Source organism: Beta vulgaris, chromosome 5 (genome assembly GCF_026745355.1).
Source record: "Beta vulgaris subsp. vulgaris cultivar EL10 chromosome 5, EL10.2, whole genome shotgun sequence".
Classification (NCBI taxonomy): Eukaryota; Viridiplantae; Streptophyta; class Magnoliopsida; order Caryophyllales; family Amaranthaceae; genus Beta; species Beta vulgaris.
The window spans coordinates 23,804,646-23,876,734 of NC_079206.1; the positions used below are offsets into that span (position 1 = coordinate 23,804,646).

At 34.8% G+C, this 72,089-nt stretch overlaps 2 protein-coding genes and 2 long non-coding RNA genes across 4 annotated transcripts; all 4 read right to left on the reverse strand.

Annotated features, from left to right (window-relative positions):
• Positions 1 to 6,178: 6,178 nt before the first annotated feature.
• Positions 6,179 to 7,836, reverse strand: LOC104893155 (E3 ubiquitin-protein ligase PUB23). Its single transcript, XM_010679239.4, has one exon. The coding sequence runs from the start codon at positions 7,696 to 7,698 to the stop codon at positions 6,475 to 6,477; it is 1,224 nt and encodes a 407-aa protein (XP_010677541.1). The 5' UTR covers positions 7,699 to 7,836; the 3' UTR covers positions 6,179 to 6,474.
• Positions 7,837 to 14,378: 6,542 nt separating this feature from the next.
• LOC125497323 (uncharacterized) lies at positions 14,379 to 22,747 on the reverse strand. The gene is made up of 4 exons (XR_007273955.2): positions 22,633 to 22,747; positions 21,378 to 21,437; positions 17,276 to 17,334; positions 14,379 to 14,602 (listed from the first exon to the last, which is right to left on the reverse strand). It is a non-coding gene; the product is annotated as an uncharacterized LOC125497323 (long non-coding RNA).
• Positions 22,748 to 62,864: 40,117 nt separating this feature from the next.
• On the reverse strand, positions 62,865 to 64,127 carry LOC104893330 (dof zinc finger protein DOF3.5). Its single transcript, XM_010679426.2, has one exon. It carries the CDS (start codon positions 64,112 to 64,114, stop codon positions 63,074 to 63,076), a length of 1,041 nt encoding a protein of 346 aa, XP_010677728.2. The 5' UTR covers positions 64,115 to 64,127; the 3' UTR covers positions 62,865 to 63,073.
• Positions 64,128 to 69,938: 5,811 nt separating this feature from the next.
• Positions 69,939 to 70,415, reverse strand: LOC104886449 (uncharacterized). The gene is made up of 3 exons (XR_789198.4): positions 70,253 to 70,415; positions 70,091 to 70,160; positions 69,939 to 69,996 (listed from the first exon to the last, which is right to left on the reverse strand). It is a non-coding gene; the product is annotated as an uncharacterized LOC104886449 (long non-coding RNA).
• Between the last annotated feature and the right edge of the window lie 1,674 nt (positions 70,416 to 72,089).

Here is a 72,089-nt window from a genome sequence, read left to right on the forward strand (position 1 = left end):
TGTTTCGACGCAGATGACTTATAATTGATCTACGTCGTTTGCGGAAACGATGCAAATCTTTTATCTATTTGTGTCGCACGTTGTATACGGTGCGACACAGATGGCTCTCCCCAGCCCCAGATAGAAGGGGAATTTGTGTCACACAAAGCACAAGGTGCGACGCAAATCAGCCATCTGCGTCGCATTTTCAGCAATGTGCGACACAAATCATGCAAAATTAACTACAAAAAAAAACATGCGTCGCATAATCCCTTAGGTGCGACGAAAAGAAAAGAACAGGCGAATTCTTATTACCATATCCAAAGAGATACAAAGTGCAAGAAGAATTGAAATTACAGAAAAGGATCTTTATATTATAATACATTTCTCATTATAAGTACAAGAAATTCAGATCTTCAAAAAAAAAAAAAAATAATAAAGGATTACAGAAATTACAGAAATTCAAAAATTAAAGTTATAGGATTGAAAAAAAAAAATAAACGATTCAGATCTTCATCTTCAATATTTTTGATAACCAGAGATAAATTCAATAAAAAGTTCAACCCAAATGAATTAAACTCTACAATTGATATAAATTGAATCCAAAATTCAAAATTACTAACCAATGGTAACTTACCACCGGAGGTTTGTATACCGCAAATATCAGATTTCGTTGCACTCGCCGGAGGTTGAGTATCGTTGCACTCGACGGAGGTTCAACGATAAAACGCAAAGACATGTGCCGTCGGACCCAAGTCAAGAAATATGCAAAAGAGATCGCTGCAAAACAGCCGAATTCGCCAAGAGAGATGCGAAAGAGAGATGAGAGATGAAGGTGAGAAAATGAGAGATAGGAGAGATGCGAAGGAGAGATGAAGGTGAGATGCGAAGGAGAGATGAAGGTGAGATGCAAAGGAGAGATGGAGAGATATGAAGGCCGCGGAGGTTCTAAAGTGTGAGAGTCAGAGAGATGAAGGAGAGATGTGTTTGGAAAACGGCTGAAATGGGTTTGGAAAATAAACCCTAAATGTGCATCTTATGTATGGGAAACCCATGATTTGCGTCGTGTCTTATGACGCATACGACGCAAATCATGGGCCAAATTTACTTATTGCTCATATGCGTGGCACACTCACGATAATCCGACGTACATTGTTAGATCATTTGCGTCGCATTTTCTAAATGGTCCGACGCAAATTAGTCTTTTGCAACGCACATCTATATGGTACGACGCATATAGCTCGTACCTGGTGCTTATGTACATACCCATGTTGTGTGTCACACTCTTCTTTGCGTACGACGCAAATTACGTTTTTGCGTCGTTTTGCCTTTCATTCGACGTAAATCGTCTTTTTTCTACTAGTGCCGCCTGCCGCTCCACTCTTGTAACCCTTGATAAGAGGTTTCCATATGCCTTGTTGCTTCAGCAAAGCATGCATCTTTATCTGCCATAGACCGAAATTGTTTCTCCCCATAAACTTATCAATCCTCGAGTTCATCATATTCATCTTCCCAAAACCCTAACACTGATTTTAATCTCAGGCTCTGTACCAAGTTTTTTGGTGCAACGGAAGCGATTCAAACAAACTATAAGCACAAGAAAACGAATAAAGAACATACAAGATTTAACGAGGTTCACTATCAATGCGATAGCTACGTCCTCAAGGCAGGGGAAAACCTATCAATGCGATAGCTACGTCCTCAAGGCAGGGGAAAACGATTATTTCACTATGAACGAGAGGATTACAATTACAATAGGCAAGATTCAATTGAGGTAGTGTTTGGAAACTTGTATTTCATTTCAAATAATGGAATTGAAATCTGGAATTTAAAGTTTGTATTTCAATTCCTAATCACTATTTTGTAAAGGGGGTTTGATAGAGGGGAGAAAAATAGAGGTTTAATGGAGGAGAGAGAAAAGTGTGGGTTTACTAAAGGAGAGAGAAATAAATATTAGAAAGAGAATGAGTGAAGTTGGGATGTAGATACTCATGGAGTTGGGATATGTATGAGGAGAGAATTTCAAATGACAAGGTAATAGCTTGAATTTTAAATTCTACTAATACAAGCTTTTGATAAGAATTTGGACAAATTCCATGATTTCAAATTCCATGCCATCCAAACAATAGATTTCATCCAAATCCAGAATTTGAAATGAAATCTTACTATCCAAACATAGCATGAATGGATTTTCAATTGAATCTCAAAGACTCTCTCTAATCTTCTCTATTGTGTTTAGGCTAATCTCTCACTAGTAGAAAAAGGACGATTTGCGTCCCCCAAGTGCATCGTACTACAACGAAAACGACGCAAAAACATAATTTACTTTGCATGGGAGCCATAGTGCGACGCAAAACAACTGCTCACAAGCACCAGATACGAGCCATATGCGTCGGATCTAGATGAAGTGCGATGTATATCGCTCATGTGCGTCGGACCCTGAGGCCCATCTGACGCACATCGTTGACAACTATCTGCGTCGCACGTCGTTAAGGTGCGTTGCAAATTACTAATTTGAATTGGAACCCAAGCCCATGCAACGCACATCAGTTGGTCGTCCTTATTTCTAAACCCTAACAAATTCGCGTATCCATCTCACCCTCTCCCTCTTAACCTAAAACTCCAACTCCCCATCTCCCTCTAACCTAAAACTCCCTCTCTGAACGCCGCTTCTCTCTCCCTCTCTCTCTCCTTCACTCGAGTCTTCTTTCTCTCTCCCCGTGTCTCTGAAACCCCATAACTCCAAAACTGAAAACCCCAAAAACCCCATGAAACCTGACCCCTCTCCTTCTCGTCCTGTCCGTTCCATGTTTGTGGTGTGAAGCGGCTTGTTGCTGCGCGATCTTGTCGACGAACGTCCGCCGAATTCCTACCGCTGGCGTCGTGCTGCTGTTGCTTAGTCTCGCCGGAACCCCGCTGGCTTCGTCAAAGCTTCGAAAAACCCTTCAAATTCATTAAATTTCCATCTTTTGTAGTGTGATAGAAAACCTAATCTCACTCCTCAATTTTCAGTGTTTCAAAAAAACCATACCCTTACTTTGTGAGAGAAAAGAACCCTAAAAAGGGGAGGATTTGGTGATTTGGAAATCTGACGAAAAAAGCATGGTGAAGCAGTATCAAAAGGCGTCGTAGAGCCACAAATTATCAAAAGGAGATTGAAGATTTGAAGGAAAAAGCGAGATAAAAGTTTTAGATCTATTTTTTTCTCAATTTCTTCTTGTTTTTGTTGATTTTTTCTTAATTTTTTTGAGGTTACTTCTTTTTTTTTCTCACTTTTGAATTTTTGCTTTTTTTTTGGATACCTAATTGAAAATTTTGAGTTATGAATGTCTAATATTGAATGTTCAGTTTTTTTGTTTTAATTTTTTAGATCTGTTTTATTTTTATTTAATTTTTTTCATTTTTAGATCTGGGATTCATTCTCTCTCCCTCCCCCCCTCCCTCTTTCTTCATCTTCCTCTTAGATCAAAGGCGAAGGGTGACTAACTAATGACTGAACCATATGAGATCTCGCCGGTGTAACTGAACCAAAGTTAAATATGACGGTCAATATTTTCTCACTTAGTTCTTACCCAGATTGTATTGTTCTTTAGGTTTTAGGGGTTTTTTTTTGTATTAGGATTCTTTTGTACTTCGATTCATTTCAATTACTAAAGTAGTTTATTGTTGATCTGAATGCAATAGTTTTAAACTCTATAATAATAAAGTTCATTACTTCCTATAATAATTTGTTGATTCTTTTGTACTTCCCATTGTTGATCTGAATCAGAGAGGGCAGTGGGTAATGGACCCTACCCGGATCCGTGGATCCAGATCCATTTTTGACGGATCTGGATCCTCAAATTGTGGACCCTATGGATCCGGGTAGGATCTGGATCCTCCTTGAAAAATATGGATCTGGACCGGATCCTAAATAATTACCCAGATCCAGATCCGTTTACCCGTTTTTATAATATTATTATAATTTAATATTATATTTTGATAAAATTAGTTATTACATGTAAGACAGATTTTCGCTTGAATTTTGGATTTGTTCCAATTAATGTGCGATTTTTGTGCGAATTCACTGGATAGTTGAGTTCGAAAATTGGGTTGATAACTAATCTACATTTTGATAATTGAATAGTTGTAAGTAGTTACAATGGTTATTTTTCAAAAATAAAATGTATTTTTCGGTTTAAATTAGATGACTTTATTGTTTAAAATCTTTAATTATTGTGAAAATTAGGATAGTTTGAAGACAATAAACAAGGATCCGTTTTGGATCCATTTAGGACCCGGATCCGTAGGATCCATACGGATCTGGATCTGGATCCTCATTCTTATTACCCAGCGGATCCGGGTAGGATATGGATCTTTGCCTAAAAAACGGATCTGGATCTGGATCCTAGAGGACCCTGTCCAGATCCTACCCATTGCCATCTCTAGTCTGAATGCAATGCTAATGGACAAAATGAAAACATCATTTCTCTGAACTAACAACAACGAAAGAAAAGTTCTCTTCTATCCAGGCTAGAATTTGCGTCGCACATAGACCAGGGTGCAACGCAAATCATGCATCTGCATCGCACATTGTGCTATGTGCGATGCAAATTTCCCTTGAAGCTTTGAGGGGTGGGGAGAGAATTTGCGTTGCACCATATGTAGCGTGCGACACAAATAGCTAACAAATCTGCGTCATTTTCACATACAACGCAGATAAACTAGAGGTCATCTGCGTCGAGACCTGTGCCGTTAGACCCAAGTCCGACGCAAATAAGGGTCCCAGGTCCGACGCAAATCAACATTTCTCTACTAGTGTCTCTCTAATATTTGTGGTAAAAACTGATCTAATATGAGTTAACGTATATATATGAAGTCTAGAATACAAGTCCTAAGTTGTCGAGGAAACTGAGTGAAGGAGAACGCCTTCGCGCTTCGTGTGCAGCAGATAGGAGCTCGCGACTCGCGAGAAGCATCGCGAGAAGCATCGCGACCCGCGACAGGTTCATGACAGGCTCGTGACCTACATCGCGCCTCGCGACCTGCTCCCTGTCACAACGAGCGAAGAGAGGCTCGTCGCACACCACGACCGTTGTCGCACCTCGCGGCCTGCTCCCTGTCACAACGAGAGAAGAAAGGCTCGTCGCACCCCGCGACCCAGCTCGACACTGAGCACGTCACATCCTCACATAATCCATCTCTTCAAATCAACTACAATCCCTCTGATTTGAAGCCAACTTTTAATACCTTGTAGACAAATTCAGCTATAATCGCACTCAAAAAATAAATGTGACTGACTTTCAGTATAGCTCCCACACAAGAAACAATTATGTGAAGCACAAATCCCAATTCGATGTAACTTTTCAATTGTTTGAAGCTGCCGTTGTAGAGCAAGCCAGAATAAAAATATGTGTTTGGGTAAATTCAGCCTATTTCGACAGGCTTTGCTCCAATTAACCCGAGGTTCTTGCTGAACTAATTTGTTATACACTTGCTTAACTGAGTAAGTAGACATAGTTCTCAAATCATTCAAGGATAACACTGATTTTAGCTTCTCTTTTGTGTCACACACTTTCTTCTAATACCAACGTACTCCCTTGTTTGGAGTATAATGCCACCAGTCTGCATCCTTTGATATAAACAGCATCATGCATCTAATCCAGGCATTATCCTTGTTATTAGCAATAGCCCACACATAACTACCTAAATTAGCCACATTCCACAATAAAACATTTCTGAACTCAAAACCACCAAGTTTCTTATCACAACATAGATTGTTCCAAGCAACTAGCCTAGACTTTTGAGAACAAATCTCACCATTCCGCCACATTCCACAATAAAATATTTCTGAACTCAAAACCACCAAGTTTCTTATCACAATATAGATTGTTCCAAGCAACTAGCCTAGACTTTTGAGAATAAATCTCACCATTCCAAAGAAAGGATCTATTTCATGATCTCATACGATACCTTCTTAGGTCAAATATGAACCTAAGCCCAATATTGGTGTATATTCATTAACACAGTACTAATGAGTTGCACTCTTGCCATGTAAGAAAAGTAGAGCTCCAGATCTTGATTCTACCAATCATTTTCTCAATCAAGATATCACGATATACTGTTGAAATTTTCCTTAATTGAACAAATAGGAACACTTGGATATCTAAATTGCATTGTAATGTTGGTTCGAACTTGAAACTAAATGAAGTGAAAAATATATGATAATTTGACCCAATACTAAACAATGAGATTTCCTGGAGGAAAATAATTTGTACAAATACAAAGAATGTGAGAGAAAGAATTCTAGCTAATTGTTAATTAAAAGTTCTTGAAGAATTCAATAGATACGTATACTAATTTACCAAATAAAATTCAAATGTAGCTTAGAGTGGCCTGGGATCCGCTGTCCATTGTCTTAAGAACAAATTGTCTCAATGTTGAATGCTAACTTTTATGTACACTTTACTAAATTAAAGAATTCTCTATACTCTAATGGAACACTACTTGATCTAACTAAAAAGAACCAAAGACATGAGCAGGAGCACAAGGAGAGTTCTTCCAAGCTCTAGCATGCAACTTCAAAATCTCTCTAGCCCTTTCCTTAGTCTTAGCCTCACAATCCACTTGCAAAACCAAGCACAACTTAATTACCACCCCAAGCTGTAGCATCTCCTGCACAACACTAGGGCTCCCCGAATACTTTGAGATAGCGAACAAAATCCTTATGCCCCTCTCCGAGGCAAAGTGAGACACTCGTAGGATCTTCTTCGAAACCACAGCCAAGCCCGCGCCATGGCCTAGCAGCTCGGCCCTCCCCTCAGCACAACCACATAGGTGGTCCAACACAGCAAGCACCATCTCGCACATCCTCTTATCATTAGACTCGAGCAAGAGGTTGACCATCATTGGTACAGCCCCAGCTTCGACAATTCTGACCTTGTTCCTCCCCCAGGGGCACGCTAGGGCGAGCAGTTTAAGTGCGGCCCTAGTAGCCTTCGGAGAGACATTGTCGTTAATTAGTTGGACTACTTCTACAAAATGCTCGCGTTTTAGAGTAACAGCTTGCGTTGGCTCGGCTACTTGTACCAATTTTTTCATCAATTCTATAGCATACGCCCGTGATTCGTAACTACTCTTTTGCATGATTCTTACCAAAGAATCAACCAAGGCGCTTTCCTTCTCCTTCAGCAGCTTCTTCAATATCATCTCATTGGATATCTGAAGATGAGCGACAATTCGCAACGCTTCATCGCTTACATTACTTTCGCCTACAGTAACGAGACGAGCCAAGAACTCGGCAACTCCGGGGGTAGTCTCTAAGCAACGCTTGTTAGCGCTGCTTTGGAAGGCGATAGACTTTATCTTGTCAAGGCATTTGACGAGGCGAAGAGGGGACGAGTTGGAGGCTTCATCAATGAGCTTTAGAATCTGTGCTTTTGTCGCAGGCGGTTTCGGCGTAGGGAAGCGTTCAATGCCGTAGGAAGCGTTGAGAGTGCACCATGATTGAATGAGTCGTCTAAGAGTGTGGTTAGGTGTGAGAAAACTGTCGACGGTGTCAAAAATAAGGGCTTGTTTGGTTGTTGGGCAAGTAGTGTTGTTGTTGGTGAAAACCCATTTTTCTATGTTTTCACGATCATAAGTTATTCCAGTAGATATAGTTACCGGATCCTTCATGATATCTAAGGATATTGGGCACAAGAAAAATGGTGGCACATCGATTTCTTCATGTTGATCCATTTTTTGTAATTGGGTTGACTTTTTTAAGATTTTTGGAGCTATATATATGCTGTATGTTTAAATTTGATGTGTTTGAGGAGATAGAAAATAGAAGTTGATTGAATGTGTTAGGATTAATAGAAGAGTTGGTTAGTGTTGATGGTTTGGGCAGTCTTATATATATATGTGTGTGTAGGGGAGAAAAGAGAAAGATTATTCAAAGGTGGGTGGGATTACAAAGTCAAAATAAACACGGAAAAAACAAGCAAAAATGTAAATGAAGGGGATTGACTATTCAAAATAATTGAAAGGCTCAAGAATATTGGAGATGACTTAGTGTGCTACTGAGATACCTTTTTCATTGTTTAAAAAAAAGAATCAACGTGATTTCAACAATAGTTTAGCTGTATTTTGCTGTTTTATTCTAACCACTTGCTAGTTGGAAATTGGAAGTAGAAATTGCGCACAAGGTATATTGCTTTTCTTAGATGGGGTTATTTCATGGAAAATTGGATAAAGACAAAAATGGTTCATGGTCTAAAATCTCAGGCGCCGGTTTCCTTTTTTTGGGGGGATCGGGTCTTTGAGAACGAACTGATGTTAATATTAACTTTTTAAGCAAAATTAAAATGGGAAGTTATGTTTGGTTATGACTTTACCACCTCGTCCTCAATTGATATTGTTTATCTACTTACGTTCGGAAATATATATAGAGAATAGTTTTGAAGTCCGTATGTTACCTAGGTTGTTTATTTTAATTTTTTTGCAATGTTTTTTTTGTTAACATTGTTCATTGCGTATTGATGTGAAATAAAATTTTTCAACACTATTGTATTTACATACTTCTTCCGTTCTTTTTCTATGCAATAATTAGCACTTTGGTTAGTTTCATGTATTCTAGTTCACTTCACTTTTTGGTAAAAAAAAGCAACTACAGTTGACAATATTGCCTTTATTTTATGTTTAATAAAACCATCATTAATTACTCAAATTGTCTCTGAAAATTTTATAGGATTTACTTATCTTCTACTCTAATTCAAGAAAGGGATACCTCATGCTAAACTGCCCATTTTGGTCATCTACCCACCTCGCAATGTCCCGCCTTCACCCTTAAAAATCATGCCCAAACCCATTGTTTAAAAAGAAATAATAATGGAGAATGTATTTGTCATTATACTCTAATTTCTAGATTTGTTATTGCGATATACTACCTATGTATTTTTTTAGTTGCATCATTTGCTTTTTCACATTTGTCGAAATGCTTCTTTGAATGTTAATATCTCTTATTGGGTGTAAGTAAAAATTATATAAATTTGATATTTGGATTCCTTGCATTGAGACGAATTAAACAAGACCCCAATTGACTATGTTTTTTCTTATATAATGATTCGAGATAGTTTGACAAAATTGGTTGATGAATAGTGCCACAAAAATGAATATTGCAACTAAAAAAATATGGACGTAGTATAAATTTATATTTTTTATTATTCAATTGAAATTGTACCTAAGTCTATTATTAAATTGTATTACTACTACAAAAGGAGTGTTATCGCGACGCTTTTTGGCCCAATTGGCGACGCTTAAAAGCGTCGCGAAATTTGCTCTCGACGCTGCCAAAAAGCGTCGAGCAGAATCAGTCGGCAATTCGCGTCACCAAAAAGCGTCCCCCTTACCTATATACGCGTCGCCACATTGGTTAGTGGAGGTGCCATCAATTAATTTATAAACGCTTTAAAGTGTCCTAATTTGAGACGCTTTTTGTCGACTACAATTAGTCACGACGCTTTTTAGTGTTGAGAGAAATTTGGCTGGAAAATTATTCTTACATTTGTCATAAGTTTTTGACAAGGAAAAGCGTCTAGATTTTCTATGGACTCTTTTGATACGTTTTTCATAATTAATTAATTAACAAATAATTATATATAATAATACAGTAATAATAATATAATATATTATAACTTAGAATATAAAGTCAACAATGGAACTTGAAGATTACATAAAAATACTTCGAACAATGTATATGTGATCATAAATCATAAACGTATCGTAGTTCGTACAATTAAAATTCCTACACACGTTCATCAATAATACTTCATAACTAATATTTTACTAAAAATACCACAAAATTAAAACACACTAAAAATGTAATTGTAGCCTTACAAAACCAACTAATTAATACTAAGATCTAGCAAAATAATGATGGTAGCCAATTTGAAGCCTCAAGTAGTGTCCTCTTGTTCTTGATCTGTTGGACTTTTATTATTATTTTCGAGTACCTTCAAAATGAAAAATAAGACCAAAATATTAATTAGCACATGTAATATATCCCAAAAAATAGGTAACACGAGCATAAAATAATTTACCCTGACTGACAAAACAACCCACATTCTATTTTCTTCCTTAACTATGATTCATTGAAAGTTTGAAACAGTACCACTATGAACTAATAATTCAACATTAACAACCCACATTATATTTTTTCTTCTTCAAGAAACTGAGAGTGGTAGTGAGAACTAAGAAATGAAGTCAACGCATATGTGGAACAACAACTAGCTATGACATCATCTACAGGTAAAAAAGGCCAAAACAAGAAATGAAGCCAACGCATACAGTGGAAGCTTCTAACTTTTCATTAGTGCAGGGACCATACTACATTCACAAGAAACATTGGTTATCAACATTATAGCTAGTTGCTAACATTACCAAATAATCACCGGTTTCACTTATATATAATCACACATACTAACATTAAGTTCACACGAAATCTAATATGAACTAGGTTCATTATATTTTTTTAAAAACAACCGCCTAGTAGTTCTATAGTGTCTCTGACTCTATGTTACAAATAGATCAAATATTCTAATCCATTGATGCTAACTTGACTTTTAACCACATTGTTATGTTATTTCCGTTTTTATCACCTACAGACCACATAATCAAGTAAAGGCAACACAACCAGAGTAGTGGAGCATAATTTTACTTCGAAAGTATAACTTTATATAAGTGTACTGGCCAACCATGGAGTTATGGCATCCATTCAAGTAAAGATAAAAAAGATTGACATAGGAAATAATCTAATTGGCTCCTTTCATACTTGACCACGAGTTCTCTAGACACAAGAAATGAAGCCAACACATACTAAAATCAGTGGAAGCTTCTAATCCTCACTTCTTGACAAAGTGCTTCAGAAAACAACAGTCCAGTAGCCATACACATGCAAAAGTATCCCAAGAAAGATCTGCTAGAGACTGGATCAGATTGTTTAATGTAAGAGATGAGGAGGAATTCTGATTGGCAGAAGAAATAAAGCCCGCAGTTAGAACAGGAGGTCAGAAAGTATAAGCTGGTTTAATTGATTGGCAGACAAGTGTCTCTAATTACAAAAGGCATGCTCATACATATATCTGAATTCCTTTCTCTCTCTATCCTTCCTATTTATTACAGTTCAATGGAAAAGCGAGCTACTAGAAAGTACAAGGTAGTTTAACTGAGGTTGTTAGGTGAGTTAGCTTGTTCAGTGGACTGTAGGCTGATAATTCTAGAAGCATCACAACAGCAACAATAGGAGCATATATGAGCATACCTTTTGGTTTGTCACTTCCAAGACTGCTTGTGCACAATCTAAAAGGTGCATTGAAGCCTCTCCGTTACGAACTTTACCTACTAGTCGAGAAAATTGTCCAACTAGCGTTTTGAGTAGAGAGTTGTTCTCTTGAACTTGGGCTTTCAGCAAGCTATTTTCCTTCTTAAGAACGGAAAATTCTTCTTTATCCTTCTCCACAACCACAGTCCTCTTTCGAACCTTTTGCTTATTCAGAACACCATGCACACCGTAAATGTCGCCCTTTTGAACTTTAAGTCCATAGCCTACGGAACGTTCTGGAATCACTCCACCGTACATGGTGTGCTCAAAGGCTTCATCTTCGAGTTCTAAGTCAGACTTAGAAGGGTATGCTTGTTTCAATGATTCCAACTTGGCATATGCATCATCCTACACATATAATAACATATAAAATTAAATAAGTATTATTTTACATTCAAAGGAAGCAAGCTTAAAAAGTCATTCTAATATGTACTTATACCACAAAATCTGCTGTTACTGTCTCGGGTAGATAGCCTCCATCCTTGCCCATATGAGTTTTTTTCCAAAGAGCTAACAAGCTCATTTTTTCTCCATGCTCATCTTCCTATTATTTTTATTAATATAAAAAAATTTAAAAAAAAATCAGCAAGATAAGATGTCAAACATTCATATTTTTCCATAAAGAAGCCGAAACATTCATATTATTCAAGCAAAATATAAGTGAAAGGCCTAATTCATCCTAAATATGAAATATATAAAAACCTATTATATTCACGATTCATACATAATCAGCTTGCTTGTTCGCAAAGCTCTTCGAACCACATCTGTGAAGTTGATTTAGGGAGGCTCGTGCTCCTTTCCCCAACTCTGACAGTTTCTGCACTCATTTTCATGTAGATTTATTATGGAAAAAAAGTTGATGTTTTCATGAAATAAAATAAGCAAAGAGTAAATAAAGTTTAATTGTAAGTATGTTACTTACTTTCCCTTCTTGCGAATCCCAACGCTTAACCAACTTTATCCACTGATTACTAGTAATTCCGTGTGGTGGATCCATATTGCACATCTCATCGAGTGTCTTCTCCTCTGGTTTATAGTGATTTGATTTAAGAGAGTGTTTAAACTGCCTCCAACTTCTATTAGCATGTTTGAGTATTTGTTTGACGTATTCAGGACCGTCGGGTATCACAAACCGTGCCTTAGTTTGATCAAAGAAACAAGCCATATATTCGCTTTGTCAAAAGTTATTCACAACAAACATATTAGAGATAGCTACAATTGATCAACAGCCACATCAAACATATTAGTTGTATGCCTATCCTATGTACTTTTTAAAGGTTTCATAAGAATATAGCCAAAACTAAAACCAATATTATATCATTTAGTTCATACCTGTCAATATCATTTCATAAGCTTCATCTAGATTATGGTTTAATAGTCAATTTTGTTCTCTTCATGTCAAAGTTAATTTGTTTCACAAAGAATCTTATACATCAAATGAATTATCACATTCATAGCATCAACTTGAACATCATTAGTTTAGAGATTATGACAATAACATCAATCTTTACTGAAAATTAACAAGAACAATATGTTAAGGTCATAATACTACATCACATTGCTTGTTCAAATTACACTAACACAATGTCAAACACTGGTATGAGGTAGTTTTTGTGTTACATGGGCATCAAATGGCCCTTTTCATATCTCTCAATTTAGTCTTATATATGATCTGATTTCGTCGTTGAACTTGGAATATAAACAGATTGTTAGAGCTCTTGAAGGGAATATGTCCCTTACTGATTTCTGGGTTAATAATTAGCAGAATAAGCATGCAATTTCCTTCATCAGCTCATTAGGAGTAACACTTGGACTCTATCAGCATAATCATAAGCAGATTCAAACAATTATTTGATGCTGCCGACTAATTACTACACATCTCTTATTTCTTGCTCTAGATCTATGGATGATTTGATGTGTTATGGGTTTGTTAGTTTAGCCTACAACATTACATGGCAGCACACGGAAATGGACATTTTATGAAATAGTTTACTTGGTCCGGTGGAAGTCATATTTACTTGTGCAAAATGTTAGCTGTAATCATGCTTGCTCCATCCCTTAATGTTTTTCACACTTCCCTTAATGGATGTCCTGAACTGTGTTTCACACTTCTCGATTGCATACCTTCTTGAGTTCTCTCTGTCACATTAGCTTTGTTTTCTTTTCATCTCTCTAATTTCCTTTACCTTTTCTTGACTTTCTAGTTTCTACTCACTTACAATTTTTAGTTCTACTTACATTGTCATCCTCTCATGTTTTGGTATAAGACCTACCACATCTACTTGCCCATCTACATTTACCCTACTGATAGGATGGAGAGAGTTCTAAAAAATCATCTTCGACTTCATGTATATTATCTGATGCACTTATGGTCACCCCCTCCCCCTCCCCCCCAACACACACACACAAAGAGAATTGATTACTTGAAAGACATTTCTCAAGTGTTTGTTTTGAAATGCATTATATATATATATATAATATATATATATATAATATATATATATATATATATATAATTATATATATATATATATAAGCCTTAAAATTACGATCCATTTCTTCATTAGCTGACTTTGGTATTCTATTGCTGATAATTAATGTCTACCTTAACATGTTCTGTATCATGTACTCTGCTGTCTCTGCTCTTTGCAGCAGTGTTATGCTTATATGGACTCTAAGGGGGCGTTTGGTTGCAACGGGGTAAAGGGAATGGAATCAAGAAAGGGAGAGGAGAGAAAAGGAAAAGAAAACCCTGAGATTTAGAACGTTTTCACAGATCAAGAAAAAAAGCCAACCTTTTACTTATCAATGTTTTCTGTTTAACTAATACATGTCAGATCTTGTAAATCCTGTCATATCCTCAAACAATAAAATGAATTTACTTAATCATCAACACTCTTTCACATCATGCATATTTCCATACATCTTTTTTGTCCAAGTTGTTCTAAGGTCAATCACAACAGCAGTCTAGTATAGCATCATTGGAGATTCTTACTCTGCCAACATTAGAGCTATGATGTTAATGAGTGAAACTTACTTACTTTGATCTCATCTACCATCTTAGTTTTGAGATTCGTGTCGACAGAATGCCAATTTGATTCTCCAACCGGACAATATGTCTCAACCTTTGCAATGGTCCAATGAATCTAACCAACATACTTCCACCTTTCCTAATTGGTTGGCAAAACTCATTGAATTCAACGCAATATCTGACACCGTTGTTACTCCACACGTCCATTATCGGAATAGGACCACTAACCAGTGCTATGTTACCCTGAGCATCTGCATAGAAAGAAACAACAAACAATTATATTACATATTAAAGTACTTAATAGTTCACCTTTATATCAAATGATAAACCAGATCCTTAATGAAGAATAAAAACAGAATGATTTACCCTGCGTCATAACCTCCTCCTTGTCATCAAATTCTACATCTAAAGTCCAATATGGATAAGACCTTGACCGTTGGGATTTCGAGGTTTTTGACTTATGTAATGGTTCTTCACCGCCTTTTTGGTTTGTTTGATGAGTCTGACAATTTCTTGTTGATGTATCAATATGATCAGAAGGTGGGATAGGACCAGAGCTAGCAGGAGGGTTTTTGAGTGGTTTTGGTGTAGTAAAAGATGGTCCTTTTTGAGATGGAATAGTAGGGGAGATATGAGTGGAAGGAGGAATATTATGTGACTTATGACCTGCGGAAGTAGAAGGGTTTTTGAGTGGTTTTGGTGTAGTAGAAGATGGTCCTTCTTGAGATGGAATAGTAGGGGAGACATGAGTAGAAGGAGGAATTCTATGTGACTTATGAGCTGTGGAAGTAGAAGGGTTAATGAGTGGTTTTGATGCAGCAGAAGATGGGTCGTTGTGAGATGGAATAGTAGGAGAGATATGAGTAGAAGGAGGAATACTATGTGACTTATGACAGGGAAGTAGAAGGGTTAATGAGTGGTTTTGGTGCAGAGAAGATCGGTCTTTGTGAGATGGAATAGTAGGGAGATATGAGTAGAAGGCAGCTACTATGTGACGTATGACCAGTAGAAAGAGAAGGGTTATTGAGTGGTTTTGGTGCAGTAGAAGATCGGTCTTTGTGAGATGGAATAGTAGGGGAGATATGAGTAGAAAGCGGACTACTACGTGACGTATGACCAGTAGAAGAAGAAGGGTTATTGAGTGGTTTTGGTGCAGTGAGTGGTTTCGGTGCAATAGTAGGTGGATTTTTCCATGTAGCTCCTGATAGTGGTGGTGTACTTTTTGTTGTGTTCAAACATGGAGGTTGAACCTTAGATGTAATGGTACTCGGTGGACTAAATGGTCCAAATCTGACATAAGGAGGAACTTGAAGTGGTTGTGATTGGAGATGTTGTTTTTTGGTTGGTTGTGATGCATTTTCGGCCAAAGGTGAGGTGTTTGAGGTTGGTGACTCCGAAGAAGAATTAGGTTTAGTATTTGAGGCATGTATATCCCTCGTTCTCTTTCCTCGAAAGTCATCTCCTACAATATAGGGCAAGGCACATAAAAATAGAAGTGGTTAAAGAGAATAAAATCTGACAACAGTGAAAAGAGAGAAACCAAAAACATTTAGGAAATAGTTTAATATTTAGGCATGTAGAGCTTGAAAGTTATTACATATTTCCCTCCAAATGTCATTATTATGTACTTTCAATCTGGAATGCAGTATCCTCAACTAAAACCCATAATGTAAAAAACAAGTAGCAGTCACTTTTCAGATCCAGTGCTATATTGGTTTCTACTGTCCATAAATCTCAAAGTTCGGGCTCTGTGATAAATAATGCAAGCATACAAAAAAAAAAAAAATCACTTCCGACTGTAGTGAAATTGGCACCAAATAAGTTGAACTGAGCAATGTGATTCTATCCTAAAGAATAACTCTTCCTCTTGTACTCAAACCATATATTTAATAGATTGCACATAGAGGAAATGAACACTTGATTTCTCATCATATTAAACGATCAAATTTCCAGTGTTGGAAATTATGGATATCTTTGAGCTCACATAAAATCATAGTCATCATCATCATCATAGCCGGCAACAGCCAAATCATCATCAGGCTTACATATATTACTCAAATAATATTGACAAATAGACTGATTAGATAGACAGATCATCTAGATAGACAGACCATTTAGAAAACATTAAGGAAAATAATAGCTTATGACAAAAGATTGAAACACAACCTTACTTCTCTAAGAGTGTCATAAAATCCACCAAACACTATAATCTTGTGCTTGTACAGAACTTGCAGGACATTTCTTATAAGACGGATGATAGACTGATCTGCAACACTCAAAAGTAAATTACAAGAGTAAAGCAAATAATTGTAGATGCAACTTTTCACAAAAAAAAAGGAAAGTTCCAGAGCATGATTAGCCACTAATAAAACCAGAGGAATACTCTTTCACATTGACCCAAATGCCTCAAATCCGCCACGTATTTGACACGTTCTCTTTCCTCAACCAGTCATTTGATATCTTCATCAGGATCAAGAAGCTACTTTATACAAATCCTTATAGGTCTACCATTGATAGATACTCTATCCTAAAGTCTGATAAAACCTATCCATTGGGCGAACTTTCTTTATCAGGAGCAGCTTTGCATGGAAGAGATCTTGCACTAGCTACAAATTATTTATCAAAATCCAACTCTCCTCACTAATGTAGCAGATAATATTGACAAATTACAGCAGAAAAATCAACGATAAAGCAGAAAAAATTCAGGCCTTAAAGCAATGAGAACAAAATGCAGCAATTTAGAGCAAAACCCAGACAACCCCACATCAGAAAATCAGTAGATCAAGCATTATCATAAAAACAACAATAATTTCCACAACAATAACTTGCTTTTAGTAAAAAGAAAAATCACTACAAACAATAATCTTTAGCAGACAAATTAATAAACCAATCCAACTATCATTTCAAATGATATGAGCACTTACAGACAACAGATTGAATCACTCCTAGCGCAATCAAGACAGAAGGCGTGCTCTCACAGACTCTGCAAAAATCACAAAATATCCACAACAAAACGTGAGCACATTCACTACAGCCATAATCTTAGCAAATAAGTCCTCTTACTTATTAGAATGACATGAAAAGATGGCATATTAATTATTAATCATATACTTTAAAATGCATGATGGATATAGGGTCCAAGAAAGAGTTATACGAGCAAGGAAATGGGGAAATAGCAATTACAATATTATTAATGACTGAAATTTCAGTAAAACAGTTAAGGACACGAATCCAACATAAAAGAATAAAATATATAAATGAACAAGTAATTATAAGAACCCAAAACCCTACTATTCTAGAATCTCATCATCGTCGGGTATATCAAACAAGTCCCTAGGCTTAGTCTTAATTACATGAAGCCATCCTTTTTGTATCTCATCCTCAACATAAAAAACTTGTTTTGCTTGAGAAGAGAAAACAAATGGATCATCTGGCAAATTTCGACCAGTGTGCATCAACTTCGAGAAGTTGACAGTTACTCTGCCACTTGGATATGTTTTACAACCCCTACGTATATCAACCCAGTCACAACGAAAAATTACAACTTTGAAAGAACCATAATAATCAAGTTCAAATATGTCTTTGAGTTTTCCATAATACACTTGGCCATCGGCTTCAACCATCACTCCGAATTTTGTGTCTTCCGAAACCGTTCACGATCCACAGTATCAAACTTATAACCATTAATAATGAAGCTTTTTATCCTTTTACCGCGGTTGCTTAAACCACCGGCTAATGTTTTTCTCAACTTTCCTTCTTGAGTGTATCATCTAGGTTATGGACCTATGATTCCAAATAGATGGTTAAGTTAAACTTAGATTGATATATAAAACAATTAAGGCAACTTCAAATTTTGAAGCATATAACCTGGTTCTGCAACCAATCGGAGAATTCCTTAAGCCTCCACTGATTTTCGAGATATTCATTGGCTGCGACTCCATGCTCTTGTCGCTTTAGTTGTAAGAAATCACTTAAGAGAAAAAAAAAGTATTTGTTAACGTTTTGATTATAGATATATTCACTAAACAATCCATAATGATACTTACTCAAATACTGGTTTCATCTCATCCGAATGAAGTAAAACATAGCGATGTGCTTGCTTTAAACTTTTGTCATCAAGACGGACATTTTCTCTCTTTCCAACGACACGACCACATGAGTTGTATAGATAGTTATTAATGTGCGGAACACCATCATCATCCTTTTTGGTCTAGTGAACATGGTCTCAACACTTTCTAAATATCTCGAGCAAAACGTAATTGTCTCCCATAAAAGGAACCCTTCAGCTATGGACCCTTCCGGTTGTGCTTTATTGCTAACATGAGATTTCAAAAAGGCCAAGTACCTTCGAAAATAATGAAGTTGTGATTGGAAAAATTAGAAAATAAGCTGATGGTGGTTTCTTATTACAAAATGATAAAGAAAATTTAGAAGAGTAATTGAAATTTGATATATTAACCTTTCAATAGAATACATCCATCTGTAATGAACGGGTCCGCCAAGTTTAACCTCATCACTAAATGAATTAGTAGATGAACCATAATTGTGAAAAATGTTGGTAGAAACTCTTTCTCCATCTTACAAAGGGTCAACACAAGATTTGACTGAATGGTATCTAACTCTCCTTTATCAATGGCAGTTGAACATATCTTCTTGAAAAAGTCGAACAACTCCAAGTAGAATCAGTAACTTTTGTGGCAATTTGACGCTCTTAAAGCAACCGGAGGAGGTCTTGCATGAGGATATGATTGTCATGACTTTTCATATTAATAAGTCTGCGCTCCTTCATATTCACACATCTTTGCAAATTTGATCCATAACCATCAGGAACTCTAAGCTTTTTCAAGACTTTCAAAAACCGTTCTTTCTCTTCTTTACACATATTGTAGGCAGCTGGAGGCATATACTCTTTAACACGATTAGGATGAGATTGAAGCCAAAGATGAGATTTTATGTTTCGTTCTTTAAGAGCCTCCTAGCTTTCTTATCATCTCTACTCTTTTCTGTGTCTAAAAGAGTTCCTAATAAATTGTCACACACATTCTTTTCAATGTGCATAACATCTAAATATATGCTCAGAAGATTATGTTCCCAATATTCCAAGTCAAAAAATATACTTTTCTTTTTCCAAAGAACCTTTTCATCTTCATTTTCACCTTCATCATCCTCAATTTCATTATTAGATGTCCCAACTTCTTGTCTCCTTCTTTTTTTAGAAATTGTTTTTGATTTCCCGTAAACATAATTAACTTCTTCTAGTTGCTTCAAAATTTCTGTCCCACTAGCAGGAACAGAAGCAAGACCTATTCCTTTTTCCCATCAAATAAATTAGCTTGAAAACGAAAAGGATGATCAATCGGCAACCATTTACGAGATCCGGGGTAGACAATTTTACCACCAAACTTATATGATTCGGTAAAATTGGCGCAAGAAGGGCAAGCTTTATAACCTTTTGTACTCCAACCCGACAACATAGCATATGCCGGAAAGTCATTTATAGTGGAGTGTAATGCTGCTCGTAATTTAAACTTTTTTCCGCTATAAACATCAAAAGCATCTACACCTTCCCACAACAATTTTAACTCATGGATTAAAGGTTGCAAGTACACATCAATATCAATACCAGGGCCATATTTTCCAGGAATAATCAAGGACAAAATAAATGAAGATGACTTCATACAAAGCCAAGGAGGCAAATTATATGGAATCAGAACAACTGGCCATGTACTGTAATTAGTGTTCATGAGACGATATGGATTAAAACCATCACTTGCTAGACCAAGTCTAACACTACGAGGATCTATAGCGAAATCTTCATATCTCTTATCAAATCTTTTCCAAGCCTCTCCATCTGACGGGTGACTAATAATTTTTTCGTCCTTCCGATCAAAATGCCATATCATATCTCTTGCGGTATTAGATGACATGTAAAGCCTTTTTAGTCTAGGGATGAGAGGAAAATACCGCATTACTTTAGCTGGCACCCCCTTTTTACATGTTTCATTACTTTTCTCATTTGCATCACTCTCCTTGCCTTTCAGATTTTGCCACCTTGATGTGTGGCAGATATGACACTCACTTTTGTCTGCGTATTCCCCCCAATATAACATACAATCATTTGGACATGCATGGATTTTCTCATAACCTAATCCTAGATCTTTTATTATCTTCATGCTTTCTAATAAGACGACGGGAACTCCATAATATGAGGAAATGCGTCTAATAGAAGTTCAAGCAACTTATTAAATGATTCAACAGACCAGTGGTTCATACACTTAAGGTGAAATAAGTGTAATAGAAACGATAGCTTTGAAAAAGTAGTACATAGACTCTCGTTAGAAGCTTCCTTTAGTCTTTTATACTTTGCCTCTTCTACGTTGGTGTTGGTTGATGCACATTCATCATCTACTTCGTATTGAAAATTTACCTCTTCATGCATCTCATTTAGATCTTCGTCATCGGAATCTAACTCACTTAATAACGGGGTTCGTTAGTGGGTTGTGGACTACCAATCCTAAAAGCTGCTTTTAGTAACCCATCAATATCATCTCGACCAACTACTTTTGCTTGATCACTAGGGAACTCTAAGTTGGTATCCACTTGATGGTTAGAATGAAAAATCCAATTTGTGTAATTCTTGTAAAAACCGTACAATAAAATATGGCCTCCTACTTTCTCTAGCTTAAACCATTTATTTAACTTGCAATTATTACATGGACATCGTGTTTTTCCTTCAACAAGAGTCTCTTTAGCAAGTTCTAAAAATTTCATGCAACCATCATAATAAGCAGGATGACCTTTTTGTAAATTTATCCAACTAGAATCCATGTCTACAAAAAAATACAATTACAAATAAGAACCACAAAGCTAAAAAAATCCATGAACATATATCTTGAAATAATTGCAAAATCATTACTCTCATGGTACGGAATGATTATGATATTACTCAACTTTTAAAATAAACTACCTAATAACAAGAAGCAATGACAATAATTAAAGAAAATGCAAGACAATTAGGTAAAGTACCTAGTCCACCCAAAGGTGCTACAAAAGGAAGAAGATTAATCCCCTTTGGCCACCTGCAATCTGCTTCACGACAACTATTGTAATTAGCAAAGATCTCTATAAAGAAAAACAAATATTATGTATAAGACTTATGAATGGTTTTAAATAGCGTAACTACAATTATCCAAGAACAAAACCTCCTTGTATAGAAAATTAGGAAAGTTTAGAAATCTAGAATTTACATCACCAAGAAATAACTACTTATAATAAGCAACATCTGAAAGAACAAAACTAAAGAAAACCACATTTTTCAATATAACCACAGGGGAATCCATTAGACAGAAGAGATCAAGTTGCCTTATATCTCGCATATCATGTACTAAATAAAGTTACAAAAATCAGAAAATTCAGGCCATGACATATATTGACTGTGGAATGTCAGATTAGCATCCATGAAAGGTCTTAAGACCTAGATCAACACTGATCATAAATCAGAATCTCTACGGCCTAAACCATCAACTTGGTTTCAAGTTTAAGGTGAGACATCAACAATATACAATAGATTAGCAGTATGCAATCATAGTGTCAAGGAACTACATCCAAATATCGAATGAGTAGTGATCACTCAACTTCTTGACAACAGCAGAGAAGATGTCAATTGAATTTCTCCAATGGCTACCGACAGAAAAAGAAAGAAATCAGCCTAACACTTGTCTTTCATGTGCAGTACATTCATTGCACTTATGCCAAGCCACCAAATCAATCTAATCCTCATGCAAGCTATCACAAATAACTACTTCTAGTATACTTTAATCCAGACATTTTCATCCTCCCAAGTAACCAGAATTTTTTTTTTATGCATAATCAGTATAATAATAAAAGCAAACAAGTCAAAATTCTGATTCAAAAGGCAAGAAACAAAGCAGAAACAAAACAAAACACAAACAAGAGTATAATCTGAGTGAATCCAACACCTAACTGAGCATAGCGAAACCCAAAAAAAGCCAGGATTTCAACTTTTAGTAGATCTAACACCTAACTGAGCATAGTTATAAAATTACCTGCATTCAATCCTTTTTACTTTCGAAATCAATGAGCACAAAGAATTCTTTACACCCTTAGGTGCAAAGAAACGAGAAATTGGGATGAAAAAGTAATCAATTTGTGATCGAGTGAAATTACAATACTTCGAATGAAAAAAAAAAGAGCAATTGATGAGGGAATTGAGAAATTCGAAGAATTGGAATGAAAAAAAAAAGAAAAAAGAGACGCATACCTGATGAAGAAGGTGGTTATGGTGAGCAATTGATGAGCGAAGGTGGGAAGAAGATGATTCGTTTTTCGTTAACTACCCTAGAGCTTCTACAGTAGTGTTTCACTCACAATTTTCGCGTGCAGTTGTTTGGGAGTGAGAGTGGGGTTTTTCTGAAAACAAATTATCATTTAATGATTTTCTCTGAAATTTTAGGCGCTTCACTCACAATTTTCGCGTGCAGTTGCTTTGGGAGTGAGAGTGGGGTTTTTTTGAAAACAAATTATCATTTAATTATTTTCTCTGAAATTTTAGGCGCGGGAGTGATACTAGGATTTCTATAATGTTATTATATCTAAATTCACGTGCTACCCGTGTAATGAGGACGCTTAAAAGCGTAGCCAAAATTCTCGACGCTTAAAAGCGTCGAGATACTACGGAATCTATTTCCTCCACTCAACACTTATGCCGGGGCGTCGAGCATAAAGCGTCTAGAAGGTAAGGGTTTTCTAGTAGTATAATTATATTGGTATGACTAACAATAGCTAACACAATTTTAACATTAAAAACACCGAAATATAACATTTTTTAAGTTATCATGAATAAAATTAATTCAATATAAAACTAACTATAATATAATTGACTTTAAGTAACACATTCATGTAACACTTTTTAAATTGTAGATTTTCTAAATATATAAGTAACACTTTAATCATTTGTAACATTCAAGCTAACACTTTCACAAAATGTAACATTTTATAGTAACACTTTTAATATTGTAACACTATGAACTTTACAATAGGTAATACTTATGAAATAGTAACACTAGAACTTTAAAATAGTAACATTGTGGACATTAAAATAACCCTCTCAATAATATATCTACTTTAAAATAATGTTCGACCCTCTAAACAATTACCTACTTACTACCTTCACTTTTCCCTCAATTAGACTCTCTCTCAATATAACCCTCTCTCGCACCGTCCCTCCCTCCGCGGACCTAATTCGCCTTCCTTGGCTTTCGTCGTCCCTTCCTTTGCCGTCCTTCGCTTTCTTAGTCATCCTCACTCACTCCAGGCGACCTCTCAATTGGTTTCAACGACCTCACTCACTCCGTCGATCTCGCTGGTACTGTACTCCTCCACAGACCTCTCAATTCATCTCTGGCCAAGTATTTCTCCCCCTTTTTCTCTCCTCTTTCAAGAGTTGAAGTTTTCAGTAGTTTTTACTTTTTACATGAATTTAACTGTTTATTGTGGGTATTAATTGTGATTGGAAGATGCAATTTTTCATGTTTAGTCTAGGAAGTTATTGTTTGTGATTGGCAAAGGATTTTGCTAAACGCCGCCCTAAAATTTTCTACTAACGCCTTGTATAAATACTTCATATGTATTTATACTTACATACATTTCCTCACTTTCTTTCACTCTCCCACTTTCATACATCCTTACTCTCATACTTCCTCACACTATCTCATCATCCAAGGATTTCTACGACCATTTTTCTGGCCAATTTTCCCGTCAATCTCTCTCATTACATATTGAAGGAGGTTGAATCACATCATCACGCTACCACTCCTCCGACAACTTCTCCAACAACCTTTCTGTTTACAATACATCCAACTTTTCCAAAAATTGAAAATGCTGAAAATAAAAATGTCGAGAAGTGGCCAGGCGCCTAACTACAGGTATATGTGCCTATTTTAGGCGCTTAACCACATGAACAAGCGCCTAAAATAGGCGCCCAACCAGAGGTGCAGGCGCCTATATTAGGCGCCTGTACCTGTGGTCAGGCGCCTAACACTACAAGAAAATTTGCCTATATAGGCAACACCTGGAGGCAATCAATTTTTTGTAGCCTTTAAAAGTGTTTTTTTTGCATTAGTCAATTTTGGTTGCCTCTAAAAGTTGTTTTATGCATCAGTAAATTTTAGGTTGCTCCTAAAAGTACTTTTTAGTATAAATAAATAATGGTTGGCTCTAAAACAATTTTTTTAGCATCACAAACATTTATGTTGACTTTAAAAGTAGTTATTAGCATCAATGAAATAATGATTGTCTCTAAAACTTTTACTTTAGCATTAGGAAAATTTATGTTGCCCCTAAAAATAGCTTTAGCATTAATGAAATAATAGTTGTCTCTAAAAACTTTTTCACACATCAGTGAAATTTATTAGGTTGCCTGTAAAATATCTTTTTTAGCAATAGTAAAATCTAGTTGCCCCTAAAAGTAACTTTTAGTATTCATGAAATTCATATGGCCCCTAAATGTTTTCTTTAACATCAATTGAATTATGATTCCTTCTGAATTCTCTTTTAAGCATTATTGAAATTTACGCGATCTTTAGAAGCTCATCCATTACTAGAAAATCACCTTTGGGAGTAGCCTCCATATTCTCTTTAGTGTCGCCTATTAAGTAACTACCGACTCTAAAACTATTCGGAGTTTAGAGTCGCCCCTTTGAGGCGACACATATGTTATTATGCAAGTGGCCTAGTATCTAAGAGGCGACACGAAAAATATATTTGAAATACGAACCAATTAATTTAGCTAAATGATCTGATTTTTAACTATAGTTGGATCAGTTAAGTATAAATTAGCAAAAAGAAAACTCTGTCCAAACTAATTGATTCTATTTTCTTGGTGTAACCATATTAGTTAGTAATATTCTGGAAAAAAAGGATGTCATTTTCAACCAGCAAGACAACTTTAAATTCATCTAAAAGTTTTCCTTCATTCTTATTTTCCCCTTCAAGGTATTCTCTGTATACAAGGTGTACCGCGAAATCACCATTACTATACATCAACTATGACTAAAAACACACCCTGTAAGTCAAAGGAACAAAATTAACTTGACTGTGATGTTGTTGAGCAACAGATTGCTGATTATTCCATTGTGGGGCATGCAACCATTCTCAAGCAGGAGCAAATATCCTTGTTAGGGTGCGTTCTCTTCAACTTAAAAAATTAAGTTTCAGGTCCAATAAGTTTAGAAAAATTCAGATAAGTTGCAATCAGGTCCAATGAGGAAAATAAGTTCCAATCAGGTCTAATAGGTCTAATCAGGTCCAATAAGTTTAGAAAAGTTCAGATAAGTTGCAATCAGGTCCAGTGAGGAAAATAAGTTCCAATCAGGTCTAATAAGGTCCAATCAGGTCCAATAAGGTCCAATCAAGTTAATAAGGTCCAATAAGTTCTAATCAGGTGCAATAAGTTTCAATCAGGTCTAATCAGGTCCAATAAGGTCCAAATAGTCAATGTCAATAAACATTTGTATTATTGTCCATTATTTTATTATTCATATCACTATTAGCTGATTATGTTATTATTAGAATTTTAATTAAAGTACCACAATGAATAAAAAGCATTATACTTGTATTATTGTCTATTATTTTATAAAATATTTGTATTATTGTCTATGCTTTTATTATTCATATTACTATTAGCTTATTACTCCATCCGTTTACTAAAGATCTTCTCACTTACTATTCCTACAGATACCAAGGAAAATCAAGTTATGTGGGGCATGGTGTGAGTAAAGTAGGAGAGAGAAAGGGGTTAAGATAAATAAACAAATAAAAAGGGGTTAAAGTAGGAGAGAGAAAGGGAGTAAAATTGAATTAATAATGTAATGGTGGAACAATATGATAGTGACATGAGAGGGTAAATAGGGAAATTTGTTTTGCCAAATAAGGAATAAAGCAAAAGAGGGAAGATCTTTTGGAAACACCCTTAAACGGAAAGAGGGAAGATTTTTAGGAAATAGAGGGAGTATGTTATTATTAGAATTTTTTATTAAAGTACCACAATGTATAGTATTATACTTGTATTATTGTTTATTATTTGATTATTCATATTATTATTAGCTGATTATATTATTATTAAAAAATATTATAATCATGGTCAAATAAGGTTAACAATAATAATCATTATAATTACAATATTTTGCAATTCGTCTTTAAATAATTACAGATAACATGTTTTCGTTAAATTATTTATTATAAGAAAAAAATTAATAATTTTTTTAAAAGGACGAATTTAAATAACTATTACTTCATAGTAAATTTTAAGGGGTAGTATTTACTTTAGGGGTAACATTTATGTTATTACTCGTCAATGTTTTGTCTAATAAGGTCAAATAAGTTTCAATCAGGTCCAATAAGGTCTAATAAGTTTCAATCAGGTCCAATAAGGTCTAATAAGTTTCAATCAGGGCCAATAAGGTCTAATAACACTAGTAGAATAAAGGCTACTTGCTGCGGTTAAAAAGTGCCCTATTGCTACGGATTAGGGCGCGCAGCAATTAAGGGCGCAGCAATAGGTATTAATAATATTGCTGCGGTTTTAAACCGCAGCAATATAAAGAAATATTGCTGCGGTTTTAAAGACCAAACCGCAGCAATATTTTGTAGTTAATAATAAAAACTAGACATATTGCTGCGGTTTTTTAGTGAAAACCGCAGCAATATGTACTTGTATAGGCAAAAAAAAAAAAATTTTTTTTATTATCATCAAATTTGACAAATAAAAATACTGAAAAAAAAAATAAAACACAACAAATTCAAATTTATCAAATAATTGAGATACCAGTTTCAAACTAACATCATAAGAAAAGATACAAAAGAAAAGAGATTCAAAAGAAAAAATATCCAAAAACAGAAAAGATACACAAAATTCAAAAACATAAATGATACACAAAATCCAATAACATCATATTGAATCTTAAAACATAAAAATGCAGAAAAAACAAAACAAAATCTGGAGATGGAACGAATTCAGCGCGGCCGACGAGCAAGTCTTCCAAGGGTCAAGTCTAACGCAACTAAAACCTCCTCAGCACTCGACAAATCGTAATCAACGCAACTAGATCTGAAAATAAAATTCAACAAATCGTAATCAGCAACACAATCAACGCAAAAACTAAAAACCTAATCAAGATTTCTCACAATCGTAATCATCATCAACAAATAACATACCAGTTGGAGGCACCAGAGACGAAAAACAAGCATTCGTGTCGATAGATCGACCGGCGAAGAGGAGAATGAAAGCGGCGCGAGAAACACCACCACCACGAGTTCAGTAGAGCCGAGAACAACGAAAGAGAGAAAAGAGAGAGAAAGAAGCATCAGCGTCGAGAATGAACGAACCCACGAATGATTCTTCTTGTTTTCTGGCGAGCGAACGAACGAACGTCGACGACGACCGATAGAACGAACGAAGGCTGATGGTCGACGGCGACCACGAAGGCTGGCGAACGACGGTCGAGCGATTGTCAGAAGACCGAAAGAAGAACGACTGTGAGAGGAGATGGGAGAGGAGAGAGGAGAGAGGAGAGAGGAGAGGAAGGCTGATGGGTGAAGAGAGAGAAATGAGATCTAAAGAGGAGCGATAGAGAGCGTGAGGAAACTGACCTCTCGTAATATTATAAAACCCTAATTTTTTGCCAGCTAATATTGCTGCGGTTTCCACGTAGGACCGCAGCAATATATTAAAATAACATTTTTTTAATATATTGCTGCGGTCCTACGTGGAAATCGCAGCAATATTTATTGTTTAAGGCCCCACTTTATTTTAAAAAGTATCTGTTATACAATATTGCTGCGGTTTTGGGCGGGAACCGCAGCAATAGTGTCAATTTTAATTTTTTTTTTCTTTTTGCGTGTTATATTGCTGCTTATAGGTAAAACCGCAGCAATATCACCGCAGCAAATAGCATTTATTCTACTAGTGTAAGTTTCAATCAGGTCCAATAAGTTTCAATCAGGTTCAATCAGTTCTAATAAGTTGAATCAGGTCCAATCATGTTTAATAACCATATAGACAACTAATAGAAGTAAGTATTATAACGATTGGACTTGTAGTTCGCGCCTCTATCTTATGGCACCCAAACTGCTGAACGTTGCACCTCTGGCTGGTAATTCTAAAAATTGAAAAGAAACGTTAGAACTATATTTACATAAAATTAAAAAACTATATAAAATTTAAAACTATATTTACACCTAAACTATATTCCGTTTTGTTTTGTGTTTCTTCGAATTTGCAGGTTTGATATTCAGAGCTCCGAATTGGAAGTGAAGCGAGATTATGATGTCATCATAGATTATGGATTAAGTTTGTATTTAGGGTGCGTTTTTTCAACTTAAAAGATTAAGTTTTAGGTCCAATAAGTTCAGATAAGTTGCAATCAGGTCCAATCAGGGAATAAGCTCCAATCAAGTCTATAAGGTCAAATAAGTTTCAATAAGGTGCAATAAGTTCCAATCAGGTCTAATAAAGGTTCAATAAGTTCCAATTGCTAAAAGTTAATAATGTCTAATAAGTTTCAATCAGGTCCAATAAGGTCAATAAGTTTCAATTAGGTCCAATAAGTTCCAATCAGGTTCAATCAGGTCCAATAAGTTGAATCAGGTCCAATCAAGTTTAATAAATTCCTATCAGTTCAGTTCAAGTTCAAAGTTCAGTTCAGATAAGTTCAGGATCGAGAAGTTGAAGAGAACACACCCTTAGATAGCTGATTCAGGATTAGTTATTTATATTCGTTGTATACAATATTTGAGAATATTAGTCGAGTTATATGTGTAATTAAGGATATTTTCTCGCTGCGAAGTAATTTATTAAAGAGTTAATATTAGTTTATGGTTGTTGAGTGCGTTCCGCTGGCAGCTTAAATGGAATCCTATACTAAAATTTTTGCCCCTTCTGTTTTCTTTGTTCCTCAATTTTGATGATAGAATTGAGGTTTGATGCTTGAAATCTTACGAGTTTGAGATTTTACTTTTTATTTAAATTATTATTTTCAAGTTTCGAGGACAAAACATTAAATAAGGGTGGTAGTATGTAATAGCCCGATTTTTAAGAGCGTTTATTTAAAGGTTAAATATATTTATTAAGTTAATTAAATTTCAAAAATTCTTATTTTATTTTTGAGTTGTGGAGTATTAATTTTATTTGTCGTTCTTGTAATATATTTGTTATAATTAATTTTATGAAGTTATTAATATATTATTTATATATCGCATTTAATGAGCAATTTATTGATTTGTACTTACCCGATTTGAAAACTAAAGTCGATCTTGCACCCCCCTTTTGTCGGTTTAATGAAACAAAACCCCAACCCAATTGTTTTCTCCCTCCCCGTAGTACTTTCCAAACCCAAAACCCCAAAGAAAACTGAAACTTCGTGAAAACCCAACCCATTTCCCCTGTTCTTCTCTCTTCGCTGCGACCTCGCCGCACCTCCCCTTCAATTCGCTGGCCATTTGCAGAGCTTGCCGGAGATACCAGACCACTCCCTCCTCCTCTGTTTCGTCGCTGCTACTATTATTCATGGGAGTCGTCCTGCGTTGCTGCTCTTCATGCGTCACATCGCACCACGATGGCTTCGCCGGAACTTCTCTGCTCGGCTCGCGCCACTGCTGCGTCGGTGTTGCTGTTGTGTTGAATTAGTATTGTCGCGCCATTATCGGTGATGGTTGTTCGACCGTGAAGGTGGCTCTGCTTTTATTCTCTCTCCTTTCATTGTTGTTGCTGCCACCAGTGCGTTCTATCTCTCCCCTGTTATCTTGTCAGTGTTGTTGTCACTTTTGGTGGTGGTTGTGTGTTGGTGGTTGAAAAACACCAAGGTATTTTCTTTTTTTCTCGTGTGTTGTAGTTATTGTTATTATGGTTCCTGATGGTCGTTGGTTGTTGTGTTGTTGCTGTGGTGGTTGTGTTGTTGCTTTTGTTGTGTCGTTGTTGCTATTGTGTTGGTGTCTTGTTCTGTTTTTCATCCACTGCGTTGTGGTGTTGTTGTTGCTGTTATGATTGTTGGTGTGGTTGTGATGGTTGTTGGTGTGGTTATGTGCTGTTGTTAGTACACTGTTGTTGTTGTAATGTTGACGGTGATTTATTAGTTCTAAGTGATGGGTAAGTTTGTAGGTAAATCTGAAAGTTAAGATAATGTCTTAGAAGTAGTTTTTCGTGGCTTCTAGTTCAAGGATATAATATAGTATTCAATGGTTATTATTATTATAGTTGGAGTTGTTATATTGGAAGTTAAGTTTAGTTGGTTTAGTTTGATGATTTAGAGTTGTAGTTATGAATTGAGAATTTAGGAAATTAGAATGCTAAAGTGGAGGTAGTTTCTAGATTGAGAAGTGGTTATAAATTCACTTTATAGTTTACATTAGTTTAAGGATAGTTATTAATTATCGTTATTGTTATGAGGTAAATTTGTGGAGAACGATTATGAAGTTTGAGTCACATTTGGAGATGAAGATTAATGAAGCAGCTTGTATTGTTCAAATCTGGAATGCGTATGAGGTAACTTTTATGTTCAGTAAAATCATTTACTCATGCCCTTTTGTGTGTGAATCTCTCTGTTTTGTTTTTGATAATTTAGTTCATACTATGGCCAAAGTTATGAATGTGTTGATTCTGGAAATGTTATTCGATGAATAGGAATATGCTGTTTTGCTGGCTTAGTTTGTGAACTGAAAATAGTAAGTTGGCAAGGTATGGCTGGAGGATGGTTACTCTTTTGACCTGATACGGTCAACTACACTCCATAACAAACTTTAGGGGTAGTATTCCTGGGATCCATAACGAACCTTGGAGGTAGCATTTGTCCAAAGCATGTACTTGCCACTGATTTGTTTAAGAGAGTGAGCTATGCCAGCGTTGTAACGAGATGAAAATGATTTGAGAAATAAAAGGTTTATAATGGGCTAAAGTAAAGGTTACGAGTTTTCCACTCATTTTGGAATTCTCCTTGTTTTGCATTTCACCCATGAATTTGCATGTTTGATATTCAGAGCTCGGAATTGGAAGTGAAGCGGGATTATGTTGTCGTCGTAGATTATGGATTAAGTTTGTATTTAGATAGCTGATTTAGGAATAGTTATTTATATTTCGTTGTATCCAATATTTGGGAATATTAGTCGAGTTATTGGTGTAAGGTTGTTTTTTCCGCTGCCAAATGATTTATTTAAGAGTAAATTATTGATTATAGTTGTCGAGTGTATTTTCACTAGCAGCTCGGAAGAACGGACTGCTACAAATACGCTAGATTGTTTTCGATGCATCCAAACACCATTCATGATAGGTCTCAAATTGCTTCCAAATATCACTATTTGAAAAATAAGATATCACCTCTAATTATATTTTGAACAAAAATTATGTGGTTGTCCTTAAATATATTAATTTTCGAAAACATTTTTATGTTATCTATGATTGCCGCTAAATATATATGTGGTTATTAGAAGCAATTCGTTATATTGCCTTTAATTATATTGCGAGATAAAATTATATGGTTGTCCCTTAATATATATGTTTTTTAGAAGCAATGTTTTATATTGCCTCTAATCATATTTTGATGCAAGAATATATATTGTTGCCTCTAATTATATTTTGAGGCAAGAATATATATGGTTGCCTCTAGTTATATTTTGAGGCAATAATATATGGTTGCCTCTAGTTATATTTTGAGGCAATAATATATGGTTGCCTCTAAATGTGGAGTCTTTTAGAGGCAACCAATTATATTGCCTCATAGAGAGACTTTTAGAGGCAACCATTAATTAGCGACGAAACTATTAGAGGCAACCACTAATTTTGCTTCAAAAGGTAATTCGAGGCTACACCTTTGGTTTCAGAGGCAAATCTACCTTGCCTCTATATGCGATTTTTTTTGTAGTGTAAATTAGGCGCTTGTACCTGTGGTTGGGCGCCTATTTTAGGCGCCTGGCCACAGGTACATGCACCTAGGTACTTTTTCGACATTTTAAAGTCGGTTTATGTTAAATTTTACTCGACTCTGGGATGTTCTGATAAAGCTAAATAGAACCAGCCAAAATAGTGTGTGTGTGTGTGTGTGTGTGTGTGTGTGTGTGTGTGTGTGTGTGTGTGTGTGTGGTGTGTGTGTTGTGTGTGTGTGTGTGTGTGTGTGGTGTGGTGTGTGTGTTGTGTGTGTTGTGTGTGTGTGTGTGTTGTGTGTGTGTGTGTGTGTGTGTGTGTGTGTGTGTGTGTGGTGTGTGTGTGTGTGTGTGTGTGTGTGTGTGTTGTGTGTGTGTGTGTGTGTGTGTGTGTGTGTGTGTGTGTGTGTGTGTGTGTGTGTGTGTGTGTGTGTGTGTGTGACTTTTATTGCTATGAATTTTAGTTTTTGTTGTAAAAATAAAATTTCTTTAATAAATTTTATTGCAATACTAAATTGTGTGAAAGATAATATGATTAATCCAAATATTATTGTCACATATAGTACTTTCCTTAATATATTTTGTTGCAATACTAAATCTATTATAGTACTATAAGCTATTAATATATTTATCTAAAATAATAGATTAATAATGTCTTACGATTCATCTAATTAAATATACTTTCATGAGTTGTAACACTAAATTGTAAATGTATTTTATTTTGAAACATATATCAACCACTCCCAAAGGATAAAATATTATAATGTTTTGGATTAGGTAGCAACAGTTATATTCAATAATTTAATATAATATAATAATTTAAATATGTAGAATTCTATTTTTTTAAAAATATTTGTATAAAATTAATGACATGACAATCCTATGTGTCGCTCTCTATTTCATAAGGTGTAAAACTATATTATAAATGGATCTTATTTCAAAGCATATTTCGAGCACTTTTCAATGGTAAAAAAAAACTAATATGCTGAAGTATGTAGCCAAAGTTATACACAATTTACATGATATAATAATTTAGGTTATTCATTCAAAACCGAACACTAATTAAAGCTTATCCAAAGCCCCTTATATGTATTTAAATCTATGTAGAACTCTATATTTGTAAAAAAATAAAAACAAAAATAGATGACATGACAATCTTATGTGGTATGCTATGTGATTTAGAAATCTTGAGTAGATCCATATATGCTCCCATAATGTTCTTCCTATATATGTATATACTAGTCTTTTTTGCACGCTATACGTGTGTGGATTATTTTGGCGATTATTATTAAATTTCATCTAAATGTAATTTTGAAAGATGTAATTTACAATCACCATTAGTTCTAATTAAATATCATGTGGTGTAAATACAAAATATAAAAATTACTTGATGAAGAAGTAGAAATATGGGTATTTTATTACTTGTTAATGGATGTTGGTATTATTATTGCATTTCAAAATTTAAGTAAAACTAAAATTTTATGTCTTTGATTTTGTAATTGATTTAAAAACTATTTTAGCTATGTTAATTTGTTCTTCAATCATAAACTTTTTCTTTTACTACACATATTTTTATCAAAGTTTAGTTTAGCTACTTTGAACTTCCTTTGATATACATATTTCAAATTAGGAAGGATTATGATTGAGAAAAATCTCGAAATCTTAATAGGTAATATTTTTATTGAAGGAAGGATTAAAAAGTCTTTTCAAAGGGGGACACCATAGCTCCCCCTTGGCTTATATATATACTAGTCTTCATATGCACGCGATGCGTGCGTTAATTTCAAATTTTGTTATTCTATTAGATACTCCATTCGTACTTTATTTATGATTAAACTTAAATGTGAAAAATTCAACAGTTAGATGAATTTAGATATATTAATTCGCTAATGTAAAAAAATAAAAAGGTTGTGAGTGATTGTTAACATTAATTTTTTGTGAATGAATATTGAATAGAAAAAACAAATAGAGTTGGTTTAACTGAATTAAAGAGAATCAAAGGTAGTGAATGTTCAGACTTTTCATGTGCACGTTATCTATATGCCTATTTTTTTATAAGGTATAAATATTTTGTCCATTTAATTTTTGATTGAAGTATTTGATGCATATACCATTATAAACTTGTTTTGAATGGCAAGTTGGAATGAGAATTTTTAAATGATTTGCTTTTGTAATTTTTTTCATTCCATTAATTAGATAATTAAGGGTATTTTAGTCACTTCAAAAGAGGACACCACACCTCCTCCCTTGGCTTATAATAGAGATATATATATTAGGATTTGAGGTAAGTAAAAGTAGTAAGGAGGAATTAGGGTTAGGGATGGCTTAAGTAGTGAATTATGTGTGTGTGTATATATATATATATATATATATTAGGATTTGAGGTAAGTAAAAGTAGTAAGGAAGAATTAGGGTTAGGGATGGCTTATATATATATATTAGGATTTGAGGTAAGTAAAAGTAGTAAGGAGGAATTAGGGTTAGGGATGGCTTAAGTGGTGAATTATGCCATATTCCCTAACGAAGTGTATGGTTCAAGTCGAATTAAGTGGTTTGGAAGAGTTGAGTTACATGGTTGTAACGGATCTCTGTGTAGGGCCTATGTGCAAGCATAGTCCAGCAAATTTCTCTTACCTATTAAAAAAAGTAGTAGTAAGGAAGAATGTAAACAAAGACAAGGTGTATGAGAATCTTTATACACCTTGTGTTTTACATATTTTATTGGCTAGAAACTTTGTGGTCGTGTATATCATTTAATGAGGTATTAAATTTTTTTCAATTTAAATTCAAATGAGTTTTTCAATGAGAAGAATTCAAATTTAATCCTAAATTGGGCTTTTACTATTATTATATAATAAATGGTGCAAGTTTTCATAAGCATAATTAGTATATTGACTCCGGCGGTACTTCGTGTCTCTGTTACAATTATCAAATATATTATTATTCATAAATTTCATACATAATTTTATTAATGTTTCGCCATTTTTTGTCTAATGTGAAATTGAAAATTGAACGTTATGCCATGATAAGTTGCTTTAGAAGAACTCCTAAGAATTTGGGGATAAATATAATTTTTTCAATGGAATTGGGGTAAGAGAATGTATTACATTATTAAAAATATTAGAGATCAAAGAACTTGTAATGTTTATATAGTTACATATAATTATAAGAGTTTATTATGTTTTACTTTGCAACATTCAATATTGAAATTATAGTGGATTGGTGATTAAACTCTAACATTTCATTTCAAGGCCACATGTTCGGTTTTCAGTACACATTTTTATATTTTTAAATGATATCATAGACATGTGTATTGGAAGCTTGAAAAGAGTATCACGTAGCATGTACATTGAGAAGTGCCATGTAGCAGTGTTCTTTTGATAGTAACACCTTTTAATATATTGGTATAGATTAGGGTGAATGAACCCATATTATGATTTATGAAATACCAATGCTAACCAATAGCGTAATACTGATAGTAATCAGGTTATTTTGGTAACATAATTTTTTTAATGCATGGTTGCATATAACATTATTTTACCCGTTTAGAATTATAATTAAATACAATATTTTAAATGTGAAAATGAGACTTTTGTTGAAAGGAAATCCTGTTACCTAATAAATTAGTAACATTAGTGAATTATTGACAAAGTCTTTTTTAATTTGGTACTGCGAGAAGTAAAAAAACTTTAATTTCTTTACCCCTGTGGATGTGCTGATACCTACCTCCTGGAAAACATGGTTAATTGCTTCATCACAAAACATATGATATTGCATGTGCCTCGCTTTCGAATTCTATTCCCTAGAGGAAAAAAGTCAAAGGGTGCTATCAAAAGTGATTTAAGGGGCTGTATTTTTTGACCGTAGTACTTAGCAATTTTTAGTAGCGGATCTAGGATTTCTATATAGGATGGGCCGAATTTATTGATTAATTTTTTTGAAAACCACCTGCTCCACCATACCTATTTGCATTACTATTTCAAATAGGTTACTTATAATTATCTTGGATCATGAGGTGGGCCGAGGCCCAGATAAGCACCCCCTAGATCCTTAATAATTAAGTGCTGCGGTTTTCTCTCAAAAACCGCATTCTTTGTCCATAAAGGACTACGGTTGTGACCCTAAGAAAAACAAAAAGAAATCATTCTTTTTTCCTAAATTATCCCAAACAGTTATATATATATATATTATTATTATATATATATATATATATATATATATATATAATATATATATATATATTATATATATATATATATATATATATATATATGTATGTATATCATTTTGGGTTTTTCAACGTATGCCCTTGTGTTTTTCGAAATTTTACTTTGTACCCGACCTTTTTAAACTCTACAAATTGTACCCCTAAACTCCCTAAACATCACACAAAATACCCTTATTAACAAAAATTTCTACTCTAAATTTCATTTAGTCTGTAATTTATCAGATTATATTCCGAACCTCAGTAATCTAATAAGGCTACAAAATCCTACTCTATGCCCACAACGTAAGAAAGTCCCAAAATCTACTGTTTAATATCGTGTATAAGAGTATTTTGTATAACGTTAATAAATCTTAGGGGTAAAACGTGGAAATTTTAAAAACATCGGATACAACATAGAATTTCGTAAAACACAGGGTACTATGTAAAAAACCTATCATTTTTCGTTCCAAATCATGTGTTTTGGGTTTTTCTACGTTATACCCTTGTCTTTTTTCAGTTTCTACATTGCACCCCAACATTTTTTAAATTCTATACAGTACCCTTAAACTTAAATTTTTTACTGCATAATACCCCTACTGCTATTTGTACGTTGTTAATTTCGTTAATTTTTTATGATTTGGTGGAACTAATTTAACTTATACATAATTTGACCGTCGGAGTGGATATTTACAAATTAATTTAGTTCCACTGGGATATTAAAAGTTAACGAAATTAATGGCGTATAATTAGCGATAAGGTTATCTATACAAATATATTAAAAGGTGTGAATAAGAAAAAACAATACCACGTGGCGCTCTCCCTATGGAGTTTTAGTTCATATAATCCATGTACAATAAAAAAATTTAGAAATTGAGTAGTATAGGATTTGATCCCGAGACCTCAAATATATATACTAAAGTCTTAACCACTAGACTAAATTGTATTTAGTGTTATTATCATAAAGTATTATATTAATAAATGAAATTTTTTTCTTACCAGCAGGGACATAGCCCGGGCCTAATAACTAGTTGTGCATCAAAAAAAGGTAAGTTTGAGGATATCGTGTGAAACTTTAAAAAACTTTGAATACAACGTAGAAATAGAATAAACACAAAGAAATAACGTAGAAAAACCTATAATTTTTGAATCCTCAACCCTCTGGACTATAATAATGCAATATCATATCAGTCTCCATCCAAATTAATTACGAGACTTATGAGAAAACGAGATGTACCTAAAAATAAGATAGTTATAACTTATAAAGCTCATAGACCTTCAAACTAAATGAGTATAGGACCACGTCATCATCAGCAGTAGTAACGTTATGATGAAGAATGGACAAATATCAGCAGCAGCACAAATATATTACCTCTTAAATTATTCAATGTTTTCAATGTTTAGTTTGATGCTAACAAACCTTAATTTTTCATAACGGAACAATTCACCGTAAAAAGCAAACAAATTATATACAAAAAGTCATTGATACTAATTTACAAAACATCCTAGGGAGTTCTAGATCATGTAATCCATGTACAATAAAAAAAATTAGAAATTGCATAGTATATAGGTTTTGATTCCGTGACCTCAAGTTCATGTACTAAAGTTTTAACCACTAGACCAATTAGTATTTAGTGCTATCATATCAAAGTACAATATTAATAAATGAAAATTTTCTTACCCGGGAAATAACCCGGACCTAATAACTAGTTTTAAGTTATAACACTGCAAAAATCTAAGGCAGTAAGTCAGTAACTATAACACACTCTTACCCACTGAATGACATATACAAAAAAAAGGTAGTCCAGGTAATTTCGAAGAGATCAAATAGAGATTGGTTAGCCACAGACAGAACACAGAGAGGGACAGAAAGAAATTTGTTTTTAATAAATACAAGAAGAAACTCTACCCATGCACTATTTTTGTTGTCTAACCCTTAGTTTTGAAATGCACGCCTTGGGAGTCCCTAGACGCAAGGCGACCCTAGGCAACAGGAATAAAGCCTCAGACCAGCATGCCCTACGCACAACCTTGGTTCAAGAACAAGAGATCAGGGGCAATGCATTGTTAAGAATGCAGCTATATAAACACCGAATGACTCGAGATTTTAATAAGAGAGTCGCCAGACGACCATTCAAAGTAGGAGACCTGATCCTAAGAAAGATGGAAGTTGTTGGCGGAGCCAAAGAGTTAGGAAAACTTAGAGGTGTCAAAAAGTGGGCCGACCTACGGGTGAACCCGCATGCGACCCAGACCCAACCTGTTCCGAGTCGAGAGTGGTCGGTTGGAAAGCCGACCCATTCCGACCCAGCGTTCACCCGTGCCCAGTTTAACCCGTGGAATTGATAACCCAACCTGAATTGGGCCGACCCAGTTTGACCCGTGCCCAGTTGCACCCGTGAACAACGACCCAGACCCAACCTATTTCCGACCCAAAATAACCCGCACCCAACTTCCCCCGCCAATAACCCAGTTAAACCCACCCAGTTATCACCCAACCCAGTTACCACCCAACCCAGTTGTGACCCAACCCAGCTATTACCGACCCAGTTGTGACCCAACCCAGTTATGACCCAACCCAATTTCGACTCAACCCAGTTACCACCCGACCCAAGTAAACCCGACCCAACACCATTCCGACCCAATACAACCCAACAATGAGTAAATGAGTACTTCTTTTTGCCCCTTTATATAATTTTTAAACATAAAATATTTCGTCACTTTATTTGTCAAAGTAATTGACAAATATTATTTATCCAGACATAAATACATAATTAAGATGTCTATCATTTGTAACCACCGCATTTAAATTTGAAAACCCCAATATTCAACCCCCAAATTCCTTCATTATACATAACTGTAGTTTATAAAGCTGATACATTAGGGTCATATTAATAGTTCAAAACTAATACATTGGAGTCGTATTAATAGTTGTTCAAAACATTAAGATTTAGGTTGAATTAGAGTGTTGAAAGATTTCAAGATAATTGTATTAGCACGAAAGTTTCTAGAAACCAAGTACAACCAGCTCGTGCCTAGGGGTGCTAATTGCGCGAGTCGACTTTACAAGACATAAATACTGTTATCTCTCAAAATGGTTTACATTTTACAAAATAAATGTAATGATTTGAAGTGTAGAACGGTATAAGTAACAAGTATAACAACTGAATTATGTTATTTACAACTTTACAATACAAATAAGATTACTTACAATATTATTACTATGTACTATTACGTACAACTCAATCACTATGCAAGATTGCAAGAGGCAGTTCAAGTCTTCAACCTTCAAGCAATCAGATTAAGATTAAGGGTAGCAATAGTGCTACAATAAAAAATCACTAATTACATCACATGAACACCCATCATTAGATCTAATCAAAATTGTTTAACACCATCCAAGTGAACCAACCACAGGTACTTATACTGACATAAATATAGTAAAAAAAACATTTTTAATTAGAAACATAATTTTAACATATTATATATAGAGAGAACAAACCATTAAATATATAATTAAGACATCAAGATAGGAAAAAAAAAATAAGTAAGCTACTTCACCACAAGCTCGCACACGTCACAGATAACAACTAAATTATACAAAATTTTGAAAAACCTGAACCTAAACAAAATATTCTTAATGCAAAATACAAGTATAATCCAAAATAAATTAAAAAAAACATACGCCACTCCACAAAAAAAACATACGAATTATAATTTGTGGATTCAAAAATAAAAAAAAAGTACATACGAAAATCAAGTTTCAGTATCCGAATTATGAAAAAGAAAATTTCTACATTCACATACTCAGTTTCGAAATCATATTATGCTATGTTTGGATAGCAAGATTTCATTTCAAATTCTGGATTTGGATGAAATCTATTGTTTGGATGGCATGGAATTTGAAATCATGGAATTTGTCCAATAATTCTTATCAAAAGCTTGTATTAGTAGAATTTAAAATTCAAGCTATTGCCTTGTCATTTGAAATTCTCTCCTCATACATATCCCAACTCCATGAGTATCTACATCCCAACTTCACTCATTCTCTTTAAAATATATATTTCTCTCTCCTTTAGTAAACCCACACTTTTCTCTCTCCTCCATTAAACCTCTATTTTTCTCTCCTCTATCAAACCCCCTTAACAAAATAGTGATTAGGAATTGAAATACAAACTTTAAATTCCAGATTTCAATTCCATTATTTGAAATGAAATACAAGTTTCCAAACACTACCTTATGGAAATCCAAATTTCGAAAATCAAGATGAGAAAGAGAATGGGAGGAAAGGAGAAAGAAAAGTGAGAAGTTGTCAACCAATAATTTATAGAAATCGAATTTTGTGGCTATAAATATTTGGGAGGAAATAAAGTGGTGTGAGATATCCTATCATTATCATTCATATGAGGAAGAGGAAGAATGATGAGATAGATAGGGTGGCCGTGGGTTTAGAACTTTAGAGGAGAAGATGGGGTTGGACAAAATTTTACCCTAAAATTTGAGGGTTTCTAAATCTAATCTCATCCGTTGGATTGAAATTATCAATGGATGAGATTTGATCCTAACTTTCCCCTTTTATTGTTTCAAAACTCAATTAATGGTTAGATTTTCATCCTTTTTGAATCAATGGTTCTAATTCATGATCCATGCTATTATTTTTTGTCCAATAGGAAAGGAGAATGACCAAGTACATGGATTGATAGTCTTATAATATTGTTTTAGTTGTTATCTTGGTTTAGCAACATACTAATTTTAGTAATTAGTCTATTATCATTAATTTATTATAATTTGATTTTTCTTATTGATTTATCGTTATTCGTATTTTAAGTATTATAATTCACTAATTAGCGTATATGTATACATCTTCTAGGACTAATCTATGCACTAATCTATACCCACAATGAAATACACTGATCTGTATACTAATTTATACTCGAAATGCAACATATATCAATGTACCAAAAAAAAAAACTCCCAAGAAAAACAAAGCAGTTTATTAGACAAGTTTAAGTATTTTATTTTCTAATTTCTAAATTTATAATTTTAGAATCTAGACAAGTAAGACAACTAATCTAGACTTCTAGTATGGATTTGTAAATTTGTTTAGTAATTAGTGATATTATCAATTAATAAAAATATAAAGTTTAGAAGTTTAATTATTATTTTTTATTTTAAACAAGTTGATTCATGTAAAGATGATTATGAATAATGTGAAACTATCAAGCCAAAGTTATAATAGCGTAATGTCGTAATTACCATAATATCGATACGACGATACGTATAACAACTTAGCAAGTCATTGAGATGGATAATCAGATAGACTCGAGATTTCCTAAGTCCTATATTACTATCTTAGTAGTTACTATCTTAGTATCTTTTAAGATCCACAACTGAAACATCAACGATGTAAGTCGATCAATCTATTCTAATGATGCTTCGATTATTGTTAAAACAGTGTAATAACATTGATGGTCGAGCCCTATCTTGTATGATGTTCAATCTTTTGATGGTTTTGATTAATATCAAAGACAATCAATCTTATATGATAATTTGATTTATGTGAACCTTAACTTAATGAAAGTCGATCAATGTTTCATCCTCTATTGATATATATATATATATATATATATATATGTATGTGTGTGTGTGTGTGTGTGTGTGTGTGTGTGTGTGTGTGTGTGTGTGTGTGTGTGTGTTGTGTGTGTGTGTGTGTGTGTGTGTGTGTGTGTGTGTGTGTGTGGGTGTGTGTGTGTGTGTGTGTGTGTGTGTGTGTGTGTGTGTGTGTGTGTGTGTGTGTGTGTGTGTGTGTGTGTGTGTGTGTGTGTGTGTGTGTGTGTGTGTGTGTGTGTGTGTGTGTGTGTGTGTGTGTGTGTGTGTGTGTGTGTGTGTATATATATGTAGTAATATGATTATGTATGATATTCATATTCGATCAAGTGATATGATTAACGTTGATCATTGTTACTTGTTCAGTTGTTCCATGAACGATGAAAGTCGAACAATTTATAATTACGAATTACGATGTTTTCATTAATGATTTAATGTCAACCTAATTCTTTAATTATAACTATTTTTGTTGCTATATATTGACTCATTGAGACTTGAGAGTGAGTAGTCACGAACTAACTAAATGACTAAGTTTAATATTCTATGAACTCTAACACTATAAGTCTATAATAAATAATCAATATGGAGATTATGGACTATGGAGTATGAAGTTATGCCTTAAGCCCTTAACAGCTTAAGTGCTTAACCCTTATGGTTGTTACTTGTTAGTTGTTATTTGTTACTTGAATACTTATGCAATAACGAATAAGAATAAGTGAATAATCGATAGGCAATAGCCAATTCCCAATGGTGAATGGCCCAATAATATAACTATATAAGTTATAACTTATAAGTCTTTGTTTAGTAACTTTTAAAATTAGTAATATAAGTATCAAACTATTAATGATTCAAATGTATTATTACAAAATTCAAAATGACTCAATCACAATTCACAATATTAGTATAATTACTATAATATATCACTATAATCTATATCACAATATCACATGTTATAAGTTTATAACATTTAAGTTATAACAATCTCGACCCAAATCAAAACGCGGCCGGTTTGAGATTTTAGCTGATCCAAGAACCAAGTCCTATAGAGATCCGATCGATTACGACCCAAGTCATACCGAAAGCCGATTTATTCCGACCCAAGGCATTCCAATAGTCGATTTCTTGAATACTCAAGTAATTCCGAAAGTCGATTTATTCCGATCCAATTCATTCCGATATCGATTTCTTCCGACCCAAGTAATTCCGAAAGCCAATTTATTCCGACCCAAGTTATTCCGAAGCCGATTTATTCCGACCCAAGTTATTCCGATATCGATTTCTTCCGACCCAAGTAATCCGAAAGCCGATTTATTCCGACCCAAGTCATTCCGAAAGCAGATTTCTTCCGACCCAAGTAATCCGAAAGCCGGATTCTTCCGACCCAAGTCATTCCGAAAGCCGATTTCTTCCGACCCAAGTTATTCCGAAAGCCGATTTGGGCCGACTTCACCTTATTCCATTCCGACCCAAATTCAACCAACCCAGATCCCGGCCGACCCAGTCTCAGCCGACCCAGTTCCGACCCAGTTCTGAGAGCCCCTCACCCAGTTGAACCCGACCCAAGTTCACCCGACCCACCCAGTTCCGACCCATGACACATTCTCACCCAGATTATTCCGACCCAAATCATTCCGACCCAGCTTGGGTCAACCCAAACCCAGCCAGTGACCCAGATTGACACCTCTAGGAAAACTAACACCCAATTGGGAAGGACCTTATCAAATCATCCTGGAAGTTCGAAGTGGTACCTTTCGTCTTCAAGCCATGGATGGACGTCCTATTCCTCGAACTTAGAACTAAGATACCATGAAAAAGTACCATGTCTGAGTTAATTAAGGAAGTTTTGTTAGTTCCACATGGAATGGCTACAACACAACAATGAAAGAGTAGATATGTATACATGTACCTTGACAATCAGCCAAGCAAAATTCATATAATACAATTCTACGTACTTTCGCCTTATATTTGTCTCTTTACTTACTTAACGATATTTACTCAAGGCCATCTTACCACCGGCCAAAACAGTGGTTTGCATTAAGTGATTTTTAACTAAGTAACAATACAATAAATAAAAACAAAAAACGTCCACAATATCAGTAAAATAAGGAAAATTTCCTTGACGCACAATGATTCTACAAAGAGACTGGCCAAACATGTTACAGATCTATAAGGCTTGTCACATGACGAATGTCATTCAATTGATAAAATCTAGAAAGAGTAACATCAAACTCATAAAAGAAGACGGTCAAAATTAAGAAACCTTAGTAAATGGATCTTACTTTCAACCATAAGGCCATCCAAGTAATAACCACCTTAGTAAAGGAACAAGCTATTACAAATGAAAAATAAAGAAAACAAGACGGACTACCGGTCCCCTTAATGGTTTTATCCCTCAGAAATCACTATTAGTCATGGCCATTTTTCTTCTTGGAACAAAGAGGATGCATATATAGTATACACTTCGTCCAAGAAGGGGGGGAGAGCCAAGGCATAGTGATTCAAGGCTTCGACTAAGGTTGAATCCGTCCAAGGTTATGGTCAATCCATGATCTTGGGTCTTGGACGGCTTGATAACTGGTTGGACAGCTTGATAACTGGATTAAAAAGCACATAGGCAAAACCATCTGCTGATTATCCTATCAATTCTCAATTCTCAGACGAACAACATCAACAGTTGTAAAGTTATAAAAAACGAGATCGTCCAGAAATCAATGGGTTGGATAGCCATCAGAAGTCCTGTCTAAAGTGAAACATTTCTATAGTCAAGGAAGAGTAACTTCAGCACTTCAGAAATTGAGAAATTGTTGGAGTAAACTGTGGATTCGATTCATCCCTCAGTGGTAACGGTATTGGATGAATTGCGTTTATTCAAAATTAGACGAGGCATTTTGGTACTTAACAAACAAAAACACAATTGCAAACAGAGACAAGATTGCAGACAACATTTCTATAACCAAAAAATTCTGATATATATTGATTTGTCAAAAAGGATTACAACATAGAAGATAGAAAAACAAAATAAACTAAGTACAAAATGGCCTCCGGCCAAGTTACAACATCATGGAGCCTAGGCTATGGGCTCTATTAAGGAGGGATGTTGGCGTCCTCGGCCTGAGTCTCTTCTTCGGGCGTCTCCTCCTCTTAATCGTCATCCGACGACTCTTCAAAGGCTGGAGGCTCCTCACCAGCCACCATAGGTCCATGGCCTTGTGAAGACTCTCTTAGAAGTTCAGACGACGTTCATAGCGAGGAACGTTGTCCGCTTCAACCAACATTTCAAAGGCCTTCACAACCCATGTTTTGGAAATATCCACGACCTCAATCAGAGCTTCTTTGGCATCATTGAAGGCTTGAGGAGCCGCCTCGTCCTTTAGCCGATGGTTTTGTGCCCTTAGAAGACAATTTATCCTTCTATGTAGGACAGCGGCTAAGAGAGCAGTATTCCACTCAGCCTTCAAGGCCAGCTCCAGCTCGTCCTTCTCGTTAAAGAGATCGTTGATGCAGATGAGGTAGTTTTTATTTTGAGCCTTCATCTCAGCCGAGTGCTTATCCTAGGCTTCCCTAGACTGGCGATGAAGAGTTTCCGCCAGTTGAATATCATACATAGCTTGGTCATTGGTCGTGGTAGCTTGTCGAACAAGCTCTTTATTTTCCTTTCTGAGCAGTCTAACCAAGTCTTCTGTTATTATGCTGCGAGCGAAGAGCTGAAGAGAACGGGATAAACCAATAAGTTAGACGAGCACAAAAAAAAAGATATTATACAAGTACAAAAGAGGAACGACAGAGAAAAGATCTTCGTACCTTAGCAGCAAGTTGGGACATGTAACCCACATGCCCAGAAGAAGCCCCTCTCAGGCCTTTGATGTAAGGCTCAGGAAAGCACATGAAGAACTCCTGTTTGAGCTTCTCACGGTCGGCCGAAGTCATCCTGGCGAAAGCGGCTGAGGATTCATCGTCCGAGAGTACCGGAGAAGCTTCAGGAACTACTTCGGTTGGTCCCTTGCCCTTATCTGAAATAGGAGCGTCGTCAGTATTTCTAATGGGAATGACCACTGCCAGTTGGTTGGACGGACTCGTCGGACACCCGACAACATGCAGTGTCTTAACTACGTTTGAGTAGTAAGACTCACCACATGATAAAGAGGTGGCCCTATAGGCTGAGGGAATCTGGGATACCACCTTAGCAATATGGCCAGAAAAGGCCGAGCGCACCTTAGCTGCGTCCGACTGTGTGGATTGATCTTCGGCCTTATTAGGGCTTTCTATAACTACAACCGCGTCTGATGGCCCTTGTATATTCTGGTTTAGTAGGCTTCTCCATCTTCGGCAGAGACGTGTTCTCGACCTTATTTTTTGTTGTAAAACCTTTGGATATTTTGGGAGGAGGAGCGTCTCCTGTAGCGGCCGACCTTTTCTTGGTGGCCGCCTGCTAAGCCAACGCCTTTGACATTGGGGCATTTTTCTGAAAACAAAGAAAGCACAAGTTAGAAATGAAAATGCAAGTGAGGGCTGCCCAAAGGAGAGGGTCGTCCAAAAGATGGTTGGTCGCTCCTCATCCAAGGAAGAGACTCCTCCTCATACTGAAGAATAACTTCAGTCCCTGGGCGAAGGTAACCTGGAGAAGAAGGTCGGCCAAAAGATGGTTGGCCGCTCTTCATCAAGGGAAAAGACTCGTCCAGACACTAAAGAATAACTTCAATCCCTAACCGAAGGTTGCCCAGAGAGGAAGGTCGACCAAAAGCAATTGGCCGCTCTTCGCTTGGGAAAGAGGCTCGTCCAGACAATGAAGAATAACTTCAGTTCTCAGACGAAGGTTTCCTAGAGAGAAAAGTTGGCCAAAAATAGTTGGCCACTCTTCGCCTAGGAACGAACCCCGTCCAAAAACATAATAAAGCACTTCAGTATTTGGACAAAGGCTAGCTGATGAAGAAAGTCGGCCAGAAGACTGCTGGTCGGCTTCCCTTTTCAAAGAAAGCCTCGTTCTAAAATGGACAGACTTTAGAGGTTAGGACAACCACCTTGGCCGCCTATCTCCTAGAAAGAGTCCTTTGGGACACTTTGTTATGCCTCTTGGACGAAAGATCAGGCCGGACAAAACCTGCCCATAAAGAAAAAAGGAAAAGAAGAAAAACTTACCAAGGTGCCCGTCCTCTTTTCAGAGCTGGTTTTGTTGTACTCCTTCCAGAGAGAGCTGGTGAATTTGGACATACTTATGTCTCCCGTCCAAGATTTCTTCAAGATGGCTTTAGCAGAAGCTGTAAAAAAGGAAACATATCATAACTAGTGCTAAGTTATCGGGCGAAGAATTTTACTTGTGGTATAAAAGGTATACCTCTATCTTCGGCCGACCGCAAGCCAGCGGCGACCAGAAAATTATCGTTGTAAAACATTTCCTTAAAAGGTATCCAGTTGGACGAAGCCTTAAAGGACGCGTTATTTGGGGCTAAAAACTCCGATATTTCGAAGTATTCCACCAGTTACTCGTCAGAATTGTTGTCCAACTCTAAAAAAGATGTTGTTCGTCCGGTGTTGGTAGACGCCCGGCTAAAGTGGCGATATCTCCTAGCCACTGCCCTGTTAGGCGCTTGGACGAACAGAAATTCCGCCTTCTAGGTGTGCATCTTGGAAGTCTTGTCCCAAGACGTCAGAAAACCGTGACGGTTGCAGGCACTGAACCATGCTCCTTCTAGTGTTTTAGGAACCTTAGATACATAGTGTATCTGGTTAAAGGCTGGCAGATAAGGAGTGATTCCCTTTAACTCCCAAACGGCCAAAAAGGTTAGGATGTTTTGCCGGGAGTTAGGGCCTAATTGGTTGTGGACGATGTAATAATAATGTAAAAGACGGCTAATGAAATGGTGAAAGGGAAATCTCACCCCCGCATCCAAGGCCGGCCAGTCGATAAACGGCAAAATGGCCAGACAGGGCACTAACAATGGTATCCTCTCTACCCGGCAAGACAAAAGAATACCCCGACATAAGAATGACCGAGGAGAAGTGTCTAAGGTCAGTTCCTACCCATCCTAGCTAACCGTTATTGGCTAAAATACACCTAGGGTCAGAGAGAGGACCTAGACGTCGTCTAATCTCGAAAGAAGTCATGGAGGGGTCGTCCGCATCATTGGACGGACCAGATTCACTTCCTACTTCGTTGGCCTCTTCTGCCTCCATGTCTCTTCCGGACGGGCTGGCCTCAGAAGTCAGCTCCATAAGTCCTTCCTCCTAGACGCTTCCAGGTAAAGGAGTTTCAGGTGCCGGTCGGGCACTTAGGATTTCACGCTCCCCTCCTCAGGGACTCTACCGGTTGACACCTCCATCTCAGAACTGGAGGTGGGAAGTTCACTCCCACGTCTTAGACGAGCAGTTTGCTTGACGCGCGCCAAATTACCCTGCGCAGGTAAAGACCGGGTCGTCTGACTTTGCCTTCCATGTCCATAAAAATAAAATGCATGATCGGCCAGAATAGGCCCAACTCTAGAATATGCTGAAGTGGGAAGGATATCCTTTCTAGTGTTAAGATCGACTCTTAAGCAGCCGGGATTATTGGACAAAGAAGAGGAATCCATTTCTTTTAAGAGGAAAAGTAAAGAATTGATCAGAAGGGAAAAAAAATACCTGTTGAGTTACTCGGACGGTTGCTGAAGGTAACAAATTCTGGACGAGCATATATACACTCTCTCTAGAAATTCTAGAAAAAAGGCAGAGTCTCTTTCTCTAGAAATTCTCTCAAGGTGTGAAATGATCTAAGAAAGGAAAAAATATCATATTTAAAAGGAGGTAAAATTGACCTCCCCTTTCGGTAAAAATAACCGTTGCACTCAAAAACTAATTGATTGTTGACCGGTTGAGATCGGCAAAATGGTGCCTTGACCATTTTTGAAAAATCAAGGCATTTCTCTTAAGTTAAAAGAGAATTTTACTGTTTTGTCGCCTAAACGGTAAAAAACCTCTTTTAGGGGCAAATGTTGTAGCCTAAAGATCGACGACTCTCAGTAGAACACGTGGATTCACCTGGATCGAGCACGTGTCCCTTACCTATTGATGAAAGTACAGGGCCAAAAGGAGATTGTTGAAGTACAAATCCCAATTTGGAGAAGTACCAGTCCACCTTTCTAGCCTGGCTTGTACTTAGGCCAGAGTCCCAAAAAGGCACCTGCATAAGGTTGGATGATGTGTACCCTTCAATAATTTTTTTGCCAAGTGTCATGTTTTTATTGCCTAGCCAATCAGGTGCCCTTATATTAGGGTGACCTCAAGGCATAACAATTATCCTAAACACTATAAATAGTCCTTGACTTCAGGAGCAAGGTACGATTTTTAGAGCAGTGTACTGTTACTCTGTCATAATTCTCTCTCTTCTCTATCTACTTTCTCTCTCTAAAAGTTTCCCTTACTACTCGTGATAAATGGCTTAAGTTTCGAAGGGGGAAATACCACTCAAACCTCCACGGTGGGTCCCTTTTTGCAAGTTTGGGAACGAAGCTCGGGTTCGGAATCTTTTGATCAAGGCATTGTTGCACAAGTCTCTAGTTGAAGAACCTGTTGTGGAAATAGCAGTATATTTACGAGTCTAGCACTACGTAATAATAATAATAATAATAATAATAATAATAATAATAATAATAATAATAATAATAATAATAATAATAATAATAATAATAATAATAATAACAATAATAATAATAATATTAATAATAACAATAATTATAATAATAACAATAACAATAATAATAATAATAATAATAATAATAATAATAATAATAATAATAATAATAATAATAATAATAATAATAATAATAATAATAATAATAATAATAATAATAATAATAATAATAAGAACAATAACAATAGTAACAATAATAATAACAACAATAATAATAACAATAATAATAACAATAATAATAATAATAATAATAATAATAATAATAATAATAATCATAATAATAACAATAATAATAATAACAATAATAATAACCACAATAATAATAACAATAATAATAACCACAATTATAATAACAATAATAATAACAATAATAATAATAATAACAATAATAATAATAACAATAATAATAATAATAATAATAATAATAATAATAATAATTCCTCCGTCCCAAAATACTCATGACACTTATCAAGGCACGTAGTTTTAGATGATCAGTTGTTATTTGGTTATCAATTTTTATTTTATTGAAAAGTAGATGTGATAGGAGTTAGGAGTTAGTAAAAGCAGTATGTATTATTTTATTTTAAGGAGATAGATGTGGGTCATGGTTAGAGTTGGTAAGTATAAGAGTGGTATTATTTTATTATGAGGAGAGAGAGTGTGGGCCAATAGTTAAAAGGTAGAATCCTTAAAATAATAGTAGGTCATATCCCAAAATAGAAGTGTAAATTGTATTATGGGACAAAATAAAAAGGAAAGTGTAAAGAGTATTATGGGACGAAGGGAGTAATAATAATAAAAATAATAATAAAAAAATTATTGGACATTAATAATAATAAGAATAATCGTACAAAAAAGTTCAGATCAGACCAAATCATAAAAGTCCAGATCAGACCAGACTAAATTAGAAAGTTCATATCAGATAAGACCAAATCAAAAAAATTCAGATCAGATCTGAAAAATTCAGATTAGATCAGATCAGACCAGATCATATCAAAAAAATTCAGATCACATCACACCAGACGAAAAGAACATAGCCTCAAAAATTCAAACATTTTATTTTTTCAATCCAAACTCTCCTTTTCCCTGAATGACTCTCGGATGATTCTTTGGTATCTGGCGATATTTGACTTTGCCTATATTCACTGCCTAAAGAAGAATCCCCAACGAAGAACTCTCAATGTTCAATACAGATTAATCACATTCCAATCAAAGCTCATAGTACCTAAATCAAGACAACCTTACCCAAAGTGGGTGCTTTCTATATATGTGGTGGTTCCTCCAAATCAAACTCACGAAAAGTTGTAGTTTGAGGATCTTACTTGTGGACTCCGATCTTTGTTCAAAACTGTTTTCAAAAATTATTCTATCTATCTCTACCTATCCATACCTCCTAAAGTTGCATAACCCTGACTTTGCATTCAATTTCATCTTTCTTAGCCTTGCATAACCCTGACTTTGGATGACGTTTCGTCCTCCTTAGCTTTGGATAACCTTAATCATTGCATAGCGTCTCATGTATCCTTATAGAATCTAAGTTTGCATTATTATTTGAGTTGTTTGCACCTGTCTGGTAAAATCTTATCCTGCTGTATTTATCGTCTTGCATACTAACTTAGTTTTGCAGAAACGGGATATATATAGATCAATTCTGAACTGCAAAACATTTAGAATCGTTCTCCGTCTCGATACAGTGTACTTTTGACTTTCGATTTTCTAAACCTCCTTCAAATTGGGGGCTTCTGTAGATAAAAAATTGTGTCTCCACTAGTAGAATAATTATTTATTGTTGCGGTAGAATTGCTTTGGGTTTACCCTATATGCAGCAATAAACTACGTCAAAAGAAAAGAAAATTTCAATAAGCAAGCTATTGTTGTAGGTTTGGGTGTAAACTGAAGCAATAAATATCAACGGTAATTTTCTTAAATTTTTTGACTGATTTGGCAAGATATATTGTTGCGATTTTCACCAAAAACTGCAGCAATATATTAAAATATTATTTTAAATAAATTTTTAATCTATTGGTGCGGTTTCTACACAAAATCACAACAATAGGTTGATTCTATAAATTAAAAAAGGTGCTAGCTTTTTTGTTCACTTAATATGGGCGTCATTATCTCTCATTAAGTCTTCTCTGTCACTCAGGGTGCGTTATGCTCAACTTAAAAAATTAAGTTTCAGGTCCAATAAGTTCAGATAAGTTCAGATAAGTTACAATAAGGTCTAATAAGGGCAATAAGTTCCAATAAGGTCTAATATGGTCCAATAAGTTCCAATCAGGTGCAATAAGTTCCAATCAGGTGCAATAAGTTCCAATCAGTTTCAATCAGGTCTAATAAGGTCCAATAAGGTCCAAATAGTCAATGTTTAATAAACATTTGTATTATTGTCCATTATTTTGTTATTCATAATTTCATATCACTATTAGCTGATTATGTTATTATTAGAATTTTAATTAAAGTACCACAATGATTATATAGTATTATACTTGTATTACTGTCTCTTATTTTATTATTAATTTGTATTATGTCTATTATTTTATTATTTATTTGTATTATATCTATTATTTCATTATTCATATTACTATTAGCTGATTATGTTATTATTAGAATTTTTTAATTAAAGTACCACAATGTATAGTATTATACTTGTATTATTCTCTATTATTTGAGTACTCATATTGCTATTAAATAATATTATAATTATGGTCAAATAATTAAGGTTGACAATAACAATAATAATAATTATAATTACAATATTTTGCAATTCGTCTTTAAATAACTAGAGATAACATGTTTTCATTACTAAGAACAATGAAAGATATAAATGTTATCAATTGATTGCTTCATTATCATCACTGGAGTATCTTTCTTCATCGGAGTATCTTACTAATAACCCCAAAGAACACTATTTTCCTCTTAGCACGAAAAAAACCCGAGAGGTGTTGAAGGTGGATGAGTGAAAAGTGATGGGTGATTATGATTGGTGACTTCGTGTTTGTGTCTCTAATGGAGTATTGGAGAAAAGCAAAAAAAAAATAGAAAAAATAGAAGGAAGAAAGGAGAAGAAAGGAGAAGAAATGAATGAAGCAATGTCATGCAAAGCTACGGTGATTTTGACCATTTTTATTCTCTTTCTTTTTGTTTTCTTTTTATCTTCTAGTACATTCACGAAAATGAAAGAATATGAAAGGAGAAGAAATGAAGGAAGGAGTTAATGCTATCTACTTACCTTCACATTAATGAAAGTGAAGTGAGAATTTTTTATATGTGCCAATTTTAACTTATTAGCAATAAATGTTAATTAATTTTTGATTTTCTACTAGTGTTTTATAAAATCAAAACAAAACTATTAGATATATTAATGGTGAAAGTTATGTATAGGCAAATATATAAATAGTAAATTTTTTTGTTAAATTAATTATCATAAGAGATAGTTAATAATCATTATTTTTTAAAGGACGGATTATAATAATTATTACTCCATAAAACATTTGGAGGGGTAGTATTTACGTTAGTGGTAATATTTATGTTATTCATGGTCAATGTTTTTGTCTAATAAGGTCAAATAAGTTTCAATCAGGTCCAATAAGGTGTAATAAGTTTCAATCAGGTCCAATAAGGTCTAATAAATCAGAGCCAATAAGGTCTAATAAGTTTCAATAAGGTCAATAAGTTCCAATAAGGTCCAATAAGTTCCAATCAGGTTCAATCAGGTCCAATAAGTTGAATCAGGTCCAATCAGGTTTAATAAGTTCCAATAAGTTCTGTTCAGGTTCAATAAGTTCAGTTCAGATAAGGTCCAATAAGTTCAGGGCCAATAAGTTGAATAGAATGCACCCTCAGTCTTCTTCTCCGTCACTCTCAGTCTTCCTTCCCTACTCTCTCACTCCTTCTCCCTCTCTCACTCGTTCTCCCGCTCTCACTCCATAGTATGTCGCTCTCTCACTCGTTCCTCACTCTTTAGCCCTCACTCATTCTCGCTACCACACTCGTTCTCCGACGGCATCATCATCATCTCAGTCGCGTCTCCTCCCTCTCACTCCATTAAAGTCGTTCGAGTCCATTAAAAGCTCTCGAGTTTCATTGCTCCACTAAAAGCTCTCAGTCGACGATCTTGTTTGAGAGGAAGAAAGCACGAAATCGGGGTACTCGGCGGCCATCAATTTCGCCCGATTCTCGCCATCAATTTCGGGTTACTCGGTAGTGGCGGTCGGCTCTTGGCGATCGAAGTATACACACTGCTAAAGATTAGTTTGGCTCGAGTTTTTTTTCAGAACTGGAATTTTTGTTTTTAATTTTTTGCGATTTACCCTTGCTATGGTTTTATGTATTAGATTTGAGATGAAATCACAACATTATTTACTTTTTTTCATTTTCGATTTGAATTTTTTGCTTACTTTTTTGCTTATATCTAAGTTTAGGGTTTCTTTTTCAAACATAGAATGTTTTTTCCTCAATTGTTGTTTGTAAACATCTTGTGTTGTTTGTGAAAGAATTCCATTGTTTGATTAGAATTATGTTGTATGTTATTATGTTTCTCTCTTTTAAGTATCATGAGGAGATAAAATTTTTAGCTATTGGAGTTTACAACAAATCACGTAAATAGTCAGAATTTTGTTAAAAGTAAAAAAAGAATTACAGGCCTATGGTTGCGGTTTTGGGAAGAAACTGTCTCTATATCTTACCCTATTGTTGTTGTTTCTTCCCAAAACAACAACAATAGACCTGTTTTTTATATTAAAAATAAATTTTGTTGCTGTATTGGAAAGAAATCGTAGCAATAGGTTGAGCTACTGCTGCAGTTTTTAACTGCAGCAATAGAATTACTTATTGATGCACTCTTATTTGCGGCACGGCTAAATTAGTGACCACCACAATTTGATATTATTCTACCGTCGTCCTAATTGGTACCCAATGATGAAACATACCGTCGTCCTAATTGGTCCAATCCAAATGAAGAGTAATCAAATAAACTAAGCTTAAAATCTTTTCGAAAATATAAAGTCTATTTATCAAACAAAAACCCAATTTCAAAGTCCAATTCATTATTTCGGATAATTAATTGCCTTTTTAAATTTTTGAATATTAATTATTCTCGGTAATTAAATTTTTAAGCATATTTCGAAAATCATATTTTTATGCTTAATATAGCTGATTTCGGATTTAAAATGATAGATTTATCTAAGAATAAAAGAAAAATCTTAAAAAAATAGAAACTCATCCAGAAAGCAAGTGCGCCTGGTACAAAGACTATTCGTCAAGAGCATAGGCAGTGCATCTGGCGCAAAAGTTGTGTGTCTGATGCACAGGCTGTGCATCAAGCGCAATGATGTTCGCAAGGCACACGATTTTATTTTATCTTTTCGATTCATTTACGGTTTCCTATCCTACATTTTGATCCCTCAATATCCCTAATATCAAACACTTAAACTCATATCAAATTATTCAAACACATCCACACCTTCAAATTTCTTGTTCCAATCTTAAAGATTGATCATCATGAAAATCATTGCATAAGACTTAGGCGACAAAGGCATAATTCCAGAGGGACAATTTTAATTTAATTCTTATTTTATTAACCATCTACTTGTCATAATGTAGATCTTAAAGGGAATTAACATTATACTGTACATTCTTCTCTATATCTCCCTTTTTATATTTTCTATTACATACACTGATATTATTCATATGGATATTGTATGATTTAATGCTTTCACAATCTCACATGATTTTTTTTTAATCAACGACCTAAAGAATTGTTATAACATTAAATTCAGGTAATTTAAACAACATGTTAGGTTCACAGTAATTTAATTGCATAATAACATGTTACCAAAAATTAGTCTGTTGTTTGTTTATTAAACCAACATAGATTAATATTCATATTATATTAAAATGTTATGTGATTGTTTAATTGCATAAGCATGACATGAATCGATATTAAGTAGAGGCCATGAATAGGCAAGTTCGATTTTTGATCTTATTCGTACCCTCACCCTCGAACTCAATCTATGGTTCATTGACATTAATAGAGTCATGATGGGAAAATCTGTATTAGATAATTCACTAAATTATTCCTACAATTCTCCAATATCTAATTAGGTTTATGAGGCTTCCTTTAAAGATTTATTGATGACTTCTCTCTACTCCAAAACATTTTCAATAAAACCTTTACAATGAGGTAGTCATAGAGATGTCAATGGATCGGAGATGGGTCGGGTGGAAGTCCATCCACCCCATCACCGCGATCTAAAACTCCATCCACATCATCCATCACACGCCAAAAATTTTCACCCATATTCGCTCTACCCTTCATCCGCGGGTGGGGCAGGTGAGAATTGGGTGATACTAGGAACAAAAACTATCTTTTAGAATTAACAATTTCAAATAAATTAATATATGAAAAATTAATTTTAGTCTCATAGGTTAAAAATAAAGTGACAAAATATCATTCTTATTACAAAACGAAAAGTAATTGTAAGTTTTTTATCCTTTAAAAAATTAAGTCTTTTTTAATACCTTAAATATATATATATATATATATATTAATATATATATTATTATAATTATATTATAATAATATAATATATATATATATTATTGGATGGATGGATATATTAATAGACGGGTGCATGGAGCTAGTGATGGGCAGGTTATGGATCCAAAAAATGTCATACATACCTGACCTAACCCGACCCATCATCCGATCCATAACATCCATCACCCGCTAGTCACCCGCTTCACCGCAGGTGATCACCCATGGATAATTGCCATCTCTAGGTAATCACATACACGCTCATCCCATGTAGGCAATAAAAACACGTGTACAGTCGTTGTCTCCATCGAAACCACTAACAATTATCGCTCCGCCTTCCTCTCTCGAAATTTTTCATTGTGTGATGCTGCCATTTTTGCCAGTCAGGGAGGAGGGAGACAAGTGGTATGGTAAAAGGGTGATCGGGTTGAGACGTGAGAGGAGGTGGTGCTGGTTGATGAGGGGGGAAGCAGGGGGGTTATAATTTGATTTTTCCATTTTTTGAGTTAGTCAATAGAAAGTTGGATGGAAAAGGATAATAATATCATGGGTCATTGGAGAATTCATTTTTTTCTTTCCACCATGTAAAATGTTTCATAGATAAGGGCCATTATTTTGAATTTCCCTAAATTTTTTATGGTTAGTAAATTAATATAACAAAGGGTGGCCAAAATTAGTTATGTACTTAAAAAAAAAAAGCATCACTATATTAGAAAATAGCATGTATAAAGGTGAGTAATTCAGGTTCAAAATGGTTACTGTATAGATAAAAGGGTTCACTATGTTTGAATGCTGGACAAGGCTTCTTGTCCACACCAATATTAGTTTGGTCTATCCACGCAATGTTTTCAGAGAAATGTTTCATCCAATATTAATCAGTTTGTCCACTTCTTTAAGTATGTAGATTTAAAAAAATAGGTACATGGGTCATAAAAGGTAAGAAAAAGTAATAATTTATTGCATATTGTACTAATGTTAATGTTGTGGGCAAAGAAAAGTGTAATAAGAAAATTTTTATCGTAAAGATAATAATATAATATTGGTAGCACCATTCCAAAAACATAAAAAATAGGTAAACTAATAAGTGACAGTCCAAAAAGAAACAAAAATGAGATAAACTAATAAATAACCGCCCAAAAATAAAACAAAAGTGAGTAAACTAACAAAAACGGAGGGAGTTTGAAGAAGATATAAAGACAATCTTTTCTTTAAAAAGAATAATGCATTACCATTCTTGGGAGGATTATTTTCCACCCTTACTTGATATGAAAAATTCCATCATTAACAAACCTAACAAAAATAAAGTAAAAAAACTCAACGCCATGGAAAAGCGGGTTTCCTTCCTACCAAAATTTCTAAACATATACTCCTTTGATCCTAAAAAGATTTTAGCATTTGTTAAGATATGTAGTTTAAATAGATAAGTTGTATTATGGCTATCAAATTTATTTATTTTTATTAAAAAGTATATGTGACAGTAGTTGGTGGGTATTTTTACATTGAAAAGTATAATGACGGTGCCATGTCAACAATGAAATGGTTCAAACTAATTCAGGACAAACAAAAAATGAAAGTATATCTCTTGTGGAACAAAGGGAGTATTTAATAATATTAATACGTACTCCCTTCTTTTATTTTTAATCTACCCACATTCTTTTTTGATCTATTTCCTTTTAGTTATGTATTGTTGCTTATTCTATTCTTAGTAATATGTCACATCTACTTTCTCATCTTCTTCCACTCGTGTCATCCACTATTTAATATTTTAACCCACTTTAAAAAATTTCTCTCCCACTTTTCAGTTTCTTTCTCCACCTTTTCAACTTCTCTCTAATACTCTTATACTTCCTCATTGGTTCTCCCCCCAAAATAAATTGAGTAAATTAAAAAAAAGAAGTATTATTCATGAAAATTCATTTTTTATACAATTTAACACTAGTGGAAAAATGAAGAAGGGCTGCGCTGAAAAAGGCCTGTAGGGCTGCGCTTTTTGACAGCAGCCCTTTCAGTAGCAGCCCTTCACTTTTTAAGTAGGGCTGCGCTAGAAAAGCGCAGCCCTTAAGCTAGAAGGGTTGCGCTAGTCAGGAAAAAGCGCAGCCCTTCTGAGCTAGAAGGGCTGCGCTTTTTCCTAACTAGCGCAGCCCTTCCTACCAAAAAAAAAATTAAAATTTTTTTTTTTTTTACTCATAATCTCACATTTTCTGAAATTAAACAGAAGAGAAGAGAAACGAAACGAAAATAAAAATGCTAAACCCAAAACAAAAAAAAGAATGAAACGAAAACGAAAAAAAGAACAAAAACTAATACAAGAAATTATAGATCTGAAAATACAAGAACATTAATCAAAACAAAGATGAAAATACAAGAACATTAATCAAAACAAAGAGAAGTATACAAGAACATTAATCAAAACAAAGAGAAGTATACAAGAACATTAATCAAAACAAGAGAAGTATACAAGAACATTAATCAAAATAAACAAAGAGAAGTATACCAGAACATTATAGATCTGAAAATACAAGAACTACCTCCAAACATTAGCCTAATAATGTTTAAATACATAAAACAAAACCCTAATACATAATTTAAGGGAAATTTTTTTTTTTGGAAAAATTTAAAATGCCTATTTGGAGGCTTAAACGAACTCGGATAGCTTAAAAAGCCTAAACATCACAGCATAGCGGTGAGTTTGACTCGTTGGCCCGTTCCGCTTCCGAAAAGGTATCACAATAAGCAATCGGACTCCGTCGGCATGTTTAGTGCAAATCATTTCAGGATTTTTGTCGCAAATGTTTATGGGAATTTTTGAGAGAGAAGAGAGGATGAGAGAGAAGAGAGGATGAGAGAGAAGGAGGAAAAGAATAATGAGGGACGTGAAGAGAGGATGAGAGAGAAGAGAGGATGAGAGAGAAGGAGGAAAAGAATAATGAGGGACGTGAAGAGAGGAGAGAGAATGAGGGATAATATATTTGACAAATCCCGCTTAATATTTGAATCCCGCGAAGATGAATTTTTCAAATTTTTTTAAGAAGGGCAGCGCCTTTCTTCAAAAGCGCAGCCCTACTTAGTCAGAAGGCTTGCGCCTTTTATAAAAGCGCAGCCCTACTAAGTGAAGGGTTGCGCTTTTATAAAAAAGCGCAACCCTTCTGTTGTGTAGGGCTGCGCTTTTGTACAAAAGCGTAGCTCTTCCTCCGCAACCCTTCCTTTTTTAATTTTTCCCATAGTGTAAATTAATATTATTTTGATAATAACCACCTTGTGTTTTACCTACTTTGAGAATAAACACCTTATATATTTTCTAACCACCTAAACTTTACTAATTTTTTTTATACACCTTATATGTTTTTCCTTTTGATATCTTCAATTTCACCACCACTTAATATTTTTAGTCTAATTTTCCATCCATCAGGGCCCCACGTATTGATTTTCCTAAATTCCACCATATAACTCCATGATTTTACATTACTACTCCTCAAACGTTGCCCAATCTCTTTTAATTGTGAAAATTCTTACAACTAAATCTATAATTAGGAGTTGGTAAATTTATATATTGACTTTGTAATCTAATCTACTATGAAATTTCAAAAATTACTTGGACATTTCGAGCATGGATAAAGAGGAAGAAAACTGCACAACGAGATTTTGGACGAAAAGTGTTTAGTGGTGGTAAAATTTAAGAAGTTAATATAATTAAGGTGGTAAAATAATACAAATAAAGAAGTATAAGGTGGTTATTTTCAAAAAAAAAAAAAAAATTGTATAAAGGTCTGGAAAGAACATTAGGCTATCCTCCTCTTTAGGGGAATACCTAATGTGTCGGATACAAAAATGAAAGTAAGAGAATAATTATTACAAGGGGACACATCGAAACTAGAAAACACTAGGTCTCCTGCATTGGCTATCCAATCAGCATCATGATTAGTTTCTTTGAATACATGACGAATTTGGTAAGAGGCAAATTGAGTGAGCATGATCTTACAATCAGTAGGAATATTAGCAATCTTCCATGGAGTACTAGACCAAAGGTTCTTAAGGGCGTTGATGACTAGCAGGTTGTCACCTTCACTAATGATGTTCTGAATACCCAGGATTAAGACTAACTTGATACCTTGATGAAGAGTTGTGGCTTTCTCAATGAGAATAGAAGTGTGGCCTAGATTGAAAGTTTTGGCATGTAATAGTTGACCTTCATGATTACGGATGATAATACGTGCGGCTGCATCCGAACCGCGAACAGAACCATCAAAGTTTAATTTGAAGAGAGTTTGAGGAGGGGATTCCCAGGCTATAAGGGTAGCCAAGGGAAGAGGGGTACGGGGAAGGGGGTAAGCTCCTCTAAGAAGAGAATCAATAGTATGGCAAGCATTCACTTGTAAGCGGCACATCCATTCTTCATGAGCAAATTTAGTTATGTGAACAATACTTTGAGGGCACCACTTTGTGTTATTGAAAATTGTAGAATTTCTCTCTTTCCAAATACTCCAAAAAAGAAAAATGCATTTTGGTAACGTATTCTTGCCTTTGAGGTCTTGCAAGAATTGTAACGTGGAGGGGATGGGCATTGGTGGAGCGCACCAAGAAGTAACTTCTGCGAGGCTCCAAATATTTTGTGAGTTTGGGCAAGTGAAGAGTAAGTGATCACTAGTTTCGACTTGCGAATTACAGCGGGGACAAAGATTCGTTGGAACAATTTTCCTATTAAACAATGTATCTTTGGTAGGAAGGCTATTGTGGCATATTTACCAAATAAAAATTTATAATGTGGGTGGAATTTTCAGCTTCCATATCCATCTAAAAGGCCAGAGAGGCTTTTTAGACATGTCATGAGCTAACCAAATAGCAGATGGGTTATTTTCAAAATGGGTAAACATAAAGAGGTCATTATCAAAATAAATCCTTAAAATTATATATACATAAACTACATTATTGTTATGTGAATGCAGAAACTAACTAACTGCACTTAGTTTTGAAGTTTGTGGCTAAATCTAATATTTCTATTGATAATACAAATTAATCTATAATCATACCTAGATATTATTAAAAAAAAGTTTCATTATTTGATACCCTTTTTATTCTCTAAAGACCTTCCTACTTTCAATTAAGTCAAAATGACTTCTTACTTTTTTGTTTTCCATATTATGTAAAGGTTTTCTTTTTTATGCTACTTTACCTTACTTATTGGACCTACATAATTCTATACTATCTCACAACTATGTTATCTCTACCAAGGATGTCTTGGTCTAGTGGTTAAGATTGAGGTTCGGTGAACAATAGGTCACATGTTCGAATCCCACTACACTTCTTTGTACTTTGTACTGCCTCCGTAGCTCATATGGATAAAAAAACAACTACATTATCTCTTTCTCTTTAAATAAATAAAAGGACTCATTTTCATACTCTATCTTCTCTTTGTTTAGAACTGTATGTGTTGCTATAGTAAGTCGGGATGTTTTTAGAGAACGGGAGAAGTAGTATTGTAGAATACCTTATATTTGGTAACAAAATTTTTTCAGCAAGTCTTTTGTGCGTCAGTTGCAACCCGCACGATTAAGAACCATGTGACTACGTACATGAAAGACAAACTGACTATATTAATTAAGACATAAGTAACTTATTCAATGTATATAATTAACCCCTAATAATTGCATGTAACCCCATAACATTATAAGTAAATCCAACAAAAATTATAAGTGATCGTCTATACTAATATATTGAAAAGTGTTCCTAAACAAGCAAGGAATGACGCCATGTGGCACATTTTTTTAGAGTGCTTAACTCCATATAATCCTCATACAATAAAAAGAATAAGAAATGCATTATATAAGATTTGACCTCGTGATCACAAGCATATAGACTAAAGTTTTAATTACTAAACCAAGTGATACTTGATGTTATCATTTTAGAATAAAACATTTATAAATCAAAGATATAATTATCCGGGCATCCGGGTCTAAAAACTAGTTAGTACAGTAATAAGTAACCACTAAGACAAGTAACCCCAACAATTATAAATAATGCCCTAGTATATTAATTAGTAACCTCGATACATAATAGTTAACCTTCCCGTTAACCTTATATTGAGACTAGCTGCACCGCTAAGTAATATAAAATTTAGGTTCCGTTTGATTTGATGAAAAATATTTTTCATGAAAAATGCAAATGAATATTAATTTTATTTTGTTTGATTTGATGGAATATTATTAAGATAAGAAAGGGAAAATGGAGATGTTGGAAACGAGATAGTGGATGAAAGTGATTTTCCTTCATTTCTGTCTTAATTTTCTTTTATAAGTCTCTCCAACTGAACAACGAACAATGGGGAAAACAACTTTTCTATAAATCATTTTCTTCCAAGATAAAGGGGCTTAGCCTTTTTTTTTCCTGGCCTGATCGAATTGCATTAAATTTAGAATCGATCGAGTAAAAGAAAAAGTTTCGACTCATTTCAAAATGCATTATAGTGAAAGACTTATTTCTAAATGCATGCTACTCATCAGAAGCAGTTTGTCCATCAAGATCAATAACTCAACTCTCACTCCCACTCCCACTCCCACTCCATGTAAAATTTGTATATCCATTACACATTTAAATCATACATGTTATTCATGACAATTCACTATTCTATACATTTATAATTATATATATATGTGTGTACTGAAACTATATATGTATGCATGAAAACAAACAAAACTAACAAGCTTATTCACATATTCCACTCACATAAGCTAAGAGACGAGTGAAATAGGTGAGAAAGCTAAGAAATAATCAACTTCATTCTCTACTCAAATCTTAGAGGAGGACGAGGAAGTTTCAAAACCTGGTAAATCAAGTGGACTCCAACTCCCATTATTGAACAGATTCGAAAATTGTGAATCTGACTCCAAATCTTGAAGTGGCCGCAATGGCACTTGCAAATTATGACCATCATGATGAGGATTATGATGATGATGATGATGATGATGATGGTCATTCAAATTAGAAGACCATGGCATCACTTGATGATGATGATGATGATGATCTTGTGACATGAATGATTCTCCTGGCAAAGGTGGCAACCCTATGAGTTCATGTTGAATAGGTATATCTTCATGATGATCATGTTCATGATGAATTGGTCTACTGAACTCGGTCACAAACAACCTTTGATTTTGATGATCAATGTTATTATCATTGCTCATCAACTCTGGCATGGGAAGTGCTTGGGAGAATGATGATGGATGATCATTTGTAGTGCAATGAAGAAACGTTGCATGTTCTTGTAGCACCACTTGCGAGGTTGGCGCGATAGTAGTTGCATCCGGTATGCTTGACAACTTAACTTGTGGAGAATTTTGAGGCTTTTGGTTTAAGAAGTTGGCGTACACAACTGCGAGATCGATCTTTGGAGCCTCAGAAGTCGTCGGAGGACTACTAGGATCAGCCATGTTGCTCAAGTTTCCGTAGGAAGAACTATTTCCACCAAGTTCATCTTGATGATGATGATTATGATTATAATTTTGATGATGACTACTACCATATATGGGGTTATTCCTGTGATTTGAGGAGGTGTTTAGCCTTAGCATCGATGGCCGTGATCTTCGGCTTTTCCGGCAACCACCGCCGACGGGCACGTTGCGGAGGGAACCACCTTTGGTCCAATACCTTCTACAACCTTTGCAAAAGTACCTAGGTTGTGTAAGGCTATAGTTGTTGTAGTAGCAAAACTTAGTGTTGGATGAGCCACATCTAGGACATGTTGGTGACATATCCTTCCATCCTCTTTCCATCACCAATTCACCACTATCTACAACATTACTTGGAAGAATATAGCTCGGAAAAATCATATATATTTGTACCAAAAAGTACAAGTAAAATACATATATATATGGTAGTGTGGTATAGTAATAACTTGTAGGAATACTATATATGCATGGGGAGAAGCAAAACAAATTTTGTAATGCACATGATTTTGTGTATTGGGCTGGCCGTTAGAAGGGATGACTACTAACAATTTCCTTAGAATAGTACGGCGTGTCGGTGTTGCAGACACGTGGTGTAATATGATTGGTAGAGATGAAGGTAACGTGGGGTGCAAATGCCTTGAGGAAGGAGAAGGGTGAATCAGGTATTCCTTGAGAGAGCAGACAACTTTGAGGGGCTTAAAACTTTTAACAAATTAAAGGGGCTATTTTATAAATTAAATATTGAATGTTGTATGTGTTATGAGTATTGTGTATGGTTTAAGGGCTCTAATCCCAGGGAATATACGTAGGATAGGGTGCTTACCCTAAGCTTTGCCATGTGAAAGAAGATTTTGGGGGGTCGTCAACATTTTAGTTTGAAAAATGAAACTATAGTGGGAGTTACATTGGTACTTGTTGATTTTCTTTTCATATATGATTTGGGGAAGAACACAAAAAGCCTCCCCTGATCATTACAAAAAGCTAGCTTTTCTCATCAAAACTTTTCAGTATAGAGTTAGGAAGGGAAAGGTACTTTTGTTTAAATTCAGATATCTAGAAGTAATATTTAATGACAATTCTACCATTTTCCGGTTGATATATATATATAAGTGAGTTCATATGAGAATGCATGCTTACATGAGAAATGAGAATGAATTTTACGTGATATAACTCTTATGAATAAGTGATATAACTCTAATGAAAAAGTGATGTAACTAAAAACAAAGAATATTAGAAAACAAAATTCCAAAAAAAATAATTTTGGGCTCAAATTTTTTTTTGGGCTCACAATTTTTTTGAGGGATATAACTCTAATGAACAAATGTTGTAACTCTAATCCAATCGTGTGATTAAGATTCATTCTCATTTCTCATGTAAGTAGCATTCTCATGTGATCTCGCCCCCCTATATATATATATATATATATATATATATAAGGGTAGGATCCGCTCAAAACAACTCTTAGTCTGAAAACTGAAAACAAGGGTAACTGTTACCACTTTTAGGGTAACTTTATATAATTTAGGGGTAACTTTTGCCTGTTTTAGGGTAACTTCATTATATTAAGGATAATTTTATATATTTCAAGGGCAACTTTATTTATGATAAGGGTAACTTTTAGTACGTTCAGGATAACTTTGTTATGTCATAATTAATTTTCATCCTTATAGGGTAACTTGATACTGGTCACTCTTAATTCAATCTTCAAAGCGAATCTTTCGAACAAATTCAATCTGATACTGGTCTGTCTAGCTCATCCCAAGTATTCGCTTCATGGATGGCTTTCAGAGTTACTCTTTGTAAGTTGACAATCATTGGGTTTTAGGAATATGGATGAATGATGATCCAGACGAAGAATGAAATCTTCTTTGGATTGGAAATAATGTAATCCAATGAGTCATTATTTATGAGAAAGAAGACCGTCTAGACTTTGGACTGACGAAATTAGTGAAAAATCTGGATGTAGTGGAGGGAATAGAGGAGAGGTTTTTCACCAAAGGGATTAAAGATTGCACAACATCCGTCATTAATGGTCTGTAATCTGGTTCGAATTCAAAGATTAGAATACATGAATTCATCCGAAATGACAGATTTTGCATTTGAATTATGCACACCCACCATGAATTTAGTTAAGTTCCTAGAAATCAAATGGTGAGAGGAGAGAGAATTTGGGTTTTTTTTCTGGGGGGGAAGAGGATATGATTTTATGAGGGGAGGGACTAGGGGTGTTAATAAGCCAGGGTGGCTCGCAAACTGTTCGAGCTCGGCTCGGTCAAAGCTCGGCTCGGGAGGGCTCGAGTCGAGTTCGAGATCGGCTCGTGACCTTATCGAGCCGAGCCTGAGCCTAGTAGAGTTCGGCTCGAAAGTTCGCAAATATGTTCGTAAAATGTTTTAGATATGCTTTATGTAAAAAAGTATTGTCCCACAACGATAGAAAAAGTAAACACCAACCTTGTTTTCCCTATATAATCTTATTACCCTTTAAGTTCATTATAATTCTTGTTTGATTTGTCTTGTTTTATAATGTTAGACAATCATTAAATATGCAAAGCCTAGAAACTTGGATTAGCATAAAATTAACTCTTTTACTATATATAATTCTATCACTTTTCTTCTACTCATATTGGGAATATTAGGAACAATGCACAGTGTTTGTGAATTATTTAGTTAAGGTTTATAAGTCCCACATCGGTGAGGCAAAAGCAAAACTTCACATCTCCAAATATAAAATGCACATGATATGGAAAAAATCTACACCCATCTCTTCTGGTGCCCGTTGTAGAGCCTAAGTGGGTTCCTTTGTTCGGATTTTGAAAGTCCCACATTGGGGAGGAAGCAAGAGTAACAAGGGACCTTTTGTATTATATGGGCATGCATAGATAGGAGTATAATGTATGGTTGTTGGGCTTGTCATATTTAATGAAAATTAGCCTAAGCTTATTTAGTTAAGGTTCATAAGTCCCACATCGGTGAGGCAAAAGCAAAACTTCACATCTCCAAATATAAAAGGCGCATGATAGGAGAATCTAAAGCACCCATCTCTTCTTTTTCTCGCTGCTCGCTATAGACCATAAGTGAGTTCCTTTGTTGGGATTTTGAAAGTTCCACATTGGGGAGAAAGCAAGAGTAATAAGGGACATCTTGTATTATATATGGGGTATATATAGGATTAGAATGTGTTGTTGTTAGACTTGCATTATTTAATGAAAGTTAGCCTGACATCCATACTTATAAAAACTTTGGCAAAACATTGGGCTATATCTAAAGTCTTGGTTAATGTTAAGCTAAATTTTCTTTCAATTTTTAAAATTTTAATTTCACGAGCCGAGCTTCGAGCTGGGCAGAGCCTGGTTTCGCTCGTTTCGAGCTCGAGCCGAGCTCAAACTCATTCATTCTCGAGCCGAGCCGAGCCTGGGTATGTTCGGTCTCGGTTCGGCTCGTTAACACCCCTAGGAGGGACAAAGAATTGCAGCCCTTAGATCATCTTAGTAATATTATTTGATAGCCCAGATCTTCTGTTTTCAGTTTTCAGCTTTATATATATATATATATAATATATTATATATATATATATATATATATATATATATATATATATATATATATATATATATATGTAGAGGCAGGATCACATGAGAATGCTCCTTACATGAGAAATGAGAATAAATCTCAACCACATGATTGAATTAGAGTTACAACACTTGTTCATTAGAGTTATACCCCTGAAAAAATTCAAACCCAAAAGAAAAAAAAAATTTCGAATTTTTTTTCTAATTTTTGTTTTTTTGGAGTTACATCACTTGTTCATTAGCGTTATAGCGTGTAAAATCCATTCTCATTTCTCATGTAAGTATGCATTCTCATATGAAATCACTTCTATATATGTATGTATATATGTATATATATATATATACATATATACATATATACATATATATATACATATATACATATATACATATATACATATATACATATATATATACATATATACATATATACTATATATATACATATATATACATATATACATATATACATATATATACATATATACATATATATATACATATATACATATATATATACATATAATATATATATATACATATATATATATATATACATATATATATATATATATACATATATATATATATATATATATATATATACTTCTTAACATTTTCCTTTCAAAGAAAGAAAACTTTTTAAGATTTAGTGACTATACTAACATTTTACATTGATATATAACTTTTTTTAAGTTTATTAATTGGCAAACTTTGTAGAGATAGCAATTAAATAGTTCTTTCATATACATCTTTTTATCTCGAATTCGTGTTAGATCGGGTTCATTTAACTTCGAGTTCTATACGAGCTTGGTTTACAATAGGGACAGATTGGATTTGTCCATAACAATAATGTCATTCAACATCTGGATATTTTGTTGAAAATTACATCATTTAATGTTGTTTTGGTCATAAATATGTTTATAAAGTCAATTCTCTAATTAAGGTTATTTTGTATTTAGGTGTTTGAGTTCAAGTAGTCCCTCGACTCTTAATGTACTTTAAATGTGAAAAACATGCAATATTTCATGTACATTTTTGACCATTAATATCTTTGTTTACATATTAACTAGCCTTATGTGCAGGCAATGCGTGAATTAATTTCAAAACTTGTTATTCTACTATATGCTCCATCGTAGGGTTGGCAAATGCTGACCCAATAACCCGACCCAAATCTGACCAGACATTTTCGAATTTGGGTTGAGATTTTTGACCCAAAATAAAAATGAGGGGACGCAACCCGACCCAAAACCTTAATGGGCTACCTTTTGAACCCGAAACTAACCCGAACCTCCTAGATTAGAAATTCAGTTAGATTTGGGTTAGGTCAACCATAAATTAACTTGACTTTTATGACTTATGTCACTATTTTCTTATTATAAACGTGTATTGGACCAAGTCCATTTATTATTAATTTGAAGCAGGTTGCTAATTTATGGCTTTGGAGTTTGAATCTTTGATTTAATTGGCATTTGAAGTGAGCATCTGCAATGCTTTAAGTTCATTATGTCTAACTATTGATATTATAAAATATAAATCGAGACCCGAAGCATAGCAGGTGAGGTTCAGGTTATATTTTTTGACCTAAAAATAAAATTAAGTCTGGTTTAGATTTTGGGAAATTGACTCGAAATAAAAGTCAAGCACTAGTAGAATAAATGCTAATTGCTGCGGTTAAAAAGTGCCCTATTGCTGCGATTTTAGGCGCGCAGCAATTGAGGGCGCAGCAATAGGTATTAATAATATTGCTGCGGTTCTAAACCGCAGCAATATAAACAAATATTGCTACGGTTTTATAGGCCAAACCGCAGCAATATTATACTTTATGGTGAAATATGTGGTTGATGACAGGTAATATTGTTGTGGTTTCTGGGCCCGGAATCGCAGCAATATTACTTTTTGTACAAAAAAAAAGTAATATTGCTGCGGTTTCTGCCCCAGAACCGCAGCAATATGACTTTCTTTTAAATTTTTTTTTTGTTATATATTAGTGATGAGGAAGTTATATATGCAACCTTGATGAAGGTATGCAGCAATATGCTAATAAATTTTCTGCATAAATTTCGGCAGAGCTCCGTTTGTAAATTGGATAAACCCATAATAGGGACTTAATTAACCTGTACAACAACCAATAACATCTCCGAATCCACCATCCAAGCAAATCCAAAATCCATCAAACAACCACCATGATCTCCAACATACATCAGCCAATATTCAAGCCAACCAACATCATAAATACCCAACCAACATCATAAATACAATTCCATAATAATCCAACAAAAATATTTAGCGCAATCCAACATATATATATAAATCATGATAATCCATCACTAACAAGTTGGTTGGTACAAGTTGCAATAATGTATATGTTCATCTAAAGTTAGAACAAAAAAAAGAATATTAACATAAATTAACTAACCTACGCAATGCACTCATCAACAAAGTATCTTGTCCACTTATTCTTCACCTCATTGATTTGATCCTCCGTATAAGGATCTTTGGTAAAGGTTTGAGCAACCTGAAAATAATTTACCAAAGTTAGCATCAAATAGTTAAAATATATTAAATATGAATACAATAATTATATGAACTTACTTTGTCCATATCCAACGAACCAAAATATGAAGCGAGTACGTCAAAAATTTACCGCATCACAAAATAACCGCACTCCGTGCCTCCTTGTTGTTGCGGGCACTTTATCAAAAGTTATAAGAAAATGAGAAAATTTACCGCATAATGAGAATAAAGTAAGCTTTAAATTGAATCAAGCAATTTGATCAATACATACCTCAACATATTTCCACAAAAGCTTCTCTCGACGAACTCTGTGGCCGCTCATCCGAAACCTCCTAAAAGCACTAGATAACATAACATTGTTTGATTTAGTCCTTAATTGTGGAATGTTACCATCTGAAATCATATAAAGTATATCAAACATATATCAACTTACGCTATCATAGGCAATTTAAGCTTTAACTTCCGCTGTTTGTGATAGCTGGCAGAATCGAAGATATAAAGTATCCCGGGCAAGGGACATATGACAAGGAGCATCCAATGTTGGCTATTGAAAGATTAAACAACAATAATTACTTGAAAAATCACATATCATGCAACAATAAATATTTGTAGATATTAAGAAAGAATATTACTCTTGAAAGATTGGCGCGAACATGATACTAGCATCTACATCGACGCATCCAACCATAGCATGCACAATGTACTTTGTTACCTCCTCCGATGATGAATGCGACTCCATAACGGTGCTTTGCGGACACATCCAACAAACATGTCCAATAGCATCCCCAAATCCATCCAAGTCCGACTGCGTAGCCCTAAAAATTGGCAAAAGTAAACTATATGTGAAAAATACAACTACCATATAATTAAATGCTAAAAAAAATCATAACTTTGATTATTGTTACCTCATGTACACTTGGATAATAGAAATATTAATCATTTCTCCTCTCAAAAACTGACCAATATCCTCCTTGGTCAGAAAAACGGTACCATCTCTCAAATAATGGAACAAGGATCTCGCCAAGGTAACACCAACAACATCATCGTCTGCGAAGGCAAGGGCAAGCGTATCTACTAACTCCCTGCAGTCCTCAGTAACGGAGTCCAAGAACGATCGATCGTCGATAACTGGACTAAACTGAGAAGCCGAACCGGCTGAATGCAACTGGCTAGAAGATCTAACAGCCTCCCCCGAAATCCCTTTTTGTTTTTTAGGTGTCGGTGTAACCTAATAATTATTTTTCAAAACGCGCATAAGATTATGAAAATTTTAAATTGAAAGCTATTATTTTTAAAAAATTGGAGGCCTATATGAACAATTACCTCATCACTTAACATTTGTGCTAAATTTTTTGGCCATTGCACCCAAGTACCCAAAGCAGTAGCTGTAGTGTCGATCTCATATGCAGGGACGGGAACAGGTAGTGGCAAATGACCATATTTCTCTATAATTCGATGAATTTTCACTTTCAGGTGCTCATTCATCATTCTAGACCCATGAACTGTAGTGGTCTCATCATAAGCATAAGAATATGCGTCTGCCACTAGAGAAGTCTCTCCACTAGTTGGATCTACCAAATACAATCGACATGGAACCTCGTTCTAACAGCAACACGTAATATTGATATTATTTGAATAAAACACACATGTAAATATGATAATTATTTGTATAAAGGACATGTATATAAGATAATTTTTTGTATAAAGCACATGTATATATAATAATTATATGTACCTTCAGCTGAGGAGAATGAGTGTCTGATCCAGATAATGGAGTACGTAGCTGAGTGGGCTGTGAAGCAGCTACCTCAGGAGATAGCCCAGGAGATGGTGATGTGATTCTTAATGAAGAATTCACTAGATTAGGGCTCTTTTATGTAGCTTAGTGGCTTTTGTTTATGAAAGTTTATATTTTTATGTATTTTTATTTAATAAGTAACTGGATATGAAGAACTCAGGCGCATTTCGACTCACAGTTCAACTAGGGTTATGGATTCACTCCTGAAACAATGGTGGATTCTCTCCTAAAACAAGAAATAACTCAAACTTAACTTAAAATATCATAGGCAAAGCATCACACCAAAGTTGATCCATGTATTCACCTACACGAAAACCAACTAAAGCTTGTTTACGTACCCAAATGGCATCATCATTCAACCAGCTGAGTTTATAGGGATTTGGATGCTTGTGCATTTGCAGATTTAATGCTTCAGCCATAGACACATCACAAACGTTAGTACATGAACCACTATCTATGATAAAATGACAAA

Coding starts and splice junctions, on each gene's coding strand:
- LOC104893155 (XM_010679239.4), bottom strand. CDS start 7,698: ATGGATCAACATGAAGAAATCGATGTGCCACCATTTTTCTTGTGCCCA.
- LOC104893330 (XM_010679426.2), bottom strand. CDS start 64,114: ATGATTTTTCCGAGCTATATTCTTCCAAGTAATGTTGTAGATAGTGGT.